This window comes from Cucumis melo, chromosome 9 (assembly GCF_025177605.1).
Source record: "Cucumis melo cultivar AY chromosome 9, USDA_Cmelo_AY_1.0, whole genome shotgun sequence".
NCBI lineage: Eukaryota > Viridiplantae > Streptophyta > Magnoliopsida > Cucurbitales > Cucurbitaceae > Cucumis > Cucumis melo.
Genome location: NC_066865.1, coordinates 11,089,691 through 11,157,652, shown reverse-complemented (window position 1 = coordinate 11,157,652; position 67,962 = coordinate 11,089,691). Strand labels below are relative to the sequence as shown.

Genomic DNA, 67,962 nt, shown 5'->3' with positions numbered 1-67,962 from the left:
AAGCAAAGTCACTAGAGTTTATATCCAAAAGTGAAAGGATGATTATTTTTATCAAATTCTTTTATTGGTTAGTTAGAAATTGAAAGGACAAAAAAGATCATCACGGGCATATATGCAAGTTGAGACGGTGTTTCGAAAATAAAAAAAAAAAAAAAAAAAAAAAAGAAGTTATAACAGAGAAATACTCCAAATCTGAATTAGTATTCAAATTTAAGTTCTTTTTGAAAAGGTAAAGAAAAGGATTGGGGTTCAAAATTTTCATCCCTCTTAGTCATAATCGAATGTGAGAATCTTGTGAAGATGATGATCGGAAGCACATAGGAAAGAAATAATCATGTTTTGTCTATATAAACCTATCCAACATAGATGGGTGCCTAGGAGTAATGGAAAACCACGTAGAAAGAAAATCAACAATTCTCTAATATATAACTTGGAATTTTTCAAACTAGCATATGGTCAATTATAACTCTACTAATCATATATTTCCTAACCCCACCAATACATTAAAATTTGAATTTATGTTCTACAATTATCTTCTCCTTTGAGAAAAGATGGATGTTTTAAAGTCACCACCTTTTCATTAATTTTGAATTCTTTTAGTATTTATTGTACTTTTTTTTAGCATCGGATGATGAATTCAACCTCTCCTCTTTAGATAGAATAGATAGAAAAATCATGTTAATTACTATTAAGTTAAATTCACTTTAACAATACTTGTTGGATAATAGAATGTTTGGAATTATAAATTGTGTTTATCATAATACAAATAAATATAGGTAATAGTTTATATTGATCTGTCGTAATTCGTTATAGATAGATCGTAATATTTTGTTATATTTGTAAATATTTTGCTTCAATTTGCTGTATTTGAAAATAACCTTAATATAAATATAATAAAAATGCTAATCAAACCAAAATACACACGGCCAATATTAGCTATTTTAAAAATTACAAAAGAAAAAGTTGAAACATAACTCAATAAATCAACACACTAGGAAATGAATTAAAAGGTAAAAAAAAATCTAATATATGAAAAATACTTTAGAAGTTCTTCTACTCACGCGTGTATATCACAAACATAAATTTAATATTAATTAGGAAAATTGTAATTTTTATTGATTTATTGATGATTGTTTAGTGTAATTTGAACCTCACTTTGTTTATTAAAAGTCAAGGATTTTTTTAAGTTTATCAATCTTAATTGTTAAAAATGTGTTGAATTGGAGTGAATAATAAAGGTTTTTTTTAGTACAGTATTAATTGGAAATTGTAATCAGTAGCTTCTTAATTGCTAACCCATGCATTGGTAAGACAAGTTAACCTCGGCAAGTTTTTTTTAGGTTGGGCACTTTTGGAAGTGTGAAAATAGTGCTTCAATAATTCTTTTTTTTCTTTTTTTCTTTCACACTCATATTTGATTCTTTGCGTTTAGTTTGGATTGTTGGTGGGGTTATTGTGAGCATATATTTGTTTTTTTGGAGTGGGAAACGCTTATCCAAGCTGTAAAATTGATGCTTCTTGTTTTTCTTTTTTTTTTTCTTTTGGTGTCATTTTTGTTTCCAGTGAAGTTAATTATGTTACTCGTACGATCATAACATTTTTTTTTCATATTGCGAATATGGTAAATATGACAAGTAATTAATGATATCATAGGGTTATTCACTTTTAAATTTGCTATTTTTGCAATTTAGAAAATGTAGTAACATAAACCCTATTATCATAAATTTTATTGCTATTTTTTCAAACCCCTAGACTCTTCACAATTAGCTTTCTTTGGTGTATTCTTTTTCACATTGGTTGCTTTTCAATACAACATATGTCAATCTTGTTTATAAGATTGTCTTAGTAATCTAAATCTATAACTCTCACTATAAAAACGTTTCTATGGTCATTTCTTCTCATTATTATCATCCTACTTCTTATGTCCCTTTTAGTGAGTTTTTTTTTTTTTTTTTTTTTTGAGAGGATGATAGTGCATCAATTAATGTTAACAACTTTGATTTAAAAGGCGGAATGCTATAAATGGCAAGGAAGAATAATTTAGAGGACTTCCTACTAATTAGGATTCATAGATCCATGGTAAAAGTTTTTGAGTTACTAATGATAGTATTAGACAAATATTTGTTTTCCTTTTTGTTTGTGATAGAACTAGCTAGAATCAATCCCCTATGGTAGAATCAATACATGGGATTGGCTTAGCCCAAACCTTCCTAACAAATGTTTTTCTCCTGCTAAGACCTCCAAATTGAGGTCAAAGTTTGTTATTTTTTCACAACAACCAAATGAGCAATTATTTGAGATGTGGGAGAGGTACAAGAATCTCCTTAGGTTGTTACTTACAACGCGAATGCTCTAATTGGTTGCAATTCAATTATTTTACAACGAATTAACTAGCGACACTAAATCTATCCCGGATGCTTACCATAGGGGGATTCTTCTTTTTCCAAAACTAAGCCTATCCAATCTAGGACATTGTCAATACAAATTACAATTACCAAGTAAAAGGGCCTCTGTGACTAAAGCAATAGAGTTGTACGAAGTTCATGAGGTAAACTCAATAAAAGCTTAATGGACTTAAATTGCTAACTGTTTGCAAATGTAGGGTAAAGGTATTGTAATATAACTTGAGAAAGGGATTTGAATCTAGGACCTCTTGTCCTCGAATACATACATGTGACAGTTGAACTGAGCTCATGTTGGCTACCTTATTCTAGTAACACTATGATAAGGTTGGGTACATTATCTTTGTAACGCTAGGAATAAAACCCACTTTATGTTAATGTTACAAACAATTTGATCTAAATCATTCGTGTAGAGACATGTGAATTGGTGCATCCTATAAAAAGAGTTTGTATAAGACTAGACCACACAATACTAATTTCTCAATACAACCCCTCTTTGTAACACGCTATTATTGAAGAGAAAAATATTTCAAACGATAACCATGTGTAACTTTATCTTTAATATATCCTGAATGAGTAATGAATCTTGTCTCTTGGGTCGTCCTTTAATCTGTATAGATGAGAATGACTCGAGTTTTCAACTAAATATGTCTACCATTTTAAAGACTAAATCAATTAGGGAGTTGAGAACATACATACATAAGATAAAATTCACTTCTTTTTCGCCTTTAGGAAAGTAGATTGATTGTTTTCTCAAGGGTTGACTTTAGATCTTGAACAGTGAGGCTCATCCCTCTCACTTGCTGAGAGAGATTTACTTTATGGTTGGATTGTAAATACATTGTTCATTAGAGGACCAATGATAATACTAAAGGAGTAAAAGGTAAATAATTAGAGGGATAAACAGTAATTTGATCCAACTTTAATTACGAACACTCGTGAAAGATCGACTTACTTGTCACAATTTATCAATGGACGTAAAAAGATTATTCTATAGTCCAAAAAATGCAGTTGTGGGTCTTTAGTTAGTATCCATAGTTAATTGATATAATGTATCCATAGTTAATGAATATAATGTTGATTAAATATGGTTGAACCATAAATAGATTGTTCATTAGAGGATCAGTGATATTTAAGGAGTACGAGTTAATTACAGGGGTAAAACAGTAATTTGATTCAGCTGTAATTATGGATACTTGTGAAGGATCGATTTACTTGACACAGTTTACCAATTGACAAAAATATTTTATAATGCGAAAAATGTAGCTTTGAATCTTTAGTAGATAACTATAGTAAATGAATATAATGTTGATTAATATAATTACATATAGATTAATTAATTATCTCTCAAATCACTAGAGCTTCTAATTTATAAGTTCATTTGGTCCCGTGCTAGCTCACTAGGAGTAAAACAAGGGTCAAATAATTTCTAAAGAATTCGAATCATTCAAAATAAATGAGGGGATGCACATTAATCGTACAAGATACAGTTAATATATTGTATATGTTGATAGCTTATAATATAAAGTTAATTTTGAATGGTGCCGTAAAAAACAAAATACTTGGAATATTTTATTTTCGCTAGTCGTAAAAGTATATGTTTGCACTTAAATTTAAAAATCCACTAATTTATCATCTATACACATTAATTTTGATCATCAATATACTGTTAAGAGTGAGTATAAACTTTTGTTTAATTACGATGGTGAAAGATATATTGTGTAACGAATATAAACTCAAAAGTTAGTAAAATACGATGTGAGATCAAAAACTCATTTCCCATGAGAAATTGAACACTTTGTGCATGTGAAGACCTTTTCAATGTTGTGTTTTGACTTTAGCTACCTCTCGATTTGCTTAGATCATTCGCTTTGCATCCAGTATGTCTAAAGCAGGAAGAAACTATTTGATGATACGAGTCAAAGCATGTATGATGTATTATATTAACTATAGTGTTGGAGGGCTGCGAAACCTCGTGGCCTAATGTTATGGCTACGTGGTTTTATTTGGTAGCCCTAGTTTTGAGGTTTTAGATTTGAGTTGTGTTGTGATGATAGATTAGGAGGTTTAAAATTAGAATTTAATTTACAGAGTTTGATAAAAAAAAAAAACTATCCTAAATAATCTCTAGATTTCTATATGATTCAAACTATTAATTATGGAAATTTTATAAAAATCATGAAAACTACATTATATGGGGCAATTTTGTAATTTAAGTAGAAATATAATTATGAGATGGAAGATTGAAATTAGAATGGAAGAATATAAAATAGAAAAAGGAAAAAGAAGAAAAGTATATTAGGGATGAGGAAGGGGAACATATAAAAATGTGTTCACATGTGGTAATGAGAGAGAGAGAGAGAGAGAGAGAGCACGTGATTGAAGAGGTGTGTGACGTCACTTTCGGTGGACAATGGAAAGATGATACGGCATATTCCTCTGTGCAGATAATCACGTACGTACTCTTCCTTTTTACTTTCATCACCTCTAAATTAAATCTTCTTCTCTCCCACACCACCCACCTCTCGCCACCTCCCAACCTCTATTCATCCATCCCAACTCCTCAATCTCTACTCTACTTCTCTACTTTATTTTCACACATTATTAAATCTTTTATGTTACCTTTATATTTATGATCCAGACTCATCTCCACTATTACGCCTATCCTATGTGTTGGTCGACTTCGACTTATTATATTGTCACCTTTCTCAACTTCCTTTCAAGTCTTGTGTTCTTAGGATCATCTCATATTTTGTTAGGTCCAATTTTTCACCATTTTCACTAATTGAGTTTCAATACATTTATTATATCCCCAGCGTAATTAATTTACACGGTGGTTAACCAAACTGATTTATTTATTTTTTTTGAGTGGAAGTAATATGGGATGGATTGAAATGTAAAATAAAAAGAATACAGGGACCTGACATTAAATAAATAAAATAATTAAGAACGGAGAGAGAGAGAGAGAGAGAGATGTAGGGGTTAAAGAAAAAAAAGGAGTTGATTGAAGTCTCATATCAACGAGGAATCATTACAAAATTGCAATCCCAATGATTAGAGATGAAGATCCTAATCCAATCCATTCTTTTTTGACTCTCAAAACCTTTTTATTTTTTCTTTTACAAAAACAAAATCCTTAGAAAATCCAAACAAATTCAAATCTAAGAGGGAGACAAAAAGAAAAGACATATAATTACCATTCATTATTCCCTCAATGCCCTCCCCCATCACCTTAACAAATTCACTTTCAAATCACAAAAAGTAAAATCTGATCCCAAACTTACCTAAGTTTTCACTTTTCAGTCAATGTGTCTTCCCACTTTTCCACTCTTCACTCGCACACACACTGTTCTTTTACCCCCACCTTTTCATCACATAATTTCACCTTATCCTTTCCATTTTTCCTAATGTACTTTTCAAATGCTGTGAATATATAGATAAACAGAAAAAGAAAAAGAAAAACCTATGATTAATTAGAAATGACCCTTCAAATTGAAACATCTCTTTATTTTGTTATTACTAAGAAAATTTAAGAAAAGGAAGTGAGGGAATAAAGAATTTAATCATGATTAATGATCCATCTTGACTTTGAAAATTTCTCCGACAATCACTCCTTTAATATTGTATTCTCAATTCTTACCATTTTTATACATTCTAAAAAAAAACATTTTACAATGTTATCTCTAGATATAAAATAGATCATTTTTCATAAATTTAACAAAACACATAAATATTTACAGCCTGTATAACAAAATCAAAAAAGCTTAAGAAGTCGATAAAAATATTTTCATAAATTCTGGATTTGTCATTGATGTTGCCGATGATCCATCACTTCTCTTTCTTATTCTTTGCGATTTATTCATCATTCTCTTCTAGATTTATTCGGTACATTTTCAAGATTTTCTTTCTTATATTTTTATTCATCTTCTTTTTTCATTCATTCTTTCTTTTATCTTCTCTTTCTTTCTTCCATCTTCTCTTCCACAATATCAAGATCATTTAAATATTACTTTGATATGATCTAGACGATTGCTTACCAAGTTAACAGGATTGTTTAACATGATCTACACGATCATTTAGATTTTGAAACATTTTTTCCATCGTTTAAAAAAAAAACTACACGATCGTGTGGATATGATCTAAACAATTGCTTACCTAGTCAACATAATCGTTTAGCATTGTCAACACGGTCGTTTAGATTTGAAGCCGTTTTCCATCGTTTAAAACGAACTACACAATCGTAGGGATATGAACTAAATGATTGTTTACTTGGTCAACACGATCGTCTAGATTTGAAACCCCTTTTCCGTTGTTTAAAAAGAACTATACGATCATGTGGATATGATGTATAAACGATCGTGTAACATAGTCAACTCGATCATTTAGCATGATTAACATGATCACTTAGATTTGAAACATTTTTTCATCGTTAAAAAGAACTACACGATTATGTTGATATTACCTATACGATCGTGTATCATTTTCTACCCAAGCGTGTCTCATAATCTTTTAGAGAAAGAATTACATGCTTGCATGTGGTCGATTAATTGTATTTTGATTGGGGCATTTTTGTACTTTTTATTGTGGGCTTGTAGACTTTTTTTGTTTTAAAAATTATTATATACAGAATAAATATTTTGTATATTTGTTATATTTTTTATAAAAAAAGGCTATAAAATATTAAAAATAAATAAATAAACAACGTGAAATAAGGTTAAATAAAGCTAATTGATTTCCCTTCTTAATATGAATGTTAAGAATATTGTAATATATAGTGTAAGGTAATTTTAACTTCAAAATTGAAATTTCATTAAACTAGAATTCATCGAAGATTTTGGCAAAATATTAGAGATGTAACAATCCACGTCAACAAAGTTGAAAATGAGTCTTCAACTTTAGTTTCAAATTATAAGCATATAAAATATTTAAAATTTTGAGTACTTCCCACCCTTAATTTGAGAATAAAAAAATGGTTGAAATGTCACACAAATTTGAGAAAAAAAATATAATTGTTATAATTGAAATAAAAAAGAATTATTTAAGTGGAGGCAATTTTTGTAATAATTTTTCACATGTGAAAAACAAAAAAGTTGAAAACTATATTTTTCCTTTTTGTAAATGTATTTATTTTACATTATCGAGGTGTTTTGTTTGAACATTGAAATGAGTTATTATCTTTTCGGCGCGTGATGTGTAATAAGCATTTATGTTTTTTGTTGGGCATTCATTTTTCCAGTTGCTATCTTTATCGAAATGAGCGTATAGAATGAGGGATCTTTGACTCATCAACAAACCCAACTTCTCTTTCCTCCTCTTTTTACTTATTATTATACCCATTAAAATTTACTTTTCCTTTACACAAATTTTTTCATAAATATCAAAATATTTAACAAAACGAAAAAACTCATTAAATTGATCTTTTTTTTTTTTTAATATTTCATATTTGTTTTTCCCCTTTAATATTTTTCTTTCTCATCTTTCTCGACGAATTTTTTTCTATCTGTTTTTCCTTTTCTTTTTTCAAACTGTTATTTGGTTCAAGATCGTGTATCAAATATAAAGATCTATTTTTTTTAAACTATTATTTGGTAGTTCAAGATCGTATACTAAATATAAAATATCTTGAAGAAAAAAAACGTCATTTAGATTTGGGTTTAAATGATCGTGTATGTATAAGAAATAAACGATCATATAGTCAAATCTAAATGATCGTATACCAAAATAATCTTGAAAAAATCATTTAACTAAATCTAAACGATCGTGTAGTCAAATCTAAACGAATGTATACCAAAAATCTTGAAAAAAAAAAACGTTGAGATTTGGTTACCCAAATTTAAACGATCAAATCTAAACGATCGTATAACCAAATTAAACGATCGTGTACATAAAATCTTGAAAAAAAATTGTTTAGATCTGGTTATCCAAATCTAAATGATCGTGTATCAAACAATAGTCAAATCTAAACGATCATTTACTGAATATATTATGCGAGTTGTTGATGACGTAGTTGACGAGACATTTTTTATATTTTCTATTTTGAATCTCTAGGCTTTTTAATATTTTCGGAATTATTCCATACAATATAAATATTTTGCCGCTTTATTATATTTTAAAAAAAAAACCCGTTTCGTTTAATTCTATTAATATTATACTTCTAAAATTATATATTTAAATAAGGCTGTTTTTTATTCGCTTTTTATTTTTTCAAAACTCACCCCTTTTTTTATAAAAGTTTTTCATATAAACTTTTATCTTTTTTCTTAAATTTTTCTTACAACCTTTTTGTCTTTATTCAATTTATTTTTTTTTTTCTTAAAAGCTAAATTCTACTGCCTTTTTTTCTTCTTAATTTTCCATATAATTTTTTTTAATCTTTATCCAATTTGAATTTTATTTTATTTTTCTTACAAACTAAATTCTACATTGAGAAATTTTCATAAATATAATAAAAATATTTAGATAAATCACCTACTTTAAAATTAATTTAACATAGTCTCAAAATTTTATTTATTTTCTTAATTAAGATTTCATGTTTTTTTTAGGACCATTTTAACTTTCACATCATTTATATAATTGGTTTTTGAAAATATATAATATAATACCGTAATTATATTAAATCAAAATTATTATCTATTTTATAACTTTCATAATTAATGTAATAAATAATCATACTTATATTTGAATTTAATGATAGGATACCATTTATTGAAGAAATAATTTTAATATGGTAATATTATATTAAATAATTTCTATAAATTGACTTTATTCAATTTCATTCGCAGCACAATTAGAAAAATCTCTCCAACTAATTTTTTTTATCGTTACCACGTTTTATATTTTTCATATACCTACATAATATACTATATATTTTTTTATAATATACTATATACTTTTTCATATAGTCTAATTTGTTGATCGGAAACTACATAATATACTATATATTTTTCATGTACCCTACAAATTTTCTGAAGCATGAATTACGTAATATACTATATATTTTTCACATACTCTAACAAATTTTGTATATGACCATAAACCTTTACTCACTAGAAAAATTTGAAAGAGATGAACGGAATAAGAAAGATGGACGGAGAAAGAGATCAAGAGTGAATTTTTTTTGAACAAAATCAATAAAAGAAAAATAATTATGGATAATTTTGATTTTAATATTACCATAATATAATCAATCACATACCATATTTACATAGGATATCTAATAAATGCAAAACTATTGGTCCACTTTCTTTATTTCATTTTTCTATTTTTTAAATATATTATTAATAATAAAGATGGATAGTTTAGTCTTTTTGACTCTACATTTGTGTAAAATTAAAGCACATTAGGACATTGATGAAAAATTCAGTAACATTCGGTCAAACTTGTAATAACGCACTTTATTTAGGCTATAGTAGTTAAAACCTCATATAATAAACCACTAAAATATTTACGGCCCGTGTAACAAAGCTCATAAAGTTAGTCATTTTTTAAATATTTCAAGTTTGCCATTTTGTCTTTCTTCTCCTCTTCGCTGCGATTTCTTTCCATCGTTTTTCTTCTTTTTTTACGTCATTTAGATTTAGGTAACCAAATCTAAAGGACCGTGTACAAAAAATAGTCAAATCTAAAGGATCGTGTACAAAAAATAGTCAAATCTAAAAGATCGTGTATAAATAATCTTGAAAAAAACTATTTAGATTGAGGTAACCAAATCTAAACGATCGTGTAAAAAAAATAAACGATTGTGTAGACAAATCTAAATGATCGTGTACCAAAAGAATTAAAAAAAAAAACTTTTAGCGAAATTTAAACGATTGTGTACCAAAGAGTCTTGAATGAATAAACGATTGTGTACTAAAAGAATCTTGAAAAAATTCGTTTAGCCAAACCTAAACGACCGTGTACCAAATTTTGAAAAAAAATCGTTTAGATTTGGCTACCCAAATCTAAACAATCGTGTAACTAAATAAAACGATCGTGTAACCAAATTAAATGATAGAATTGGAAAAAATAAATCGTTTAGATTTGCGCATCCAAATCTAAACGATCGTGTACCAAATATATTACGCGTGTTGTTGACGGTGTTGTTGACGGAACATTTTTGGTATTTTCAATTTTGAGCATGTAGGTTTTTTCCTTTTCTGGAATTGTTCTATGCAGTATAAATATTTTGCCGCTTTGTTATATTTTTAGAAAGACTCTTATTTTTTTTAATCATCCGTATAACTTTTTTTTTTATCTTTATTCCATTTAAATTTTATTTTTCATTCTTAAAAACTAAAATGTACTTCTTATTTTTTATTTTTTTTCATATAATTTTTTTTGTTATCTTTATTCCATTTGAAATTTATTTTTTATTCATAAAAACTAAATTCTACTTTTCCTTTTTTAACTTTTCATTTATTTTTTTTATCTTTATTCCATTTGAATTTTATTTGGGTTCTTTTTTAAATTTTCCATATATTTTTTATCTTTATTCAATTTGAATTTTATTTTTCGTTCTTAAAAGTTAAATTCTTAATTTTTAATTTGATACTAATTTATTTTTCTCTCTTCCACGAAAAAACCTATTTTTTTACGAAAAACAATTTTATTTTTATTGAAACTTACTAAAAATGTGTGTTCTTTGTATTTTTAAATCGATGAAATTTCTTTAACTTTTTTCTTAATTTTAAAATTTAAGTTTTTGTTACTTTTTTAATTTATGGATATTTACAGTTGTAATCCATTTGTTTTGTATTAATTGAGGCCGTAAATTTTTAATAATTTTTTGTGATTGGATAATAATTAAATATAAAGTAGAATGTCTAATACAATAATTTAACAATTTTCATTTAGTGAAAAAAAATCAATGTTTTCCACAACCTGAACATTAACGATTTGTAGCTGGTTGTTGTCATCTATTCTACACTCTTTGTTGTTGTAGTTCCTCCTAAATCTCTTGTCGTTGCTGCTCATCTGGTTCCTTGGGTACCGCTGCAGGCGATTCGTAGTATAAATATTCGTTATGTTCTCCCCGACCGCGCCAGTGAGCATGCATGTGTGAAGATGATAGATCGGTCCCTAAGTTATAGTATTCTCGCCAAAAGTTTGATGATGATGGACCTACCTCTAAATTAATTGTAATATCCTGTTCCAAAGTTTGACAATTGACTGGCTCATGAATCATAATATCTCGTTCCAAACGTCGAGATCATCATCACTAGACTAACTTAACCAGTCTCGCTCTGTGTTTGTGTCATGGGAAGCACTTCTTCCACGTGTTGGTCAACTTTTTCCAATTCATCAGGCTCTTGCATTGGAGCATGTCTCCTTTGAACTACAACAAGTACTATTCAAACGAAATTTTTGGAGAAATGTAATTCGTGGAATTGAACGTTGTATATTGATTTATATGGTGTTGTGGATACAATCTCTAATATTTACTCATCTGATGCTTTCTCTCAAATATAAATTAAGACTAAACTTTTTGATTTCGATATTCAGGAAGTTGTGGTTGCAAGTCTATTTGAGCTTCAATCTTCTAGAATTCAAGGAAATTTCACTACAAAAAAAGGGGATCTCTCGACGCATAAAAACGTCGAGAGTTATATGAAAAGGTGTTGGGAGATCCTCTCTTGACGCATAAATGATCGTCGGAACTGGGATCGAAAAAAATCTGTTAGGAGAGGCTCTCCCGACACACAACATTCGACGTTGGGAGATCCTATACATCTTTCAAAGTCGTATATAGAGCGTCGAGAGATCCTCTATTTTTTTAAATACCTTCCTTTTAATAATGGAAGGTGTATAAAAAAAATTAATCTCTAAAGCAAAATAAAGAAAAAAAATAAAGAAAAAGAAGAACAATGGCTTACTGGTGGCAAAGGGCGACAGATGAAAGTGTAGACCGAACGACGGACGAAGGTAAAGACTGGATGGTGGACGGCAACAGAATTCTGAAATCTCTAAAGCAACTAATTCCTAAAGCAAAATAAAGAAAAAAAGAAAAAAGAAAAAGAAGAATAATGGTTTACCGGCGGCGAGGCACGACGGACGAAGGTGAAGACCGAACGATGAAGACCAGATAGTGGATGGAGACGGGATTCCAAAATCTCTTCCTCTCTCTCATTTTTCGACTGCGATGTCTCCCTCCCTCTCTTGTTTTCAACTGGTTTGAAAATAAGTTTAAATCTAAAAAATGGTTTTAAAGGGGAACTTCCGACGCCGATCGGGGTGCGTCGAGAGAGCCTTAAGCAAGCCCAATGCCATTAGGCATGGCGTTGGGAGAAGTTAAATATATTTTAAACTTTTTCCAACGGCATGCATAACGACGTCAAGAGAAGTTTAAAATTTTAAAAAAACTTTAAACTTTTCCCAATGCAATGCATAACAGCGTCGAAAGAATTTTAAAATTTTTTTAAAAATTGAACTTTTCCTAACGCCATGCATAACGGCGTCGGGAAAAGTTTAATTTTTTTTTATTACATTACCTTATATCAACGTTGCCTTATGTCGCATCGATATTGTCGACATTTCCTGATAAAGCTTCTACAACGTAGGAGAAGCTTTTTCTTTCGACGTCACTTATCCCAACGTCTGTGTTGTGCGTCGGAAAATACATATTTTCTTGTAGTGGTTTAATCTTTCAAGTCTTCAATCTTTCAGAAGATGATGATCTCGAGGTTGATAAGAACTTGCACGTCTTGAGAGCTTTTGGAAGTTTGAAACTTCAATTCTTCAGAACTTTAGTTCTTCAGAGATTCAATTCTTTAGAACTTTAATTCTTCCTTTAACCAAAAATCCTCAGATGAATGACAAAAGTCTCTATTTATAAAGCAATTTTATGGATTTTAGGTGGGCTTGGGACCATTTGCTTGGCGGGCTTAGGCTTGGGCCCATTTACTTGGTGGGCTCGGGCTTAGGCTCACTTATTTAGCAGGTTTTGGGACAGATAGGCTGAATGATTGATCCTATTAGCTGTAACACATTGAAGATGAATGATGATTCTATCGGTTGCAACACATTGAACATGAATGATGATCCTTTTGGTTGTGGCTGCATTGAAGATGAACATGATGATCCTCTCTGCTGGGGCTACATTGAACATGAAGATGATGATCTTTTCAACTGCGGCCGCATTGAAGGTGATGAATGATAATCCTCTCGACTGCGGCTTCATTGACGATGAAGATAATGATCCTTTCGATTGTGACTGTATTAAAGATGAAGATGATGATTCTCTCGGCTGTGGCCACATTGAAGGTGAAAATGATGATCCTCTTGGCTGCGGCCACATTGAAGATGAAAATGGCGATCCTCTCGACTGCAAATGCATTAAATATGAAGATGACGATCCTCTTGACTGTGAATGCTTTAAAGATGAAGATGATGATCCTCTCAACTGCCGGTACATTGAAGATGAAGATGGTGATCCTCTCAACTGGCCGCATTGAAGATGAAGATGATGATCTTCTCAACTGCTGTCCACATTAAAGATGAAGATGATGATCTTATTAGCTGTGTCCACATTGAAGATGAAGATGATGATCCTCTTGGTTGTGACCACATTGAAGATGAAGATAATAATTCTCTCGATTGTAGTCGTATTAAAGATGATGATTCTATCGACTATGAGCGTATTAAAGATGAAGATGATGATCCTTCGGCTGTAGTCGCATTGAAGAAGATGAAGATGATGGTCCTCTCGGTTGCAATTGCATTGAAGATGAAGATGATGATCCTCTCGACTTCAGTCGTATTAAAGAAGATGAAGATGAAGATCCTCTCGACTGTAACACATGTGAGAAGATGAAGATAAAGATCCTCTCAGCTGCAACACATAGATGAAGATGAAGATCCTCTAGGTTGCAACACATGGGAGAAGATGAAGATGAAAATCCTCCCGACTGCAACATATGACAGAAGATGAATATGAAGATCTTCTCGATTGCGACAGATGGGAGAAGGTGAAGATCCTCGCCTACAACATACTGAAGAGGAGGCGAAGTTTGGAGAGGAGGCGAAGTCGCATTTGCAATGATGAAGTTCGAAGCCTTTGAACTTAAACGTGAAGAAGCAACGATGAAATTTCTTGAGGAAGATGAAGCTAGCTATCTTAAGAAGGTAGACAATTAAACATCTCTGCTATCACTGAAGAAGCCATCAATGTCCTAGTTACGGTTCATAAGAGTATGGAGGCTGCATAAGAAGAATTTAAGAATTTCAAGGGGAAGCTTTGACTTTGCCCCATTTGCCCAATTTCCTTTTATTTTTCTTTTCATTCTTGTAAATGCCACATTTCTGTTGAATGATAATGAACTTTTTTTTCTCTAGTGTGACTGGTCCTGAATTTTATTTTGTACTGCTCGTATCGTTTACGATGAGATTACACCATCACAATGAAGCATAATACTTTTTTTTTTTTTGCCTGCGACTGGACTTAAAGTAAGCTTTAAGCTACCTACGTACCCTTTTTATAACATAGGGATCAAGTCATAATGTAGATTTTTTTTTGTCATTCACCTTTTAATCTCTTGTGGGCTAGAAGCGTGCACCATGTAGTTTAGGCATTTGCGATAAGGAGCTTTGCACATTTAGAAACTCTTATTTTCATCAAGGATTTGTTCATCTTCTTCGTTTGTAGAATTGGTGAATATAATAAGTCTTAGCTTCACGGTCAAGTAACCTTCTGTATTTATGTCAACGGACAACTTCCTCTTCATACGTGATGAGACACGAATGTGAATCTTATCGTCATTGTTTTCTTCATGAAATGATTTTCCCTTCAAAGTTTTTATCTCTCTTTTATGTTGATCGTTTGTCATCTTTAGACGATCAAAAGCAGATGTTGAAGGTCTTCTTCGATGTAGAGATACTTAGCCTTTTGAAAGCTGAAGTTCGAGTGAAAGTAAACATTGGACATTGGTTCTCTTTTTCTTTCGTGGTCATACTCCATCTTTGAAAGACTGAAGATCGAGTAGTTGAAGACTTGATACGATCAAAGACAGAAGTCCTTTTCTTAATTTCATTTGAATTATCGTCTTCTTCAGAAGATGTATAATTGTTGTCAACTTCTACTATCTTGACAGCATGACATGCAGAGACTTATAATACTTCTTCTAAATGATCATCAAGGAAGCTTCTTGAAAGGAATTCTGTCAAATTTATCGACAATCGAGGTTGGAGGAAGTTCTTGTCTTTTCATTTGGATAGACTTAATTAGCTTCCATATTTTCTTGTTCCTTTTTTCTTTTCTTTTTTTTTTTTATGGGAGATGCTTCCTTTTTCATGCTTTTGATGGAATTACGACTCCTTCTGAATGGATTTTGGTTGTCTCCCTTTTTAACGAGTCACGACTATCCATCCTTCGCCATTATCCTTAGCATGCTCTTCTTTGTTTTGGAGTCTATCGTTACAATTCTTTGTTGGAATTGGATAACTATAGATTCGAAAGTCCCAAACTAAAATAAGTTTTTCCTTTGATCATAAAACTGTATTAATGGTGTAACACTGAAAGTCATTTTGACCATACAACATAATTCGTTTGAGCTACATCATCAATATCCAGTTTGATCTTCTTTTCACAAGCCAACTTTAGAATAATGTCCTTCAACACGAAACACTTTTCAACAGGGTGACTAATGACCTGATGGTACTTATAGAGTATTTAGAATCATTTACTTCCCTTGCTTGTTCTAGCCATTTGCATTTTGGCAGTTAAATAAGTTTGTTTCTCTAGCAACTTCTCTAACATGTCTGCAACATCATAGTCAGAATATAGATAAACTTTTTCCTGTCTTTCTCTAAGAGTTGGGCGTCGCTTTTCGTTGCCATCATGCTTTCTTTCAATTTTTGTTTCTTTTCTTTTAGAGAAAGATTTCATAGGAGTTGCCTGAACAAGCATAAACTCTTTTATGACACTATTTGCGATCTTTTTAATGTCATCAATTTCATTCTTGTCACTCCTCATTTTTAGAACCAAGAAATCTTTTTCTCCTTTTATCGCCAATACTTGGTTCCATATCGTGGGCAATGAGTCACTAACTATTCAAATGTGTGGGGTTTTATTCCTGACAAAATATAGAGAAGTTTTCAATGTATGCCTTGGGTGCACATCTCTACTACAGACAGTTCTATGAGCTTGTCTTTGCAATCCAAGCTCAAAGCTCTCCATCGATTTATGTAGTCAATGACTGGCTCCCCCTTCCGTTGTCTGGTGTTTGTCAACTCAATCATGCTGACCATACGTCGGGTGCTGTAGAAGCGATTGAGAAAGTCCCTCTCAACCTGCTTCCTACTATCAATAAATTTAAGCTCCAGGTCGGTGTACCAGTCGAAGGCGTTTCCTTTGAGAGTTTGGATGATCTATTTTACCAAAAATTTCCCTCGTGTACCAGTACTTTCACATGTTTCAATGAAATGAGCAACATGTTGTTTTGGGTTGCCCTTTTCATCAAACTGTTGGAACTTGGATGGCTTGTATCCATTCGGCATTTTGCGATTGTCGATCCTCTTTGTATATGGCTTGAAATACAAAAAAGAAAGTTTGAACAGGTCCACGATATTGAGTTTTGATGGAGTTTTCAATCATCTCCCTACAACTGCTAAACAGACAACAATGCAATTGAGGTCGAATTTTGTGGTTGACTTTCTTGCATAGTTGCCTTCCCTTTGTCAGTATTCTTGACAATATGTATATAGCTTGATTCAGCAGTATCACGACTCTCGTTGTGATTCTTGAGAGATGCAATCTCATAATCCCTTTCTTCAATGTCCTTCATGAGCATGTTGATCTTCTTTTCAAGCTTAGCCATTCTATCCTCGCTTGTATCCACGTCAGTCACCATAACTGACATTATACTTGGATGAGGCATCTCCTCATTTGAGTGTTTAAGGGACGAGTTGTGTTCGTCAATCACAAGATTTTCCTTGAATATAATTTCACCTTTTAGTGGCTTTGGCAGTTGTTCCCAAATGTTCTTTGCGACCTCAAAGGGTGACATATCCTCAGATGATTGAGTTTCCCTTAAGCAGTTGCGAGTATTTGACCGCTTGTTGATGTCGCTTAGATTTTTGGAAGTGTTGTCTTGAGATGTCATGATTTCTTTAAATGTTTTTCAAAAAGAGAAAGAGATGAAAGGTAGAGATGGTTCCACTGCGCGTGTCAAACTGTTCTTTAAAAAAAGAGAAAGAGATGAAAGGTAGAGACTGTCCCTCTGGGCGTGCTAAACTGTTCACATGAGATTTTCGGAGAAATGTAATTCGTGGAATTGAACTTTATATATTGATTTATACAACATGCCAAACAGGCTCCACCCTAAGAATATTGCCTCGTGTCATGCAGATTAGCTAAGAATGGTAGAAACATTAGGTGCACATAATGAGATTATTTATCTGCGAACATAATCCCACCCATCAACTGTAAAAATATATGCTCATGCATATCTTGTGATAGTTTTCTCATCGACATCGTCAGCCAATCTAGAAAACTCTACCTCCAACCATATTAAACTCAATCTTGAACCCCTGATTTGTTTAGCAGATGGAGTCACACCGAGTAACACTTGACAAAGATCCAACTAATCACCATGGCTATGATCAGTAATAGGCTCGCTCAATAGGTAATCCCATGAAAATTTCTACATCTTATAATGTGATTGTGCACTCTCCAGTCGACATGTGAAATTTATGCGTCTCTGGTAGACCTCTCAACAAGTACAGTGATGAGATGCCAATCTAATTAGATGAACCACAATTTGGCAATCCCATAAAATCTCGAAGCTCATAGTAGTGAAAATATGTTGCGGTGGAGTGGGATAGTACGATAAACAACCATCTTACACTGTTTATAGTTTATCTCGGGTGTAGTTCGATCATCCTATATGTTCCTAATCGATGAATGTTTTGATCATATAAAACTTTGGGATTGATTGGTCTTGGGTTTAATGTCATTATCTACATGAAAATAATTTAATTATTTATTAATTAATAATTGAAGATATATGTTATACCATTAAGGATAGAAGAAAAAAAAGTTAGTTTTAATTAAATATAAATTATTTATAATTTATAGTAACAAACATTTTAAAATGTTTCTTTTTTCTAAGTAATAATGATAAATACACTAAATATTTGGACATTTACCATAAAAAATCTTGAATACACCATCTTTAATTATCAGGTGTCTGTCTCGTTAACAAATTACATTTTCGTTGGTTGTGACCAAATTGACCACATAATGAACATCTTTGTTGAGCACTTGGTTTTGCCCAATCCATCTTGTTGTAATAATGTGAACTTTTTGGTCTATCTAGTTTCCTCAACAACAATGGATCTAGATGCCTAGCAATCTTCATGCTGTACAGGTTGAACTCAGGAGAGTAGCATGCAACGTAAGTTGATATTTTATAGTAATCCTCAATAAAGTCCTCGTATTTCATGTTAATCCGTGAACAAAGCCATAAAATGTAAACATGGAATACCAAAAGATTGCCACTTATTATACAAACAGTACCGCTCGGGCGCACTTAGCCATAATATTTGGATGTTTCCTCCTTTAGAATTCAGGCCGTGATGTCTAGTTTTCACATGAAAAATACCTTCAAATCAATCATACGATTGTTCTTCATACTTACTGGATCTTGTAGTCCATTTAAAAAAAATTTCAAGTGCATACCTGAACATTAATGCAATTAGTATAACATGCACATAAAAAGAATTTATTAACTACTGTAAAGTTGAAAAATCCATACCCAATGTATTTATCTCACTGTTCCGATACAACTCTTATTTCCTCTCTCATGTTTTCAAAGTAATTCACACATTTAAAGAATGTAATTTAAGCTAGAGCATTTATCGTCTAACATTTGAGCTCTTTTAAGGACTCCGTTCATGCACTTTAATAGATTTGTTGTCATCCACTTGTACCAATATCCTCCGTCATGTGCTTGAGTCAACTACTCCATAGGAATATCATAATAAAATCTCACACAACTTCTGTCTATTCTCTTTGGATCCTGAATTGCTTTCTCAAACTTTTGAATCTAGAATTGACACCCGACATAATAAGTGTAGTTTTTCAATGGTGTAAACTTATACCTTTCATGGAAATTGCTGATGATATGATGAAAATAGAATCTATGATGACATCTCGATCTTGTCCACCTATTCTTTGGATTATTCACCATTGATATGATGCCAGCATGTTGATAGGAAACCAAGCATACCTCATCGTGGAGGACAATTTTTTTAGATGTTGTAAAAACCATCCCCATGAATTTGTAGACTCCTCTTCAACAACGAAAAATGCTAATGGCAGAAGATGCCCATTTGAATCAACAGCTGTAGCAATTAATAACTTTCCTCTATATTTGCCATACAAGTGAGTGTCGCCAATCTGAATAAGTGGCCTACATCTACTAAAGTCTTCTACACAAGGACCAAATGCCTAAAATATCGATACTAGTATGACATGTCCTTTGACAGGTGTGCTTTGTACCCTTCTTTCAACAATTGTTCCAGGATCGATATGCTTCACCATGTACAACCACCTAGGTAATAGCTTGTATGACTTATCCCAATCGCCAAACACTTGCCACTGCTTTTCTTTTAACTTCCGAGCTCTATGGTAAGGAACATGGTAGCCAAACTTTTTCTTGATCATGGATTGTAGTTGTGCTACACTTATCTACGATTTTTCTCTAAGAGGTTTACAAAACTTTCGTGCAATCTTTGAAGAATCCAACTACACATAACTTTGACTAAGTTCTGAGTAAAAGCATGTATGTTGGTTGCACAACTTTGTGATCTCAAATAAACCATGAGATCTTTTTATCATTGCAAGAAGTCTCCATCTACAAGCTTCTTCCGACTTCTTACATTGAATGACCCACTTTGTTCTTGTTGACTCTACTACTTCATATGGTGCGTGACTCTTAATAGCAAAAAATTTGATCATATGTTATAGCATTTCTTTGTCTTCATAAATCATTCCCTTATACAATTTCGTGTTGTCGGTCACCACCGAAACTATAATTGAATTGATCGTGTTCTCAAACACTATCTACTTCATTCATGTCTAACTCAGTAAATGTATTTGAGGGAAATTCGTATTCACAACTATCAAAGTCCAACTCTTCGAATTCATCATCAGTCTCTATTCTAAAGTCTCTGTTTTCATTGTTAGCTACCATTTCTTCTTCATCACACACTGGTTGTACAACTGATTACGGGTCAACATCAACATATTCTTCAACATATTTTGGTTCTGTATTTAAGTTTATGCCCAAATCTATCCTACTCAAAGTCACGTACAAATGCACTATGTTTGGAGATTGTAGTACATTTGAAAACATGATATTCATTGCTTGTTTGTTCGAAATAGGAAAAGACATAAACCTTATTGATCCGGATGAAGTTAAATTAGAGTATCTATATATTATCTCTATCTGGTTTGAACTCATATGTACACCAAGTGATAATGCAATCATTTGGAGGAATTGTTTGAACAATTCCACTTTTCACATTTATAATAAAATTTCCACATGGAGGTTGGTCATAATCAACTCCGTTGTCACCATTAATCATATGAACATTTGTAAATAACATAAATGACACATATTTGTCTGTCATTTTCTATATATATAAAAAACAAACAATATACATAATTAATTATTTTAAAAAGACACTAGAATAAAATTTCAATCAATGAAAAAAGATAAAATCACATAAATAAGAAAAACAAATTTTAAATGAGATTGAACCAATAAAAGAAATATACAGTCACATGAGCTAAATTTATTACCATAATCTAGAAATTGTTCAAACTATGATTTGACGAAAAAAATTGATAATAGTTATTCATATTTGAGCTCTTTTTTCTTATATTAATGACGAGGTAGTATTTAGTTATTCATATTTTATATAACTTTTGCAATGCAAACCAATCCTTATCCTTACTATATTAGAAGTGACTTAGGGAGAGAATCATTTTTGGACTATACACCTAATTTCATAGTAACAAAAAAGGAGGTTTTAAATTTTTGTAACCGATTGAATTTGGTCTTTTTTAAAAAAGATATATAAACAATATTTGTTTATATTATTTTGATATATCTTTATTAATCTTTTCAAATTCCATAAAAAACTATTGAAATATCCAACTTAATTTTCCCTATAAATAATCTCATGCATTGTTAATGGATTTGTAAACCCTAAACATAATACATATCATAAATATAATCATCAAACATTTTAAACGATGAAAAAAAATTAAGAATACTAATACTAAGATAATTATCTCTTTACATCAGCACACACTCTTGAAATAGACTCAAATATCTTTCATTTGACAAAAGAAACTTGATTTTACACGAGACAATTGGAAGAACTTTTTTACATAAACAACATTATTTATAATAAGGTCAATTGTATATGTTAAGTCCAACCACCTCCTACATACTTAACTACCCACTAAATGCATGTTAACCTCAATTTGTCACATGTCCTTCATTAAACTGATTTAGGAGAACTTAACTAAAAACATGGCTTACTCCAACATTAGACTCACTTGGTCATATAACCCTTAACACCTAGCTCAACACATTGCTTTAAGTTGGTCGCCCACTCATGCCAACCTCAACGCATGGATCAAATCTTGGGCGCCTAACCTTGCATTAGCTTCACTTTGGCTACGTATCTAGTGTCAGTGCCTAACCTCCTTAGACACATGATAGCTTGTCTTAGCCCAAGGTCAAACTCTCAAACTCTATGGTTGGCTATATGGCTAACTTCCTATAAAGCTTGAGTTGGGCGCATACTCACAAGCACCAAGACAATTCAATATTTAGAAAATTTTCATTTCTTCTATTTTAACTTTATAACAAATTAAAGTATTTTGGTCCCTTCTTCTTAATTATTAATAAATTAACAACAAAAATAACAATATAACAAGGTACACATATCTAGGCTTTAAGCAAATTAAATGCAAGATATATAGGGTTTACAACATTGATTGTTAATCTAATTATTATCTTGTATTAATTTGCTATTCAATGGTTTACTTATTATTTTATATTTATTAAAAAATGTATCAATTGTGATTACGATTTAATGCTGATGGTGATGATACAAATTGATATCTGATAATGATTTTCAAATTATCAATCATATAACAATCACCTAACAATCAAATAGAAATAAAAAAGTTACTTAATGCAAATGTAGACTCGTGAAACTACTGAGTCGAGTTATACTTCTTTTGTCAAAGTCGATGATAAAGAGAAGAATGTGATGCAAGAAAAACAACCACAACAATAATCAACTTGTGTTGCTTCCCTCTTAATTCAGCAGCTTCAAGATATGATCGCGAACTCCATTAGAGCTCAGTATGGAGGTGCTTATATAGATTATATGCATATGTTTCTATTTGTGGATATGTCATGTTAAAGCTCTAAGTGAGCGACTATTAAGCAACTGAACATGGTTATGCGATAAAATGTGCAATCCTATTCATGTGTTGCTAACTTCTAAGGATATGCATGCAGTACATGTTTTCCTCTCTATCGCTCAAATGCAAGCAAAGAGAGGTGTCCTGGTAAGTCCAGGGTTGAACACAAAGAATCTAAACTCCTAAATGTCTTTTTATGCAATTAAAGTCATGTGGTATACTCTATACAATATTGTTATGAACAGTATATTCTTATCCTATCTATTTACACTATGGTGCAAGGTGAGCATGACAAGGAACTTAATTCTAAACATGGCAAGGAAGGAAAGTCTAATTGTCTAGTCGCAATGAATTGTGCTTTAATAGTTTAGTGCAATACAAAACATATATTAACTTTGAATTAGGGTGAGCGACCTCTCGATGCCTTTGCCATACTTGCTCGCTTTTGAGGATCCAAATACATAAAGTTAAGCTATGATTTATATCTAATCATCTTGGATGCATTATTAGTAATTTATCTTTAATTAAGGCGGACAACCTCTTGGTGCTTTCACCATACACATTGACATCTCTGCAACAGATGCAAAGGACAAACTTGGCAACAAGATTGTACAACTACAATCTTGTCAACACTTGCTTAGCTAAATTCATATTCTCACTTGTCAGGTGATTACGATCAACATCATTGTTCTTCTCTCAAATATACAATGCTTTGGTATCTCCGTTTAACTCAACAAAACTCATAATGCATACACTATGATTCTCTAGTATTAAAAATACATTTCTTTGCTTGTAAACAGATTAAACATGAAGAGTAAAAGAAAAATGGAAGAAAGAAAGAAGAAATACATTGGTTTCATAAATATAACTTTAGGCCTCTCAGCCATGATAATATTACAAAACAATACAAAGAAAATATAAAATGGAATAGAAAGCAGAGTGTTACGCCCAAAGTATGATTTCTCACACTCTTTGGCTCTGATTTTTACCTATCTGTAAGGAAAGAGATGGTAGGTGATGAGCTTTTTATCTCTTTTGTTCGAAGCTCTCTTCTAAAACTCAAGGGAAGAAGATAAATGGATGATATAGGAGCTTTCTCTTTGGCCAAGTATGCACACCAAATTCTAGAATAAAGAGGTCTATTTATAGATGGGAAGTGATGTTGACAGGGCATCTCATGCATCATTAATGCATCTGAAAAGTTGCATCAACGTCACGTAAACATCATTTTATCCTTTGTCTGATATTCGTGGCAACCAAATTTATCTGTTAGTGCATCAGATCGCCTAACTTGAGTGCTTGTTGCCGCATTGGTTGGATACGTCCCCTCACGTAGTCATTTGTTTGACATTCGTGCCAACCAAAGAATAAGCTTGCTTGCATACGAACAATGAAGAAGATGCCTCTATTTATCGGTAAGGCATGTTGTGATAGGACAAAATGGGCTTTATTTAATTTTGATAAAGCTTTCTACGTTGAAGGTGTCTATTTCAACTTTTCTGATAACCGCGCCAACCAATTTTTCTTCTGCTAGTGATTTAGAATGCCTTACTTTGTTATGTTGGTCGCATGTATCACGTCACCTGACATTTTATCGATGGGCTATTCTTCTTCTTTTCACCTAAAGTCCCGCATTAAGTTAAACAAAATGCAATAAACAGGGATAAAGCTATTTTGTAATTCGCAATGTGCAACTTGATCAATTTCTTTATTTTTCTATGCTTTTTATTCCAAATTTATGCATTAAGGCTTCATTATTTTACCTATAAGGCTACAATAATTTGTATTTCTATAAGTTGTCATTAACCTTAGTAGAAGCATCAATAGGAGGAGGCACTACCACATGGTCGGTAGATGAGATCTCCTTACCATTTCTCAAGGTAAGAGTACTTAAATTTTGATGGTCAGGCTGGGCATGGAGCTTTCCAAGCTATGTTCTCAAGCTTGCTAATGGTAGTTGTAAGTAGAGTCATTTGTATGTCCATGTTGTTTTATTCAAATCTAATTTTATGTTGAAAGGATTTAATGTCTTGAGAATGTTGAATTGTATATTTCTAAATTTGATGAATATCTTGTTGAACTTGAAGAAAATAGTCAACAAGGGATTTAACCACATCTTCAAGAGACATACCTTAAGAAGATAAAGATAGTTGGTCCTTGTTCCAATTATCATTCCCTTGATTTCCATATTTGAAGATGGAGTGACCTCGCTATCCAGGATTGTATGTATTGCTATAGAGATCAGACATCACTCCTTGTTGCACATGAGTGCAAACATCTGTGGTATGACTCATCATAGAATAAACTCCATAAACTTTGGCTTGATTAACTTGTCTTCTAACTGCCATTTGTCTCAAAAAGATAAGTCAAGTCAATAAATTGTTAATGTAATTCTTTTACCTCTCTTCAATTTGAAGGAGCAATGTCAGTAGCTTAAGTCCCAAAATGCTGAGAATTTGTAGCCATAGTAGAAATGAGTATACATGCTTTAGTTGAGGTCTTTCTAGAAAGAAAAAAAAACACCTCTCATTGACGTATCAATATTAACTCTCTCACTAGAAAGCAACCCATAATAGAAATATTGAAAAAGAAATGAATTAGATATTTGGTGATTAGGGAAACTCGTGCAGAGTTGCTTGTATCGTACCTAGTATTTATACAAAGTCTCTTTTACACCTTGTGTTATCCCATATATCTTCTTCTTAATACTATTTGCACTAGAAATTAGTAAAAACTTTTTCAAGAAAAGTTTATTGAGCCCATTCCAAGTTGTGATGGAACCCACGGTTGATACTATAGCCAATCCGTAGTAACGCCTTTCAATGAAAAGAGGAGTGTAACAAGAATTTTAAGACTTTAATTATCATGAAATATTTAGATGATATTCTGATTTTTCAGGCTAAAATTGAATTACTTTCCATGGATAATACAATTTAAATCAATCATGATAAAGGATTTAGGAAATTTGAAGTTACTTGGGAGATTTGAAGTTAATTCACATTAATAATTAAAGGATGGTTAATTTTTGTATTTGTTAAGATTTTCTTTAAAGGGGATTTAATATATTAAATATGGAAAAGGTATAATTTGGTTTGAGTATCTTTTTATATATAAATGGTCCTCGTAGAATGTGCAGAAGTAAGAGAAAAAAAAAGAAACAATTTTTTTCATCTCATTCCTCTTTTTGTGATGTCACTAACACCCCTTAATTTCATTCTCTCTCTTCTTCATTTTCTTCCTTGAGTGTCGTTGACACCACCTTCCTCCATCTCTTTCCTCGAGCAATGGCACAGCCACTCAAGTTCATCGCTCATCTGTACCGCACGTCATGCTGAAGTAATCGCTCGTCTCGCTGATCGTCAGCCAAGTCATCAAGTCACCAATCTCTTAATTATAGTTGCACCAACTATGTTGGTCAAGCATTCGCCGCAGTCGTGAGTTGTCACTGGATTCTTGAGGTTCAGTCTCGTTTGTGGTAAGTGTTGTTTGATGGGCTTTGTTTGGTTTAGTATCCAATAAAGTGATGTTTAATTAGAGTTACCCTAGGTTTTTGGTTTTAGATTTTGAGTTCTGAGAGAAAGGGAGCAGGTTGTTGATAGAACACCAACTCAATATGTTCTTATTTGATTGGTATGAATGAAGTATTACAATTTAGAATTGGTGACATACCAATTCGAAAACCGAAATGCAGCATTATAGAAAGAAAACACAAGAACTCTCCCTATCTGTTAATCCTCTCTCTCAAGGATGAAAACAGAACCCAACCACAAAATGATCCCACGCTCAATACTCGACTCCTTTCCTATTTAAACCTCATTTCTTTCCTAACTAACTATGGCCCTCACTCTTTGCATTCACACTCCCTATGACATGTGTGTTCCTCTTCTTTCCTTTTCTACTATGTTGCAAGATAATTGGTGGTCTAACATTACTCTTCTCCTCTAAAACCACCTTGTCCTCAAGGTAAAGGTCAGAAAACTGTTGCTAGAAATCATCACAATCTTCCTAAATGGCTTCATGTGGTAACAATCCCTTCCAATGCAATAACTAAACACTTTTTATGGTACAACCATTCATTCATGAGTTTTAGATATGTAGGAAACCAGTTGATGCACCATTATATGCTCCCCTAATATCTTCTTGAGTTGTGATACATGGAATACCAGATGTATAGCAACTGAAGCCGACAACTCTAATCATATGCAACTGGCCCGATTCTTTCTATCACTTTGGAGGGTCCAAAAATACTTAGGTGAAATATTTTCATTTTCTTCTCTTCCTCAATGACACTTGATGATAAGGGTGAATATTAAAAAGCACCATCTCCTCAATTTGAAACTCTACATGTCTTCTCTTCAAATCAACATATTTCATCTTTTCTTGAGCAATTCTAAGATGCTCTTCTAATGCTCCGAAGGCCACATCCGATCTCCTTAAGTTGTTGATCAAATGTGGAATTAAGGTTCTTAACATCTCTATAATAGATCAAGGGTGGTGGTAAATGTCCAAAGACATCTTGTTTCATGTCTTCCCAATATAATTCTCCCATTAACCTTTTATAGGTTCTCAAGTATCCAGAATGTCCTTCAAAGACTCAGTCATGATAGGTGTGCAAGATAGTAGGTAGTAGTGTTAAAGAATTAGATATTACCAACCTCCTTTTATATCTTAATATTCCTTGCTACAAGGAAAAGACAGTAACTCCTTCCCCATTTTTCTGTAACTCAGCATGGTTCCAATGCATGTCAAAACTCCACATACTCTGCTAGAAGTTTGACTAGATTTTTGTACAATCATTCCATGCTTACATGATAGATTATAATTAAGCTAGTAATGACTTAGTTGTCGTTGTCTATAAGAAACTAGTATAAGAGTTTTGATTTGAGTTTTATTTTGGTGTTTCTATAGTTGGAACTCTAAACTTGGTTTTGTCTATATAAGACTGTTGAACAGGTTGTCCATTGGTTAGGTAACCTTAAAGATAATTGCAAAGATGTTAAATTATTGTTTCCAAGTGAGACATTTCTTTCTACACTTTATGTCTAAGTTGATTGAAAGAGTTAGATAATAGCTATAGGTTAAGCAGGGTCGACAGGTGTTGTTAGAATAAGAATGATGTTGGTTGACTTCACGCTACATCTTAACGCCTTGTGAGGAGGTGCTCCGGGATGGGGTGTGTGACACCACCAATGTATGCCCTAAGCGCAACAAGGAGTAATACCTAAAATGAATGTTCTAAAAGGTTTTAGGAGGAAATATGATCCCTACAGTAGTACATATAACTCTAGTTGGAGAGATCACCATAATTTTCTATGGGGAGGACAAGACAATGATAATAGAAACAACACTCAACCATTTATGTCATGCCCCACCCCGAATGTCACACCACCCTACCATTAGGGGGCGTGCCGCCTAGATCTTCAATGCATACCTCTCGCAAGATAACGTGTCGAACACCTAGTAAGCGAAACAAATTCATACACTATGATTTAAAACGTGAAAGTCAAACTGGAAGAAAGAAGGGACTTCATAAATGAACATCTATAAGAATACATTTGATCATTAGTACATAAAACTCCTCAAAAGAGGACAAAATACAGACTCAAGAGTGACTGGACTTTATTCGTCTGACCTCTACATGCTATGCGAAATAACAGTGGCCACTACCAAAATAATATGAGTACAGGTACAGAAGGTGGTCAAGGCAGCAAGTTCAACACTGATGTCCTTTGGTACCAAGGGGGAGGGGACAAAACATACATTTGAAAAGTTAGACGAAAACATCTAGTGAGTGGGGTCTTTAAACAATCACTTGTACAAATCAGTTTTGTCATTTTATATCAAAAACATTTATTAGGATAGGTGTTATAGCAAAACATGATTTCATCATTTTTCACAATTTATCACATAGCATGCCTCTCACATACCGAATGGTTATTTCACGAAATCATCATGTGTATTCAATTACATCCTTATACCCTTTCCTCAGGTCAAGCGTTTACCACGCTCGTTTGCCAAGTTTATCACGTAGTATGCCTCTCGCATACCAAATGCAAAGTAAACTCAACCCATATAGAAAGTTCCATTAATTCCTCTACTCGTATAAAACATCTTGTAGATCTTACCAAGCATTTGTGACATTTTTCGTTTTTCCTTCAATATTCAACAACCTGCCAACCAAGTTGTCACAAATATCAATTGAGAGCTTGCTTTATTTTCTTATCTTGATTCAATGGATGTTTGCTTAGAATTGGAAAGTTCAACAAATCTAGTTGTTATAAGATAACATCTCCGTTCATTGTAACTAAAGGAGGTCTACACTTTACCTTTCCATTATGTTGCTTACTTCTACACCAAATGTGGTTTTCTGGAAGATAACGATGATGTCCCATGAAAGATATTTTTCTTCTTATCCCGAATGACGATTTATCTTCTATGCATATAGGACACCTGATAGATTTTTGTACTACACTTGAATAAGTGACCATATGCAAGGAAGTCATTAATGGTCAGTAGCAAGGTTGCATATAATTGAAAGAACTCACCAATAAGAGAATTATAAGTATGCACACCAATAGTCCATAACTGTTTCAATTCCTCAATCAACGGCTGTAGGTAAACATCAATTTTCTTTCTAGAAGATCTTGGATTAGGTATGAGCAAAGACATGAAGAAGTTGTACTATTTCATGCATTTCTAAGGTGATAAATTATAAGAGATTATCACCACGATCACATATTGTAGGAGGTATTTATATTCTCAAACAGATTAAACCCATCTGAAGCTAATCCTAAACGAACACTTCGTGAATCTAAAGCGAAATGAGGAAATTCATGATCAAAATGCTTCCTAACCTTTGCATAAGTTGGATGTCTTAACACATCATCCGTTTCGACTTGCTTATCTTTATGATATCTCATGTTAGAAGCATCTTCTTGCGATACAAATAATCGCTTTGATTTTGGTATTAATAGAAAGTGGCACAATACCTTATGCAATTTTTTTCCTTTGTCATCATTAACTTTGTACCGAGACTCACCATAAATTGGGCAATGTTGAAAATCTCCAAATTCCTTCCAATACAATACACAATCGTACTTACATGCATGAATAGACTAGTATCCTAGGCTTAAATCACACAATTTTCGTTTAGCTTCGTAAAATGAAGTAGGTATAGCGGTACCCATTGAAAACGCTACTTTTAACAATTTTAGTAAAATGTGAAAGAATTTGTTACTCCAACCGTTGAGAACTTTGATATGCATCAGTTTAACTTCAAGGGGAAACTTTTGAACAACCACGGTATAGTTCATTATGTGCTTCAATCATTAAATCCGCAAATAAGTTTCTTGTATTTCGTTCTTTACCAAAAAAGGCATTTCATTCTCGAAACCTTCTTCAATTACTTCTTCATTTTCAATTGGAGCTGGTAAATTATTAAGTAGATCAAACATTTCATTTTCTTTCAAAAAATTGCTAGTTCCTTCATCATTATGCTGCAAATGAGTTGTAACTCTTTTTTAAACCTCTATGTAAGTTGACTGGCTCTCCATGATACATCCAATTCATATAGGAGGAAGATATTCCAACCATTAATAGATGTCACTCCACACCATCTAATGACTTGCACATTAAATTCATCTAATTCTTGTATGGATACCTTGTTCGTCTGGAATCATCAACATAAAACTTTGCAACCTCTAAAAATTGGTACACTCCCTATCTATACTCAACCGATAAATTTATTTTTAATTTTAATCCAATCCTTGTTCATCGTTAAAGACCTAAAAGATGAATAAGTTTGATTATTGAAAGTTAGCACAAATAGATTTGATTATTGGAAGTTAGCTTAAATAAATTGAAGGTTTTATTTTGCTTAATAATTCTTTTACAGAAGGTCAGAAACAAAAACAATCACTTGGATCCCTATTATGCATAATAGTTATAGCAAATTGAAACTAGCCAATTAAAAAAATAATAATGCAAGACACATGGCTTTTAGAACACAATCTTCTTATCTATCAATTACCTTTACTCCTTTGATATCAATTAATTGACTAAATTTGTAACACAAAGTTAGAAATTCAAAATCTATGAAACTTTAGGAAGACAATGACTTTTTTTGTTCTATATTTGTGGTTAACTAAATGTCTAAGTTTATTAAGCTATATCACCATTCAACAAAAAACCTCTAACTCTAGGCAAAGCAAAATCAATCAAAATATACTTTTTGGCTTCTAAATTTTGTTGAAGGTAAGAAACGCTATAAGAAGTAAGATGTATTTTTCTTTTCTTGGTTAAACAAAAATAAAGAGGAAAAAAATAACAAACAACCAAATCTAGTTACCGAAAGACTGAGGCGAAGGCGGCAGGGACAATGGTGGCACGAGCGGTGGCGTCTCCCTTCTCTTTTCTCCCTTGCTTTGTCTCTTCTCCTTCCTTCTCTTCCAAATCTTTATTTTATAGATCTAGAAGGGGGATTTTAAATGGAGTTACCAAAAACTCCTGATGGCTTATGATAAGATGTTGAACAGTAAAGCAAAAAATGAAACTCAACAAGCTCACACCAACTCAAATGAAGAGGAAACTTTACATGCTGGAAATTCATAGGAGAACTTTCAAAGCCAAACCAATCAAAAGGCAATTATTATGGCTCAAGGCTCAATGATAAAAGTTAGAGCTAAAAGACTTCAATCAATATGGATTAAATGTTTGTTTACAAACTAGATTTTCAGTCTTTAATAAAGAATTGGAATTTTAAGAGTCACTTGGACACCCAAGGGTCATAATGAATCTAGAAATTAAGAGTCATTCACATCTTTAATATGTACTTACTTAATGGGATGTAGTTTCATTTATTAGGGTAGTTGAAAGGGTATAAAATTAAATGTTTTGTTCTTTCATATAACATTTAAAATTAGTATATATAGGGTTGTAGTTTTCACATTTTGAACACAACTTGAATTTGAATGAAATTTTCTCATGGAGTGTTGTCTCTCAAGCTTTATGCTTTCCTTTGTATTCTTATATTAGAATGCATGTTTAGGACTTTCAATCTAGTTTGATCAATTAGATTATGGAAAGTTTGAAATCTTGAAGTTAGGAACAAGTTTTCCTTCCTTTTTGATCTTTGATCAATCTTTCCAAGCCAAAAATCTGTTTAGCTTTTATAGGGTTGTTTAACTATTTGTTTAATCGGATTTATTCTTATTACTATTATGGGGATTCACCTAGAATAAGAGGAGTTCTCAAACGTGATTGAGGTAGTTCCACTTATCGTTTGGTATCAAAGCTTTGGCTCTAAACAAATTATATCATTTCTTTATTTTCTTTTCCATGTCATCCTTTATTCTTTAAATCATTTCATCTTTTTCCATAATTCTTGTGTCTCTTTATCTTATCAATTTTTCTTGTTTCATAAGTTATTTGTGCTTGCTAAAAGAAAAACGCAAAATAAAAAAGTGAATTATCATCTTTTTGAAACTTTTCATATTCTATGTCACTTGTTTAAGGTGATAAAAAAAATTGTCAAACAAGTATTGAAGCATTGTGATTTGTATCCCTATAACCTCATATTTCCATCTTTATGTCATTTCCATCTTTCATTCACATCTTTTCGTTCGTTCTTATATATATATATATATATATTCTTTCAACTTTCAACTCTTCATTACTTGTTTGTTTCTTAAATGTTTGCTCCATTTCCTAGCCATACTTGTTTTCTACATTTGAGATTTTTGTGACTTTTCACATTCTAGGTAAATTGACATTGTTCTTGTATGATTCTCATAAGAATACCATAAGGCTTGCTAAAGCTTGAGATATTAGTCTTAGGAGTAAACCTATGAATTTAGTGAGTGTAAACACGAGTGACCTTTCATATCCTAAAGAGTAATCACGTAAGGGAGTGTAGTGAGGTCCTCTTTTTTTTCTCTTTACTTTGTTTTTCTTTTGCAGGATGGACAATCAAAATGACGGAGTACGATTAGGAGAGGCACAACAAGGAGTTGTTGCACGAATGATTAGTACTATGGAAGCATTGACAGATCATTTGGAGAGGTTGGAGATTGAAAATTGAACAAGAGAAAGAATGCTACCTCCTCTAGCACCACCTGTGGCAATTAACCAGAATGACAACCAATATGAGGATGATGGTTCTGATGGCTTAGATCATGACCAAGTTACATTACTTGGGGAGTCGAGACGTGTGGGACATGGAATAGTTAGAAGAAGAGGTCGTGAGAGAGCTTATCAAAACAAGAAGCACCTAAGTTTGAGCTGTCGCCACGTGCTCGAGACGACGCGGAGCGGCCGACGTCCTCAAAATGGGTTAGTTTTTAAAATAAAATAGGAGCCGCCATCAATCATTTTTACGGTGTGATAAGACATTGAAATATAGTAAAAACCTTTTAAATAAAATCATAAAAAATGGTCTGTGAAAATTAGAGTTGAGTTCTGGAGTCATTTATGTATGAGGAAGGTGTTAGCACTCCACAGCACCCGTTTAGAAAATAGTGGCCAAATTCCAAATCTTAAATTGAAAATATTCTTTAATTTCTTAAAAAAAAAAACTAGTGTCTTATTTTACCCCTCATTACTCCAATATTTGAAACAATGATCTCATAAAATAAGTAGAAAACATTCCATCAATTAGACTATGTTGAAGAAAATCTTCTCATCTCAAGAAAGTGAGAAATTAGTACAATTTCTCAAAATCCGTCATAGGGATGTCTTCTAATAAAGAAATTTTTTTAAAAACATTAATTAAAATCATTTTTTTCTTAGGATCAAATCTTGGACTCCCAAAGACGTGATCCCTCACCTCAAGAATTCTAAAAAATCGGACTCCTAAATTTTCTAGATTCCGTCATCAGATTTTGTTTAAGAAAAACGGTATAAGTTATTAGAAAAGATTGATTAAGAAACCTTATGAAATCATAGATTAAATTTTGAACGTTTGAAAAATATGAAAACTTATAACTTTAAAAGAAAAAAATTCTCAATGATTTAAAAAAAAAAGTGTTTTGGGAAAGATTTTAAAACTTGGAGAAGTTCAAATTAGAAGGATTTTAAAACTTGAAAATTTCAATTAGAAAGACTTGAAAATTTTAAATAGGAAATAAAATGAGACATAATATGAAAATTAGATAAGTAGAAACAAGAGTAAAGAAGCATCATAATAAATTATGCAAACACAAAATAACATATTGAGATTTTAACAAAAACATATTGGAGATCGATCTCGGCTTCGAAAGAATCGATTTCCTCCCAAATTTCCTAAATTCCATCGTCGGATGTTTTTAAAGAAAAATAGTTTAAAATATTAACAAATTTTAAAAAAATTATTAGCAATAACATATTAAATTGACCATAAAAGAAGGGAAGAAAATACAATATTAAATAATATATAAAAGACAAGAACATACTAAAGAAGCAATAATAAAGATGAGAAATATATTAAAGAAGAAATATCCAATGATATAAAAAGAAAAAATTAAATAAATAAAAATGCTAATTATATATATAAAAAAATAAAGATACAATATATAAAGAATAAAACTTAAGAATAAATTAACAAAGAAAAAACATGATACTAAATAAAAAAAATATAACAACAAGGTATAAAGAAATATGCAATAAATAAATAAATAAACTATAAAAGAGGAGCTCACAACATAATAAATAAATAATTATAAGAGAAAGTAAATTAGAAAAATAAAAACAAGAATAATAAGCAAATATTTAATCATTTAGTCTTCTTTTTCTTTTTTTTCTTTTCTTTTCTTTTTTTCTTTTTTTTTTTTTTTATTTTGGTTTTGCATTTTTTTATGGATGCTTGAAGAAAGATAAACAAAATAATGAGAATAGTAAAAATAATGACAAATAAAGAACTTTGAAGAAAAAATAAACAAAATAATAAGAAGAAGAGGAAAAAAAAGAAAAGAAAGAAATGTTGAAATTCCAACACACTAAACTAAGTTGTTGTTGAGATGTGGATCATTGGGACCAAAGCCCTACCATACACCTCCAATTAAGTTAGAGTTTTTTGTCTGTTGGATTCTTAGCATTGCAGAGAGAAAGATGAAGATTTAGAGTGTTATTAGAAGAGAAGATAAATTAGATGCTGTAGATCTTTTTTTTTTTTTTTAAGAAGATATGAAGGTCAAAAAAAGTAGGGGTTATAGAGGTTAGAGATTTAGATGAAGAAGAGAGGATGTAAAGGTTGTAAAAATTTCTAGGGTTTTTTATGTGGCTTTTCTTTATGTTGTGTTTTTTATGAAGAAGAAGAGATTATTTATAGCCAAAATCATTTCTTCAAATGGCTAAAAATTCAAAATGGTGGGATTTTTTGCATTTAAAAATAATACCAACTTTAGCATTCATATCAAAATGGCATGGAACCTTTAATAATCAAAATCAAATTCAAAAAAGTTATTTGATATTTCTCCACCTACCTTAGTTAGACTAACTAGTTGATTTAGTTACTCTAACCAAATTACTCACAAAATTTTAAAAGTAATTAAAAAATACTCTTTTTTTAAGAAAAAGGTAGTTAATCACAAAATTAAAAATAAATCAAATTATGGCAAAAATTAATCTAATGATTAAATTGGTTTTAAATAATATCGAACAAAGTTAGGTGGCTATATGAGCGTAACATGAGAGCCATCAAATTTAAAATTCTAAAGTTCTTCGGAAAAACTGATCTAGAGGAATACATTCAGTGGGAAAAAGAACTGGAAAATGTGCTTGCTTGCCATAATTTTAGCGACAAGCAGAAGTTTAGATTTTGTGTTGCTAAATTTAAAGATTATGCTCAAGCTTGGTAGTACAAATTAATGTCCAGAAGGAGAAGGAATCTTGAAACCCCAATTACTTCGTAGTATGAATTCAAGGAATCTATAAGGAAGCAGTTTGTTCCAAATCATTTCCAAAGAGACATGGCACAAAAGCTTCAAGCATTGAGGCAAGGCAGCAGGTCGGTGGAAGACTACTCTAAAGAGATGGACAATTTGATGGATCAACTTGATCTTGATGAGAAAATGGAGACTCTCATGGCACGAGTTTTGAATGGCCTTAACAAGGAGATTGCTGATAAGGTTGGTTTGTAGTCGTATTCTGACATAAAGGAGATGTTACATCTTGCCATCAAAGTGAAAAAACAATTGAGTACCAGAAGAAAAAAGTATAGCTCTTCTAAACCTTCTTCTTCCTTCAACTCATCATGGAAAAAGGAGAATAAAAGTGAATATAGAAGTAGAGATAAGTTTGTGAGTGAAAGTCTTAATGAAAAAGGCAAGTCTTCTATAAAAGGAAAGTCCAAATTCGAAGAGTCTAATGAGAGAAATAGAGATATTAAGTGCTTGAAATATCAAGGGTGGTCATGTCGCTAGAGATTGCCTAAATAAAAAGACAATGACCATTCAAGATGGTGAGGTAGTAACCGAGGGAGAGGAAAGTGAAAATGAAGAGGGTAAGGAAGAAATTATTGAAGTAGAAGAGACTAGTGATGGAAGTTTCAAAAAACCGATAGTTGAAGATGCATTGGTAACTAGAAGAGCTTTAAGTGCTCAAGTTAAAGAAGATCTAATTGAGGAGCAAAGGGAAACAGTGTTTCATACTCGATGTCATGTGAATGGAAAGGCACGTTCTGTAATCATTGATGGTGGGAGTTGTACTAATGTTGTTAGTACATTACTTGTCAAAAGATTGTGTTTGTCAACAACACCACATCCTAGACCTTAAAGACTTTAATAGATGAACAATAATGGAGAAGTACTAGTGGATAGACTGTTGGGGTTGATGCTCTAAATCTCGTGGTCTTATAGTTTGTAATTGTATATATTATACAAACATTTTATTTATCTAATAAAATAAAAAATAAAGTGTTTTATTTTATTTGACATTTAGTTGCATTAACCCACAAAACTAATAAACTAACATCCAAGGTTATTTTATGTAACTTAAACATATTTGTGGAAACATATAAGTGGATCGTGTTTAAGTGATAACCTAAATAGTCTGTAGTAGATGGATAAGGCTGGATACCTTATCCTAGTGACACTACGAATATGGCTTGCTTTGTAGTTATTACAATTGTTCTAAAGTGCTACAAATGATTTGATCCTAATCATTCATGTCGAGACATTAGAGCGAGGATATTCTATACAAAGAGTTTGTATAAGACCGAACCATGAAATGAATAGTTTCTCTTATTAACACCGTTACTAGTTGAGATTACATTTCACTAGGATGACCATATGTCACTTAACGTGAATCTTGAGTGAGTTATGAGCTTCTGCCTATGAAGGTGGTCCTTTGATTTATATAGGTGAGAGTAGCATATGTTGCCAACTCAATATGCCTATAATTTTAGGGATTCATCTGATTGGAGAGCTAAGAACACAGCTGCAAATAAAGGATTCACTCCTTCTCTATAAATAAAGTAGATAAATTGCTCTTTTAAGGGCTTGAACAATGTGGCACCGCACCATCTCTTAGCCTGAGAAGAGTTCAGCTATCGTGGGACTATAATTATTATTCATTAGAGGAATTAGTGGTACTTAAGGAATTAGATGTAACTATAGGGAAAAATGGTAATTTTGGCCTAGCTGTACTTACGAGCCATTTATGAAGGATCATTCTCTGTAGATTGGTTATATCTAATAGACACAAAATATATCTACAGCAAGAAGAGTGCAACTATTAGTCTTTAGTGGAATGACTGATAGTTAATGAATGAAGATTAATTTAATTAAATAGTTTAATTAATTAATCTCATATCATTGGAGCTTCAATCTGTAGATCCATAAGGTTTCCATGTTAGCTCAATAAGGATAAATGAGAATCAAGTTTATTTTGGTTTAATTTGAATTGTTCAAATTGATTAAAAAGAATAAATTGTATATGATACCATTAATATAATATATTTGATACATTATAATATAATGTTTTTATGAGAGAAATTAATATTTGAATATGATTCAAATAATAATAATAATATGAATAAGAATCATAAATAAACTATAGGGTAAATTAATATGAATTCGATTCATATTAGCACTACAGATCATATAAAAGATCTAAACCATTGCTTATAATATATATGATATAATATAAAGTTTATATTATATGAGATATAATATGAATTAAATTTATGTTAATTTTATTTTATTAATATAAATTTAATTAATAAAATAAGGAGTTATCTTACGTGCAAAGAGAGGGAGGAAGTTATTTTGATAACTTCCCTCAATCTCTCTTAAGATGGTTGAGATCAAGAGAATCTTTTTGCACTCTCTGCTCTTTGCTTTTTACTCTCTCTTTTTTTGGATGATCTCTCTATTCTAAAAAGAAAAAGAATTCTCTCTCAAAACTTTTTCCTCATCGAATTATAGAAGCCCACACTCTCTGTTGATTCTCACATTGAGAATAACGAGGAAGACTTCGTGGTATTTGGAGAATTTAAGAAGTTCTTGGAGGTTCGACAAAGGTTAGTTTCTTTTCCCTTTTTCCTCCTTAGAAGCATGCTTAGGCTTTAGTTTTGTTTTTCTCTGAATTTTTTAGTTTTACAAATTGAATTCCATTTGCACAGTCTTCATATGCTTCTGCTTTGGGAATTCCATTCCTTTAATCTACAAACATGCATTTCTAATGTCATTTAATAAATATAACGATTATATTCACTAAGTAATGACATGCTCAATGCATTCCCATTTTCATCACACAATATAGCAATTATATTAATGCAATAAAAATAAACACATCCATCAATCAAACTATATAATACAACATTTTAAAGTATAGTATGATGCATGGAAATATTAATGATACATGTTATCATATAATATAACAATTATTTTAAATATGATGCAAGAGCATGCTTAGAAAATTATGCAACTAATATGTAACACTTACATTTAAGAATGATGCATGATAATTATAAGAGAAAATGTGGGTATTTTTTTCCCTCTGCATTGTTGAATGTGGGATTGCAAAATAGATGTTTTCGATTTTAGCACCTTAGATTACAGCTTTTCATTAATTTGATTGATGTAAGGGTCTGTTGTTTTAGGCATTTTAATTCTGTAATCGATTTTGTAAGTCTGTTTCGTTCGATTGAAAAGATTGGTGATTTTCAATGCAATTTTTGGAGGAACAGTTCCAGTTCTATATAGATATAAAACTGTACAGAGAGTTGCAACGTCGTTTGATCAAAAAAAAAAAAAGGAAAGTCAGAAACAAATATATTGTTTATGCGCAATTTTGGAGTACAATGGATTGGTTTCTGGTATAGTGGTTGTTCATCCATCATTGTTGCAGAAGGTCGTGGGTTTGAGTTCCAAAACGTGCAATCTGCAATTTTTAAGGGTGCCAAATTCAGTCTATTTGCTATTTAATCTATTATTGCATGTGATGATTGATTAAACCAATTATACGCATAATGTATTATTTATCTAAGTCCATTGTTATCCATTGTTAAATTGGCTGAATACAACTCTTATACTGGGTAGTTTAATAATATATGATTATTGTTCATCAAACACTTTGATAAATATAATCATGTATTGCATGCTTATAAAATTTTTGACTAATTCACCTTCCAGGTCAGTTCCCAGGTAGGGGTGTTCCATTACCGTCAGTTTAAGTACCCCAGCCTAGACAAAAGTCCCTTATAGATAAATATTTTATAAATTCAATTTTTTATTGATATCATTTTAATCCTATTAAAATGAAAAAAGATTAATCCTATTTCTAATCTCATTAGAAATATTAATCATTAAGGTCTAGATGAATTAATTTTAAACCAATTAAAGCTACTTGTGACCTTATGTTAGCATGCAACTCTCTAACATAGATTTTAAGTAAAACACTAAGTGGGAGGAAATGGGGTATATGATACTTTATTTTTCTTTTCATGTTTCTCCTTAAACATTCTCATCGTGAGACTTATGCTCGACCTCAAGGCACCTTTGCTTGTGTCCCCTTACGAGTGGTGTTTTTGTAAGTCAATAACAAGGTAAATGGAGATAGTGTTTATAGTAAATGGGAGAGCAATATGTGTCAACACATCCCGCGACTTCTTTCATTAGTTTCTAGTAAATTCTCATGCTCGGCCTCAAGGCACCTTTACTTGTGTCCCCCTACGGAAGGTGTTTGCATGAGATTTTACTCAAACTCCAGAAATGGATAGGATTTCTTTAGTTTTTTACTCCAATCGATATTTTCCTACGGATTACTTATTGGGGTGGAACTTTAGAATCTAAAATAAAGGGTTACACTTATAAGAAATTTTTAAGTAAGTTAATCATTTCTTGACTAAACAATGATGACTAACTATTATAAAAATAAGAATTATTCTTATGTAAAATTTAGTTGAGATTGTCTCAATTTAGTGAAGGGATAATTAATCACCCAACGGAGGTTTTTATCCTACCACACTGAAAGCATCATTGCAAAATAGATATCATTGAAGATATATTAAAATTTTGCTAAATTGATTGGTTTTTCTATGGAAAATGCTAGTATAACTAGTATAAATAAATTGTATATTTTCAACAATTTGATAATGACAAGTGCTACTTTGAATATGTTGGCTGCTGATAAACTTAATGGCAATAATTATGCATCTTGGAAAAATACTATCAACATTGTGCTAACCATCGATGACCTTAGATTTATCCTAGATGAGGAGTATCCTCAAGTCCCAACTGTTAATGCAACTCGAACTGTTCAAGAAGCACATAAGCGCTAGGTCAAGACAAATGAAAAGGCCCGAGCATACATCTTGAAAAACTTATATGAAGTATTGGTCAAGAAACATGAATCACAATGCTCACTGCTCGTGAGATTATGGACTCCTTCCAAGAGATGTTTGGTCAGACCTCTTATCAGATCAAGCACGATGCTCTAAAATACATTTATAATGCCCGTATGAACGAAAGAGCCTCAATGCGAGAACATGTTCTTAATATGATTTTTCATTTAAATGTCGTAGAAATGAATGAAGCTGTCATCGATGAAGCCAGTTAGGTTAGCTTTATTTTGAAATCTTTGCCAGAGAGTTTCCTATAATTTAGAAGCACTACTGTTATGAATAAGATTGTTTATACCCTTCTCAACAAGCTATAGATTTTCGAGTCTCTGATGAAAATCAAGGGATAGAAGGGAGAGGCAAATGTTGCTACTTCCACAAGAAAGTTCCATAGAGGTTCAACCTTTAGAACTAAGTCTGTGCCTTCTTCATCTGACACTAAGAAGTGGAAAGGGAATATTTTCCATTCCAACCAGGAAAGACATTGGAAGAGAAACTGCCTCAAGTACTTGGCAGAAAAGATGAAGGCCAAACAAGGTAAATGTGATTTACTAGTGCTAAAGACTAATTTAGTGAAAAATTATGATTCAGCCTGGATAATATATTCAGGTACCACTAATCATGTTTGTTCTTCATTTCAGAAAATTAGTTCCTGACGGTAGTTAGAGACTCGAGAGATGACGATGCGGGTTAGAACTGGGCATGTCGTCTTAGAGGTTGCAATGGGAGGGTTTCGACTTTGTTTACAGAAATCTTTTCTTTTATTAGAAAATGTATATGGTATTCCTGATTTAAAAAAGGAACTTGATTTCTGTAAAGTTCTTACTAGAACAATCTTATTCATTAACTTTTAATGTAAATAAAGTGTTTATTTGCAAAAATGGTGTTGAGATTTGTTCTGCAAAGTTAGAAAATAATCTTTGTGTTAAAATCATTAACATCTAAAGCCCTCCTTAATATTGAAATGTTCAAAACTGCAGCGACTCAAAATAAAAGACTTAAAATTTCTCCGGAAGAAAATACTCATCTTTGACACCTAAGATTAGGACACATAAATCTCAATAGGATTGAGAGATCAGTAAATAATGGACTTCTAAGTGAGTTAGAATAAAATTCTTTACCTATATGTGAGTCATGCCTTGAAGGTAAGATGACCAAAAGACCTTTTACTAGAAAAGGTCATAGGGCCAAAGAACCCCTGGAACTTTACATTCAAATATATGTGGCTCTATGAATGTTAAAGCAAGAGAAGGATTTGAATATTTCATCACTTTTACTGATGATTATTCAAGATATGGGTATGTTTATTTAATGCAACATAAGTTTGAAGCCCTTGAAAAGTTTAAGGAAAACAAAGCTGAAGTTGAAAACGCATTAAGTAAAACTATTAAAACATTTCGATCAGATCGAGGTGGAGAGTATATGGATTTGAAATTTCAAAACTATTTGATGGAATGTGAAATTGTATCCCAACTCTCAGCACCTGGTTGGACATGGTTCGGTCTATGGTAAGTTATGCTCACTTACCTAATTGTCTTGAGGTTATGTAGTGTAAACTACAGTCTATATTTTGAATTGTGTTCCATCCTAAAAGTGTTTCCGAAACACCTTTGAAATTATGGAATGGTCGTAAAGGTAGTTTACGTCATTTTAGAATCTAAAGTTGTCCAGCAACGTGCTTGAGACTAATCCTAAGAAATTGGAATCTCGTTCAAAATTATGTTTATTTGTAGGCTACCCCAAAGGAATCATAAGTGGTTACTTCTATGATCATAAAGATAATAAAGTATTTGTATTGACAAATGCTACATTTTTAGAAGAGAGCCACATAAGGGAGCACAAACCGCTTAGTAAGATAGTATTAGATGGACTTTCCAATGAAACTACTGAACCTTCAACAAGAGTTGTTGAAGAACCTAGTGCATTAATAAGAGTTGTTCATGTCAGTTCATCTACTAGGGCACATCAATCTCAATTGTTGAGGAAACCTCGATAAAGTGTGAGGGTTACGAACTTACCTATTTGTTATATGAGTTTAACTGAAACCTTAATTATCATATCTGATGGCAAAATTGAGGATCCATTAACTTTTAAGAAGGTAATGGGGGATATGGATAAAGATGAATGGATCAAAGCTATGGATCTTGAATTGAAGTCTATGTACTTCAATTCAGTCTGGGATCTTGTAGATCAACCTGATGAGGTAAAACCTATAGGTTATAAATGGATCTACAAGAGAAAAAGGGATGCAGATGGTAAGGTGCAAACTTTTAAAGTTAGACTAGTGGCAAATGGTTATACCCAAGTTGAGGGAGTTGACTATGAGGAGACTTTCTCACCTATTGCCATGTTAAAGTCTATTCGAATACTTTTGTCCATTGCTGCATATTATGACAATGAGATTTGGTAAATGGACGTTAAGACTGCTTTTTTAAATGGCAATCTTGAGGAGACCATCTATATGCAACAACTAGAAGGATTCATAACTTCAAATCAAGAGTAAAAGGTTTGCAAGCTTAATCGTTCCATTTATGAATTGAAACAAGCTTCTCAATTTTGAAACATAAGATTTGATGCTATAATAAAATCTTATGAATTTGATCAAATCATTGATGAACCTTGTGTCTACAAAAGAATCATCAACAATTCGGTAGCTTTCTTAGCTCTGTATGTAGATGATATCTTACTCATTGGGAATTATGTAGGTATACTAACTGACATCAAACAATGGCTGGTAGCCCAATTTCAAATGAAAGATTTGGGAGAGACATAGTTTGTTTTGGGTATTCAGATCTTTAGAGATCTTAAGAACAAAATACTAGCTTTGTCTCAAGCATCGTATATTAACAAGATAGTTGGTTAAATATTCAATGCACAACTCTAAGAGAGACTTACTATCTTTCAGGCATGAAGTTACTTTGTCTAAGGAAGAGTGTCCTAAGACACCTCAAGAGGTTGAGGAAATGAGACATATCTTCTATGCATCAGCTGTTGGCAGCTTGATGTACGCGATGTTATGTACTAGACCTGACATCTATTATGCGGTAGGGATAGTCAGTAGGTATCAATCTAATCCAAGATTAGCTCACTAGACTGCCGTTAAAACTATTCTCAAGTATCTTAGGAGAACGATGGACTACATGCTTGTGTATGGTTCTAAGGATTTAATTCTTACACGATACACAAACTCTGAATTTCAAACTGATAGAGATTCTAGGAAATCTACTTCAGGTTCAATGTTCACTTTTAGCAGAGGAGTTGTAGTTTCAAGAACTATCAAGCAAGAATGTATTGCTGACTCCACTATAGAGGCAGAATATGTCGCATCTTGTGAAGCTGCCAAATAAGTTATTTGGCTAAGGAAATTCTTAACTGATTTGGAAGTAGTTCCAAACATGTTAAAGCCAATTACTTTTTACTGTGATAACAGTGGGCTGTAGCTAATTCTAGGGAGCCTAGAAGCCACAAGCATGGAAAGCATATTGAACGCAAGTATCACTTGATTCGAGAGATAGTGCATCAAGGGGACGTGATTGTCACACAGATAGATTCGACACATTACGTTGTTGATCCGTTTACAAAGTTCCTCACGACTAAGGTGTTTGAGGGTCACCTAGAGAGTTTGGGTCTACATGACATGCCACATTTAATCTAGGGCAAGTGGGAGATTACTGGGTGTGTATTATATGCCCTAGCTTCTTGTTTTGTGTACTATTATAGTGTTTTAACTTTTATGTTGTACACCCTCACTAGCTTTAGGACAAGTGGGAGATTATTGGGATATATGCCATAAATCTCGTGGTCTTGTAGTTTGTAATTGTATATATTATACAAACATTTTTTTTTATCTAATAAAATGAAGTGTTTTATTTTATTTGACATTTAGTTGCATTAACCCACAAAATCAATAAACTAACATCCAAGGTTATCTTATATAACCTAAACATGTATGTGGAGACATACAAGTGGATCATATTTAAGTGATAACCTAAATGGTCTGTAGTAGATGGATAAGGCTGGATACCTTCCTGGTGACACTACGAATACGACCTGCTTTGTAATTGTTATAATTGTTCTAATTAAAGTGCTACAAATGGTTTGATCCTAATCATTCATGTCGAAACATTAGAGTGGAGGTATTCTATACAAAGAGTTTGTATAAGACTATGCGATGAAATGAATAGTCTCTCTTATTAACTCCATTACTAGTTGAAACTACATTTTACTAGGATGGCCATATGTGACTTGACCTAAATCTTGAGTGAGTAGTGAACTATTACCTATGAAGGGTCCTTTGATTTGTACGAGTGAGAGTGACATATGTTGCCGACTCGATATGCCTACCATTTTGGGGATTCGTCTAATTTGGGAGCTAATAACACTGCTACACAAGAAGAAATTCACTCATTCTTTATAGATAGAGTAAGTAAATTCTCTCTTAAGGGCTTGAACAATTTCGGGAGTGATGAGGGTGCTAAGGGGGTGTCCACTTAGTGGAGATGTCTGGGTGCACCTATTGACCCATAGTATTCTTTTTCTGAAAAAAGGGCTTGAACAATTTGGCGCCATACACTTTCTTGGCCCAAGAGGAGTTATGTTATAGTGGGACTATAATTATTGTTCATTAGAGGAATTAGTGGTACTTAAGAAGTTAGATGTAACTATAGGGGAAAATGGTAATTTTGGCCTAGCTGTACTTACGTGCAATTTGTGAAGGATTATTGCACTATTGATTGGTTATATCTAATGGAAACAAAAATATATCTACAGTAAGAAAAGTGCAACTATTAGTCTTTAGTGGAATGACTGATAGTTAATGAATTGACACTAATTTAACTAAAGAGTTTAATTAATTAATCTCATATCATTGGAGCTTCAATTTGTATATCTATAAGGTTCCCTTGTTAGCTCAATAACGATAAATGAGAATAAAGTTTATTTTGGTTTAATTTGAATTGTTCAAATTGATTAAAGAAAATAAATTGTATATGATACAATTAATATAATGTATTTGATACATTATAATATAATATTTTTATGAGAGAAGTTAATATTTGAATATGATTCAAATAATAATAATAATATGAATAAGATTCATAAATAAACTATAGATTAAATTAATATGGATTCGATTCATATTACCACTATAGATCATATAAGAAATCTAAACCATTGCTTATATTATATATGATATAATATAAAGTTTATATTATATGAGATATAATATGAATTAAATTTATGTTAATATATATTTAATTAATAAAATAACTCCTATTTTACGTGAAGAGAGAGAAAAGGAGTTATTTTGATAACTTCTGTCCATTTCTCTTAAGATGGTTGAGATATAAGGAATCTCTCTGTACTCTCTGCTCTCTGCTCGCTACTCTCTCTTTCTTTGGACGATCTTTCTATTCCAAAAAGAAAAAAAAATTCTTTCTCAAAACTTTTTCCTCACCAAATTATAGAAACCCACAACTCTTTGTTGATTCTCATCTTTAGAATAACGAGGAAGACTTCCTGGTGTTTGGAGAATTTAAGAAATTCTTGGAGGTTCTACAAAAGTTAGTTTCTTTTCTCTTTTTCCTCATTTGAAGCATGTTTAGGCCTTAGTTTTGTTTTTCTCTGAATTTGTTGGTTTTACAAATTGAATTCCATTTGCACAACTTTCATATGCTTCTGCTTTGGGGATTCCATTCATTCATAGACAATGTCTTGTGACTTTTTCGATTGGAAGATACAATGATAGTATCTTATGTGATGTTGCACCTATGCACGCTGGAGAAATTTTGTTAGGAAGGCCATGACAATTTGATAGAAAATCTATTCATGATGGTTATCTTAACCACTGCAAATTCACTAAAAATGGTAGAAAAATCGTTTCTTCTTCCTTTGTCCACTAAGGATGTGTATGATGAGCAATGCAACTTAGAGAAAATGAGAGTGGAATTTGAAAAAAAATGAGAAAGATGAAAAAAAAATACTTTGAGTGGAAAAAACAAAAGAGAAAATAATTTTCTTGATGAGAATGCGAAAAATAAGTGTGTGGAAAAAGAAAGGAGTGGAAAAAAAAAACATCCAAGGGAGAAAATAGAAAGAACAGAGAGTCTAATAGCTAGAAATAGAGAGGTTAGAAAAGCTTTGTTTTCCACAAAAACAGTTTGTACTTTTGTGCAAAGGCCCTTGTTTTCTAACTAGTGATTCAAATACTTCTTTGCCCAATGTTTTTCTTAGTTTGTTGCAGGAATTTAAGGACATCTTTCCTAAAGACATACCAAGTGGATTGCCGCCACTTAGAGGAATTGAGCATCAAATTGACTTTCTTCCAAGAGCTGTCATTCCAAATAGGCCAGCTTGTCGAGCTAACCCTACCGAGACAAAAGAAATTCAAAAACAAGTGGATAAATTGTTTGTAAAAGGATATGTAAGGGAAAGTCCAAGTTCTTGTTCTGTTCCCGTCATCTTTGTTTCAAAGAAGGATGAGGCTTAGAGAATGTGCGGGAATTGTAGAGCCATCAACAAGATTGCGGTAAAATATCGTCTCACTATACCTAGACTTGATGATATGTTAGATGAATTGCATGGATCTATTTTATTTATTAAAATTGATCTTAAGTCTGGGCATGGATTGTATAAGTGCTTAGTTATTCCTTTTGCTCTTACCAATGCACCTAGTACATTTATGCTTCTCATGAATCATGTTTTACGTGAGTAAATAGAAAAATTTGTGGTCGTTTACTTTGATGATATTTTAATTTATTCACAGTTTATAGAAATGCATATGGAACATGTTAAACAGGTTTTGTGTGCTTTAAGAAAAGCTCAGTTGTTGCCAATATGAAAAAGTGTGCATTTTGTCTAGATAAGATTAACTTTCTTGGATTTGTTATTTCTGCAAATGGTATTGAAGTTGATTATGAGAAAGTTAAAGCTATCCAAGAATGGTCACAGCCTAAAAATTCTAGCGAAGTTAGATCTTTTCATGGCTTAGCTAGTTTTTATAGGAGGTTCATCAAGGACTTTAGCACCATTGATGCACCACTAATTGATATGGTTAAAAAACATGTTGTTTTCCAATGGGGAGAACCTAAAAAAATGGCATTTAATATTTTGAAAGAAAATTAAGTTTTGCACCTTTGTTGACATTATCTAACTTTGAAAATACATTTGAAATTGAGTGTGATGCTAGTGGAATAGGGATTGGAGATATTTTAATGCAGGAACAAAAACTTATTATGTACTTTAACGAGAAGTTCAATGGTGCTGCTTTGAACTATCCAACTTATGATAAGGGTTGTATGCTTTGGTAAGAGCATTACAAACTTGGCAGCATTATTTATGGCCAAAGGAATTTGTCATCCATACTGATCATGAAAGTTTGAAGCATCTCAAAGGACAAGATAAGTTAAATTGTCGTCATGCTAAGTGGGTGGAATTCCTTGAATCATTTCCCTATGTGATAAGGTATAAAAGTGGTAAGGGAAATATTATTGCTGATGCATTATCTAGGAGATATAGTTTGCTATCCACTTTATCTTCTAAATTAATGGGATTTGAGTTTTTTAAAGAAATATATGAAAATGATGATGATTTTGGTACTTTATTTTCCAAATGTGTAAATGGAACAACTATAAATAATTTTTATGTTTTTGATGGATTTTTGTTTAAGAAAGATGAACTTTGAACTCCAAATGGTTCATATAGAGAATTACTTGTAAACGAAGTACATGAGGATGGTTTAATGGGACATTTTTCTAAATTTAAAACATATGAAGCATTCGAGAGTCATTTTTATTGGCCACATATGCAACATAATGTTCACAAAGTTTGTCGTACATGCATTACGTGTTGAAAAGCTAAATCTAAGTGTAGGCCACAAGAATCGTACACACCTTTGCCTGTCTCTAATGCACTTTGGGCTAATTTGTCTATGGTTTTTATTCTTAGTCTCTCTAGGTCTAGGAACTGACATGATAACATCTTTGTTGTTGTTGATCGTTTTAACAAAATATCACATTTTATTGTCTGTCATAAAATTGATGATGCCAAGAATGTTGTTGATTTATTCTTTAGGAAAGTTGTAAGGTTGCATGGCATTCCAAGTTCAATAGTTAGTGATAAAGATGTCAAGTTCTTAAGTCATTTTTGAAAAGTTTTGTGGGAAAAGTTGGGAATTAAGTTGTTGTTTTCTACCACATGTCACCCACAAATTGATGGCCAAACTGAGGTTTTCAATCGAATGTTAATACTTTTCTTAGGACAAATCTTGAAAAGAATCTTCGCAATTTTATCAATAATTATCAATAACATCGAGTTATGCAATTTTATCTATCGTCTATGCATAACCATATACACATGCGATCTCTTAATTTCAGTCGAAAGTCTAGTAGTGGAGTCTCTTACCTGGAGATTAGCTTAATCGGATTCTAACAGCAAAAATCACGCTTTCCAAGCAGCGAAGTCCTAAATAGTTAGCAAACACCAAAATTTAATAACTTAACCCTTCAAGAATTAAAGGTCCAAAATCCATCCGAAGTAACTTACCCAAGATCAAGGTTGAGATCAACTTAGTCTTAACTAGGAGAATTCCCCAGTCCCGCTTCTAAACGATCCAAACGGTCCTTTAAGAAAAATAATTTAATTTAATAAAAAATTAAATCTTTGTTGGGTACGCCGAAAACCCAATCGAAACTTACCAAAAACAGGTAGAAAGGACCAAAAATTACTAGATGGCTTTAAAAAAAAGGCTTGGCGGCTCAAGTTTGGAGGCAGGCGCGCACAAGAAGGCTCGCACGGCTCGAGTAGGCTATGGCTCCTGGCACGGCTTGGACGAAGGCACGGCTCGAGCAGCTTACACTCGTGCAAGGCTGACGTGAAGCACGACTTGGCGTGCACGACTAGTGCTCGACGACGGTGCGACAGGCTTGGACGGTGGCACACGAAACGGCAGACGGCTTTGATGGCGACACATGGACTAGCAGACGGCTTTGATGGAGCAACGGACGGAGGGGCTCGACGACTTGGGATGGTCTTGACTTGAAGGGTCGGCTGATAGAACGACGACGCTGCCGGGCTTGGGTTGACGGAGAAGATGCGGCGACCGACAGCTCTCGACTAGGGCAGACGCGGATAATTCGGGTCGGGTCTGGCGGCAGCGACGGTTCAGAAGAAGAAATTAGGGTTTTTCCTTTTGGTTTGATTGAGGAAGATGATGAATGGTCACACATCCCAAGGCCTATTTAATAAAATAATTCTTTTTATTTTTATTTTTCTCTTTTTCTCTTCCCCAAAAATCTTCACACTCTCTCTTCATTTAAATCCCACCAAATCTTTTCTTTAAACTTAAATTTCTCTCTCTCTCCAACCAATCATCTTTATCTTTCAAAAAATCAAATACCCACACTTAATTATATTATCCACTTAAATATAATTATCTTACCTTCAACATTTAAATTAATACAATCAACTATATAACTAATCAAATTTTCTCAAATACAACCAAATAATTCATAAACTCCAAAAACTAAAACAATTAGATATTTTCCTAATATCTCATAAAATCCAATCTTCATAAATCAATTAAATCAACCAAATAACACCCAAAATTACAAAAGTTAAATTTAAGATAATTAAAAATAAATTACCTTAAATTTGGGACGTTACAATCTTTCCTTCTTGAGAAAATTTCATCCTCGAAAGTTCTAATCTTCGAACAGCTCGGGGTACTGAGCTCTCATGTCATCCTCCCTCTTCCAAGTGACCTCTTCAGCTTCGTGGTTTCGCCAAAGAACTTTGACCAGTGTAATTCCTCGATTGCGGAGCATCTTGACCTCCCTTGCCAAGATCTCAACAGGTTACTCCTTGTAGCTCAAGTTCTTGTTAATTTGCAACGACTCAAAGTCGACTACATGTGTCGGGTCTGCGACATACTTCCTCAGCATAGAGACATGGAACATATCATGAAGTGCAAAAAACGATGGGGGTAACGCCAAGCGGTAAGCTACGGGGCCAATTCGCTCAAGTATCTCAAATGGCCCTACGAAACGTGGACTTAGCTTTCCTTTCTTCTCAAACCTCAGAACACCCTTCATAGGTGCTACCTTCAGAAAAACCATGTCTCATCAAACTCGAGATCCTTACGTCGTTCATCGGCATAACTCTTCTGTATGCTCTATGCTGTCAACATACGAGCTCTAATCTTCTATATGGCTGCGTTGGTAGTCTGAACTAACTCGGAGCCTAACATTCTCTACTCACCAACCTCACCCTAACATACAGGAGATCTGCAACACCTACCATACAGAGCCTCAAACGGTGCCATGCCAATGGTAGACTGATAACTATTATTATAGGCGAACTTCATCAAATGCAGATGAGAGTCCCAACTCCCTTAAAACTCTAGCACACAAGCTCGTAGCATATCTTCCAAAATCTGGTTCAACCTCTCTGTTTAACCAATAGTCTGAGGATGAAAGGCTGTGCTGAAGTCCAGCCTCGTGTCCAAAGCAAGTTGAAGTTCTTTCCAGAACTTCGAGGTGAATCGGGCATTTCTATCAGAAACGATAGATATAGACACTCCATGCAGTCTCACTATCTCGATCATATATAACTGACCCCACTTACTGGCAGTGTAAGTGGATTTCCTTTGGATAAAGTGAGCTGACTTCGTGAGTCTGTCAACAACAGCCCAAATGACTGTATAACCTTTCAAAGTCCTAGGCAATCCTGTAATGAAGTCCATCGACACACTCTCCCATTTCCACCCTGGCACACTCAAGGGTTGCAACAAACCTGTTGGCTTCAGCCTTGGTGCCTTTACTTGTTGGCATACCAAGCATCTACTAACGAAGTGTGCCACTTCTCTCCTCATATTTCTCCACCAATTGACACGCTTCAAGTCCTGGTACATCTTTGTACTTCCAGGGTGCATAGAAAATGGAGAACTATGAGCCTCAGTCAAAAGCTTAGTCTTCACCACATTATCTACTGGGACGTACAAACGCCTCTCAAACATAAGTCCACTATCATAGGATATGTAGAACTCCTCAGCTTGCCTGCCTCTGCCAGACGACGCTTCTCAACCAAATATGGATCATTTAGCTGAGCTACGATAATCCTCTGCCTCAAGGTCGGCTGTACTGACAACTGAGCCAATCGAATGTTAATAACTTTTCTTAGGACAAATCTTGAAAAGAATCTTCGCATGTGGAAAGAAATTTTGCCTTTTGTTGAGTTTGATTATAATAGGACTATCCATAGTACAACTAAATGTTCTCATTTTGAAATAGTCTATGATTTTAACCATAAGACACCTTTTGATTCATTGCCATTGCCAACTAACAAGTTTGTACAACTTGATGCTAAATCAAAAGCTGAATTTGTCAAGAAGCTTCATAAGCAAGTAAAAGAGAGAATTGAAAAAGCACAATGACAAGGTGGCCAAACGAGTGAATCAAGGAAGGATACCGCTCATTTTAAAACCAGGAGATTGGGTTTGGGTTCATTTTTGAAAGGAGTGTTCTCCAAACTAAAGGAAGTCTAAGTTACATCCAAGGGGAGATGAACCATTTCAAGTTTTAAAAAAGATCAACGATAATGCATACAAAGTTGATCTTCGGGGTAAGTATCATGTGTGAGTGCTACATTTAAGGTCGCTGACTTATCCTTGTTTGATGAAGGTAACTTTGATTTGAGGACTAATCCTTTTGAATATGAGGAGAATGATAAGATGTTGAATAACAAAGCATAAAATGAGACTCAACAAGCTTACACTGACTCAAATGAAGAAGAAAATGAAGCACATGTTGGAAATTCATAGGAGAACTTTCAAAGTCAAACCAATCAAGAGACAATCATTATGGCTCAAGGCTCAAATATAAAAGCTAAAGCTAAAAGTCTTCAAGATGGATTAAATGCTTGTTTACAAACTAAATTTTTAGCCTTTAATAAAGAGTTGGAACTTCAAGAGTCACTTGGACACCCAAAGGTCATAATGAATCTATAAATTAATAGTCATTCACATCTTTAATGCATTCTTAATTCATTCACATCTTTAATATGTACTTATTTAAAGGCATGTACTTTCATTTATTAGGGTAGTTGAAAGGGCATAAAATTAAATGTTGTGTCCTTTCATATAATATTTGAAGTTAGTATAAATAAAGTTGTAGTTTTCACATTTTTAACACAACTTGAATTTGAATGAAATTTTCTCATAGTGTTACCTCTCAATCTTTATGCTTTCCTTTATATTCTTGTGTTATAATGCATATTTAGGACTTTCAATCTAGTTTGATCAATTAGATTGTGGAGAGTTCAAAATCTTGAAGTTAGGAACAAGTTTTCGTTCTTTCTTGATCTTTGATCAATCTTTCCAAGCCAAAAATCTGTTTAGTTTTCGTGGAGTTGTTTAACTATTTGTTTAATTGGGGTTATTCCTGTTACTGTTGTGGGGGTTCACCTAGAATAAAGAGAGTTCTCAAACGTGATTGAGGTAGTTCTGCTTATCAGCTTACTAAAGTCGATGCTAATTGGTTGTATCTCCTGATGTGTACATGTACATCGTCAAGAGATACAATCCCTAAACTTAAAATTCACAATATCTCTCAACTTGTTGTAAAAGTGGCGTCGAGAGATATATCCCTGATGACTTTCGGCATCGCTAGCTAAACATCGGACGTCCCCAAAACTCGTGAGGACATAAGACGTCCATCGGGAGTTCCCACATATCGCCTGACACATACCAACAAGACGTCGGGAGATACCCCCTCGAATTTCAAGTTTTCCTCTTAGATGTTGATGCATTAATTACTTGTCGAGAGATATAGTATCTTCCGACATCCATCTAAAGCATCAGAAGATAGGATATATCCCGATGCCTTGACTCCTGACGTTTAAAAATGATGTTTGGAGATCCACAATTTCTTATAGTGAATGATCCTTTTTTTTTTAAGGATGTCGAATAACCCTTTGAATGTTAACATCAAATTTTGTGGGATTACCAAAAAGCACACATGCGCATGTAGAAAACAACCTCATGTCGCCCTCTCTTGTCTTGCCCGTCTTACTTTGTCTCTCTCAATCTTGAACGTCCCGTGTCGCTCTTGTTCAGTTTCGTCGGTGTCACTCTCCCTCATCTCGTTAGTCTCGTTGGTGTCATTTAGTCTCACCTTCTCCCGTTGGTGTCATTTAGTCTCACCTTCTCCCGTTGGTGTCACTTTGAGAAGAAGCCGAAGAAATATGCATTTGAGAAGAAGACGATGATGTTGCAAAAGAAAAAGATGTCGGAGAAAAAGAAGACCGTGGGAAATGAGAAAAAATATGTATGACAGTGGGAGGAAAATTAAAAAAAAAAAAAAAAAGAAAAAAAAAACCTAAATCAATATGGAGGATAATGGTATAATTTCAAGTTAAGATAAGATTTTCCAAGTCACCCTGACAATTTTTTAAAAGTTTAGATCATTTGCAATTTTAGACTTTTAAACCCCAACTTTTTCATTTTCATTTTTTTTTCCAGACCTCACTCCGCACTGTGTTTTCAGAATTCATGGAGGACTTGCACAGTGCTCTAAACGCCCGTGGGTTAACAGTTACTATTCTGCCGGAGAAGGGCCGGAGCCTCTTTACCACCAGGAATTTCCGCCCGGGTCATTCTCTTTTTTCTTTACTCATTGTTTCTATTTGTTATCTTATTTGTTCTTTGAAATCCTGACCACTCTAAAGCTGCCATTTTTGTTATTGCTCATACTAACGAGCTCATACTGGGGTCAACTTCGGTTGTCTACTTGCTTAAGGCTGCAGGATAGATTTGAACTTTTTGCTGTAGGTGTATGATGGCCAACACTGGGCAGCAAAATTGAAAGATCAAGACAATCGCAGGCTTTTATTTCCTAGTTAAGAAATTGGGTCTGTGAAAGGTCGCTTGGGAAGTGGTTTAGTATAAAACATTGTAGTTATATGTCATAGCTTGGTTGTTTATTGTTTTTGATCAAGAGTCGAGCTTTTCATTTGAACTACAATGTTCAAAAGATGCCAACTCCAAAAGAGGAAGTTCTTGAAGTGTACATGCATCTCAATTTATACAAATATCCTTGAAGAAATAATCAATAACGAATGTAGAGATAGATTAACGTCGAAACTCCAGTAAAACTATGCTGTATACTGCAATCTCATTCTATAAATGCACTTTGAAGTATGTGAGATGTTGTTAGTATCTACTGATGGAACTTTTAATGTAAAAAAAAGTTCAAACGAATTATCATTTTTATTGTTGCAGGAGAAGAAATAATTAGCCAAGAACCTTATGTATGTGTTCCCAACAACTCACCTGTTGAGTTCAGATGTGACAGGTGTTTTGCATCAATAAACCTTAAGAAGTGCTCAGCTTGCAAAGTCGCATGGTATTGCAGTAGTATGTGTCAGGTATGTGAGACAGATGAAGTCTTTTTTGTTCCTTTTCCACAATTTGATGCACCATTGAATTTCACTAACTGTAAAACTTGAGCTAAAGATCAACCATTGCTTGTGACTTGTTTGTACGTTAGGATTTTGCAAATAACTAGACCACAATTTGAGAACTTATGAGCAAACTTTAGGACATGTAACTTTTGTTTGAAAGTATGTATTCATATTCATTCTGATCAAATCCCGGATTCTTTCAAGAAGAAGAAGAAGAAGTCATATTATGTCGATACTTTTGATACAATTAACATTTTGTTCTGTCAATACTGGTGTGGTAGAATGCCATTTATATTTTAGAACTTCAGTATTCTTCCTTCTATCTTTTTGTAGTGACTAGCAGATGGGTTGTATTAAGTCTTGTTATCTAATAACACCTTGGCATTTTTAAACAATGGGATTTTACGAGCTTGTGTTTCTATGACTTTCAGAGGTCAGAGTGGAAGTTGCATCGTCTTGAATGTGATGCTCTTGCAAGGCTTGACAAAGGTAGGCATAAATCCGTTACTCCATCTATAAGGTTGATGATCAAACTCTTTATTCGAAGAAAATTGCAAAGTGAAAAGGTAAAATTCTTCCCTCCATTTTTTTAGTCCATATCTGTTTTTACAGCATTCCCAATGTTTATCATATGTAAATACTCTCAACTTCAGGCTTTCCATGTTAAGACTTGTTCTTGAAAAAATAATACAGCAGGAAACTAAATGGGAAAGGTGGTTTGGCCTTGAAGATTTCGCTGTTGAAGCAGAACAATCAATTATTCTCCTCTGGATCTTTTTGGCTGTAGAGTGTAGATAAGGATAGCTAATAAGCAACAAAACTATTAATGGGAAAATGATAGTCTGTTCCTTCGTTTCTCTATTAACCATAAGGATTTTGAACCATAGGTTCCAACATTTCATATAACCTTCCCATATTCCCCTGTACTGTGACCCAATAAGCATTTGGAGCAAACCAGAGCATTAAGTCAGTGGGGAGAGGAATATCTATAAAGGCTTTACCAGAACACCAATCATCCTCCCAAAATCTCACTTTTGCCACTTAATCTCTTAAATTCTGTGTATGGGAAAATGATTGAACACAACAATAAGTTTGTTTTGATATTGGTCTGAGTAGCTATAAGGGACCACAATATGCCCTCACATTAGGAATTTTGTATTATTTTTGTGTCTTTGTGAAGATATATTTGAACACTGCTATGTCCATTTGATCAAGCTTCAAACACCATCATAAGATAGTGTTAGACCTCCTATTAGATTTCAATATAGTAGGAGAAAGAAAGGGAAGTCACACGTGTGAAGCGTGTGAAGAAGGGCAGCCAATCAGTTAGTGGTTAAGTTGGTTAATACTAGTATAAATAGTAGTTAGTCTGGGGGGAAGAAGTTAGTTAGCTTGTGAAAGAATTCTAGCATTGGCTTGTTACTTCTTGAGAGATAGAAGAACAAGAGAGATTGTAATTTTGAATTGAGTTTTACTCCATTCTATTCTGCTGTAACTCCTATTCCATATATCAATAAAGATTGAAGTTCTTCCCAACTAGATCAAGTTCTATCATTTTGGTATCATAGCACGATTCTGGAAAAACGCTCGGCCATGGTGCTGACACGAATTGAAGAACGAATGGAAGTGTTCGATCTGGAAATCGCCGGACTAAAAAAGGAGCTGAGTAAAATGCCGGTGATTAATGCAAGCTTGAGTGAGATTATGAAGAACTTAGAACTGATGCGTTTCCAAACTGAGAAACAACAGCAAGTACTTCTGATGTTCATGGAGTCGAATGCGAAGGAACGCTCGATGATGAGTGAGCGATTGACTGAATCAGCAGTACGCGATAAATCAACAACGAAAGGAAAAAAAAATGAAGCAACTTCCAGCTGTGATATCGGAGCAGACCGAAATATCGGAGAAGGTCGAAACGAGAGGAAATCCGATAATGATGAAAATGCTGGAGATCGGAACAAGTTTAAGAAGGTCAAAATGCCAATATTCAATGGAGAAGATCTTGATTCGTGGTTATTTCGCGTTGAAAGGTATTTCTAGATCCATAAATATACCGATCTGAAAAAATGTTAGTGCCAATGACTAGTTTTGAAGACCAGCTTTAAACTGGTGCCGATCATAAAAGGAAAGAGATAAATTTTTGAGTTGGTCGAACTTAAAAGAAAGGCTGTTAGTCCGATTTAGATCCACTAGAGAATGATCGATTTGTGGTAGATTTCTTTGAATTAAGCAAGAAAAAACAGTAGAAGAGTATAAAAATTGTAGTGCCTAGCGCCGTTGTCTGACTTGCAAGAAAGAGTGGTAGAAGAGACCTTTATGAATGGGCTATTCCCTTGGATCAAGGCAGATGTAGCATTGTGTCGTCCTAAAGGCCTTGCCAAAATGATGCAGATAGCATAGTTAGTTGAGAATAGAGAAATAATTAGGGGAGAGGTCAATTTGAATGGATTTTCTGGCAGGGAATATCCACCTCAATTTGCAATGAGCGCAAAAGCAGGTACGAGTTATCTGTGGGTGAAAACAAAGGAAACACTACGTTTCCTTTAAGGACAATCACTTTAAGAAGCTCTAACAGTAGTGAAGTGCGCTAGGAAGGTACTTCGAAACGCTTACCCAATGCAGAGTTTCAAGCGAGGAGAGAGAAGCGACTGTGCTTCTGATGCAATGAAAAATACTCAGCTGACCATAAGTGTAAAATGAAGGAGCAGCGTGAACTAAGAATGTTTGTAGTGGTGAATGAGAATGAGGAATATGAGATAATCGAAGAAAGTGAGCTTGAAGGAAAAGAGTTATCTAGGCCGGAAGTAAAGGGAGACAATGCAGCATATGTGGAGTTGTCGATTAACTCTGTGGTGGGACTAAATGACCCTGGAACTATGAAGGTAAGGGGGAAGCTGCAAGAAGAGGAAGTTGTGATATTAATAAATTGTGGAGCTACCCACAACTTTGTCTCTGATAAGTTAGTAAAGAAGCTGCAATTACCTACCAAAGAGAGCACATTATGGGATAATATTGGGTTTGGGAACCGCCATTCAAGGCAAGGGAATTTGTAAGGCCTTGGAAGTGCAGTTGAAGGACTGGACTGTGAGGGAGGACTTTTTACCGTTAGAACTGGGAGGAGTGGATATTATTTTGGGGATGTAGTGGCTTTATTCATTAAGAGCAACTGTGGTTGATTGGAAGAATTTATCATCGACATTTACTTGTCATGGAAAGCAAATTTGCATCAAAGGAGATCCGAGCCTCACCAAGGCACGAGTGAGTTTGAAAAAGCATGATTAAGTCATGGGGAGAACAAGATGAAGGGTTTTTGATTGAATGCCGGGCAATAGAAGTGAATGGTCTAATTAAGGCTGAATGCTGTGAAGTTGATGTGGTTCCCGAGAGGAGTAAACCTTGTGCTTTCAGTTTTGGATTAGTATGCGGATGTTTTTGAGTAGCCAGATAAACTTCCATCGAGAAGAGGCATTGAACATCACATTCATTTGAAGAAAGGAACTGATCCCATAAATGTAAGGCCTTATCGATATGGTTATCACCAAAAGGAACAAATGGAAAAACTAGTGGGGAAATGCTTGCATCAGGAGTAATTCACCCTAGCACTCGCCCTTTTTCCAGCCCTGTACTTCTTGTCAAGAAGAAGGATGAGAGTTGGCGATTCTGTGTAGATTATAGGGCTGTGAATAATTCGACTATTCCGGATAAATTTCCTATACCACTGGTTGAGGAGTTATTTGATGAATTGTGTGGAGCATCCCTATTCTCTAAGATCGATTTGAAGTCCGGTTGTCATTAGATTTGGATGGCCGATGAAAATATTGAAAAAACTGCCTTTAGAACTCATGAAGGTCACTATGAGTTCCTAGTTATACCCTTTGGGCTAACGAATTCACCAGCCTCATTTCAAGCATTAATGAATGCCATCTTCAAACCACATCTAAGGAAGTTTGTCTTGGTGTTTTTTGATGACATTCTAATATACAGTAAGAATATGGATGAGCATTTGAACCATATGGAGCTGGTCTTGTCGACTCTGAGGAAACATGAGTTGTATGCGAATAGAAAAAAAATGCAGTTTTGCTCAGTCAAAAGTTGAGTATTTGGGGCATGTTATTTCTGGAGGTGGTGTTGAGGTTGATCCGGAAAAAATCAAGTCTGTAATTGAATGACCGAAGCCAACTGACATCAGGTAAGTCCGAGAATTCCTTGGGTTAACCGGTTATTATAGACGGTATGTGCGACAGTATGGCTCCATAGCTGTACCTCTAACTCGGTTACTTAAGAAAGGGGGGTTTAAGTGGAATGAGGAGGCTGAAGAAGCATTTGAAAGTTGAGAAAGCAATGATGTCCCTCCCTGTCGTCGCACTACCAAATTGTGTCAACCGTTCGAAATTGAACGGATGCATCAAGTTATGGTGTTGGTGCTGTCTTGATTCAGTCTAAACGCCCAATAGCCCTACTACAGTCATACGCTAGCTATGAGAGATAGGGCACGACCAGTTTATGAAAGAGAATTGATGGTAGTTGTTCTTGCTGTAAAAAGATGGAGACCGTACTTCTTGGGAGCAAAATTTCTTGTTAAGACTAATCAAAGATCGTTGAAATTCCTGCTCGAGCAAAGGGTAATACAGCCCCAGTATAAAAAATGGATAGAGAAGCTGTTGGGGTACTCATTTGAGGTGATTTATAAACTTGGTCTTGAAAATAAGGTTACGGATGCCCTGTCGAGGAAGCCACCAGATGTCCAGTTATGTGGCATATCAGTACCGGTCATAATCAATCTGAAAACTATCAAAGAGGAAATGGAAAATGACCTAAAGCTCCAGAAAGTGATAGTTGAATTGAATGAGCTAAGGGAACAGGAAGATGGAAAGTTTTCGATTCAGAATGGCATGCTGAAGTATAAGAACCGGTTAGTACTCTCAAAGAACTCAACTTTAATTCCATTTGTTCTTAATACTTATCATGACTCAGTTGTTGGGGTTCACTCGGGATTTTTAAGAACGTTTAAGAGATTGGCTAGTAAATTGTACTGGGAAGGGATGAAAGTTGACGTTAAAAAGCATTGTGAGGAATGTTTAACATGTCAACGAAACAAAACACTAGCTTCGTCTCCAGCTGGCTTGTTAGTACCGTTGGAAATTCCACAACAAATATGAAGTGATATATCCATGGACTTTGTGGATGGATTACCAAAGGCTAACGGATATGAGGTGATATTGGTAGTGGTGGATCGTTTAAGCAAATATGGTCATTTTTTACCCCTTAAACATCCTTACACGGCTAAAGCAGTAACAGAACTTTTTGTGAAAGAGATTGTTAGACTCCATGGTTTTCCTACATCTATTGCTTCAGATAGGTATAAAATCTTCTTTAGTCATTTTTGGAAGGAGATGTTTAGAATGTTTGGTAAAAGTTGAACAAAAGTACTGCCTACCACCCGCAATCAGATGGTCAAACAGAGGTGGTAAATAGAGGGGTGGAGACATATCTTAGATGCTTCTGCAGTGAGAAGCCCAAAGAGTGGGTGAAATAGTTGTCGTGGGCTGAATATTGGTATAATACCACGTTTCAAAGGGCCCTAGGTGTAACTCCCTTTCAAGTGGTGTATGGTCGAAAGACTCCATTTCTATTGTCTTATGGTGATGGTGAGATAACTAATTCTACATTGGATGAACAGTTAAGGGTAAGGGATATTGCTTTGGGAGCTTTACAAGAACATCTATGTTTAGCTCAAGACCAAATGAAGAAATATGTTGACTGCAAGAGAAGGGATGTTGAGTATTAGGTTGGAGATTTGGTTCTTAAAAAGCAGACCCTACAAGTAGCTGTCGATGAGGAGAAAAAGAAATGAGAAGCTTTCTCCTAAACTTTTCGGGCTATAAGATTTTAGAGAGAATTGGTTCGATTGCTTACAAGCTAGAACTTCCAAATGATACTTCTATTCATCCTGTATTTCATGTCTCTCAATTGAAGAAGTTGGTGGGTGAGCACACGAATATACAGCCTACTATTCAATATGTAAATGAAAACTATGAATGGAAAGCAAAACCTGAAGAGGTCCTCGGTTATCAGAAGAACAAAGCTGGAAGTTGGGAAGTGTTGCTGTGTTGGGAAGGGCTGCCGAGGCATGAAGCTACATGGGAAATCTATGAAGATATGCAGTGGCTTTATCCGGATCTTCACCTTGAGGACAAGGTGAATTTGGAGAGGGGGAGTAATGTTAGACCTCCTATTAGATTTCAATATAGTAGGAGAAAGAAAGGGAAGTCACACATGTGAAGCGTGTGAAGCAGGGCAGCCAATCAGTTAGTGGTTAAGTCGGTTAATATGTTTAAATAGTAGTTAGTCTGGGCGGGAAGAAGTTAGTTAGCTTGGGAGAGATTTCTAGCATTGGCTTGTTACTTCTTGAGAGATAGAAGAACAAGAGAGATTGTAATTTTGAATTGAGTTTTACTCAATTCAATTCTGCTGTAACTCCTATTCCATATATTGATAAAGATTGAAGTTCTTCACAACTAGATCGAGTTCTATGAGATAGTAGTGGTGTAAGGCAGCTACCATTCCTGTTCAGTTATGTCTATTTAATGTGGATACTCGTTGATATGCCTGGTTGTAGTCAGGCAAACCATGTTGGTTATGATGTTGCAATTCCAATATTATTTGTACTTATCTTTATCTTATCATTTTTAATTTTCTCCACATTTTCCTTTTTTTTTGTAATTAATCATATCGACATATAAAGTTACAAATAAGAAATATTTAAGTATGATTTGGAACTTCCCTGTCTTGTTCAATAAATTGCTTAAAATTTTTTAATTTCATACTTCTAGATATTTATATTGTTTTTAATAATTTGCAGCGTGAACGTATCATTATTCTATTGTCAGGTCATACCTATGGCTGCAACAGACAATTATAAATTGGTGGAGGAACTAATAGACCGTATCCTCATTTAGTGAAGTTCTCTATCTGAATTATGCGTTGTCATATTAACTATGGCATTCAACTTGATAATTTGTTTTGTCTAACCATTTTAACGATCAGACATGTCTGGCATCGATGAAAAACAGCTGGTGTTGTATGCTCAGATGGGAACTCTGGTGAATTTGATTTTGCAGTGGCCTGAAATGAACGTAAAAGAGATAGCAGTGAACTTTTCCAAGGTTCTACTTTTAACATTTATATTTCTACTTATTTGTTATATTGTAGCTTACTTTTGCTGAGGAACTCAAATTTTTAATTTAAAAAACCTTGTGTATCGCCATTCTGAGTATAAATTGGACTGTCTAACAATAAATTTCATTTGGCAATGGTCATCTTTGTCTGGATGAAGATCACACTGCCCTTAATTTTATCTTGGCTAGTTTGCACTTTAGATGGGAAATTGTTAGTATCCAAACACCTATTTTTGCATAAATTTATTGAGGCTATCTTTCGAACATTGGTTTATCCAGATGGTGCTCAGTCTTATTTTCTGTAATCACAAGGACTGGTAAGATTAGTTTTGCATAAATTTTTCGGAAGTCCAACCCCATGCTTTTTTATGCAGCTTGCATGTAATGCACATACCATATGTGACAGTGAACTTAGACCATTGGGGACTGGACTATATCCTGTAATCTCTATTATAAACCATAGGTAACTCCTTACAAAACATGTTCTGTATTTACATTCATAACTTCATCATATATTATAAGAAACATCATCATAACGATCAACTAAGTTACTACATGGTTTTCGTGCTATAGCTGCTTGCCCAATGCTGTTTTGGTATTTGAGGGAAGATCTGCTGTGGTTCGTGCTGTGCAACATATACCACCAGGTGCTGAGGTAACCATTCTGTCTATATTCACTATTTTCTTCCTAGTTCTCTAGGTATAGCGATGAGGTCATTTTTCTCTATCCGCACATCATTTCTGCTGCTGTAACTCTATTATATAATTCTTTGGTCTATGTTGTTTTATGATTTAAGTTCTCCAGTTCCCTGCCTAATTATATCTATCTGGTGACATTTTATTAGGTGTCAATAAGTTATATAGAAACTGCTGGAAGCACTATGACTCGGCAGAAGACTCTTAAAGAAAACTACTTATTCACTTGCACATGCTCTCGATGTGTTAAAGTTGTAACTGATAATTGTATCTTTCAGATGTATTTCATCCTTGATTTGAAACATAATGTTTGACCGGTATGATTAGAGTTGTTATTGATTTGATCATTTTCCCCCTTGAAAAATTTAAGGCTCAAGAAGATGAAATCAAAGAAAGCGCAATTTTGGAGGGCTACAGGTGCACAAATGACCAATGTGCTGGCTTCCTGCTCCGCAACTCAGGTATGTGATATTTCACTATTGGACCAGTAACTGAGGATGTGCTGTTATTTCAATGTTTGTTTTCCTTTTTCGTGCAGATGACACTGGATTCACATGCCAGCAATGTGGACTTGTTCGAAGTAAGGAGGATATAAAAAATATTGCTAGTCAAATAAAATCAATATCAGATGAAGCTTCTACTTCTATGTCTTCTCAAAGTATCCCTTTGTGTTTGACTATAAATTCATTAATGGTAGTTGGGTTTTGGTCAATCATCAAAATAGTCCAATTGAAACCAAAGGGTTAAAATGCACTTATTCCTTAAATTAGGAACTAAAAAGTTACTTTTCTCTAATAATGTTTATGACACGTTATATTCTATTTGTCATCTGCTTTGATCTTTAACCAAATTCAGATTACGCAGAAGCTTTATTTATGCATGAAAAAGTTGAGAAACTCCAAAAGATATTATGCCATCCTTATTCCATCAGTTTGATGCAAACTCGAGAAAAGCTTCTCAAGGTAGGCTAAGAATACTTTTCACTTTCTTTTTGTTAATTATCGTTCCTTACATGTCTTCGTAATTATTTGTGTATCATATGTCAAATCTATTTGCTCGGCCAACCTTCAAAATCCAAGTCCAATTTTGTTCTCGTTTGGTGCATATTCAATCTGATGTAATATGCTATTATTTAGACATCATGCGCAAGACTGAAAATAGAATTTAAAATAGGGGATTCTTGTTGTTGAGTGTGTCGTTAAGCTCTATCTTTGCTCTTTTGTTAATTATGTTTTAATAAGGTTTCGCAAAGTTTTTTCTTCTTTAATTGTTATTATATTGAGGAAAATTGCAAAAACCACTTGTAACTTTCCTTTTGTTCAAGCACTTCCTAAACTTACGGGTAATCAATCCCTTGGTATCAAAAAATGCACAAATCTCCTGAACTATGGACGTTGTACCGATTGAGCTTTTGAGTTATAGGATTCCATAAATTTTAGAGTAAAAAGATTGGGTTGAATTGTGACAAAATTTGGGGTGTTTTTTACAAGATAGTGGCTCATATAGCCAATATTTCACCATGCCTCTTAATGGTTATGTTAAATGATATAATGTTAAAATTTTCTCCACTCATTTGCGTAAGGTTTTAGGTCTACGGTGATTTAAGATGGTATGGGTGGGTGATACTGAAGGTAATATGTTCAAACCTCTGCAATGTAATTTCCTCCTCAATTAATATTGGTTTACTTCTTGGCTCTTCTACATAAAAACCCACAAGCGAGGAGAGTGTTAGATGATATAACATTAAATTTACTTTCACCCATTAACTTAAGCTTTTGGGTTAATGATTTAAAAGATTTAATAAATTTCTGCCCATTATCTATCATTTATAAGCATAATGAACAGTCAATAATGAACAGTCAACTGTTTTCAGCTTCTCTGAGATATGTTGCATTGTTTTGTGATCAAATGTCTGATGTCTCTTGCAGATTTCGATGGAGCTAGAAAATTGGACAAAAGCTCTAACATACTGCAAATTGACAATTTCAGTCTATCAGAGTATGCCTCTTTATTATTCTTCTAGTAAATTAACTGTTATGGGATAAAAAGTGGGTAATCTGCTTGATACAACTGCAAGCATGGTTTTTACCCCAGAAAACTGCAAATTTTACTTTTTTTTTGTTTTGGAGTTTTGATTTCAATAGAGATGTTACATATTAAGCGCAAGGCGCAATCCAGACTTGTTGGTAAATGCAGAAACAAGTGGAAAAAATTATTACCTACGCTCAAAGTGTCAATCCACCATCTCTTTGGCCAAAGTCGAAAAGGTGGCGATCCAATATAATAAGATTTACTTTGGGAAGTGGAGTGGCCAGATGTTTAGGTCAAGTACTGTGACTACCTAGATAAGATGTTAAAATAACTTTTGAATTTCTCCATATCTAATTCTATGGAGGTAGGCAGTTGTTAGAAGTAATTAAGGTGCAATGCAAACTTGCTTGAACACCTCTGATGGTGGAAAAGAGTAAAGCATGAAGTTAAGATTGCTTTCTATGGAACAGCTATCATTTTCTCTCTAGGCATGAATGAACAATTCTAGGATAAGGATTCATAAGAGAAGATATAGCAAACTTTGATGAGCTAGCATATTTGATTTGGTTGTTGTCGAGGATTATTTTATTGTTTGTATTCCCTTATTTTTCTTCTTCAAAATTGCCTTCGCTTCAAACAAGTTCTGGCTTCAAAGATGAAATTATAGAAAAAGTTTTCAGGGGTTATGGTAGTTCTTCTAAGATGGACATTATTAAAAGAAAAGGGGAAACAATTTCAACTTCTGAAGGATTTACAGTAATCTTTGTAAACCTCCTGAATCATTAGGTTCATGCTGTTTTTCAAGATTCATTTTCCCTGTTCATCCCTGACAAATTGTTCATTTCAACAAGTGATTTTGTTGTTATCTTGCATGCATGTTACAGTACTTTTGACTTGGTTGCCTATGTTTGATCTTATGTTAAAGATCCGCAGTTTTAACAAGTTATATAATTATATTCAATAAATTTTTTTCTATGATGACAGAACTATACCCTGGGATCCATCCGTTGCTTGGATTGCAGTTCTACACTTGTGGGAAATTGGAATGGTTGGTAGTGCACCAAGATGTATCATTTACTAGTCCTTCCCTTTTGTACGCCAGAAAACACTCTTATTTTATTCTTCTAAAGCTCAAAAAACTGTATGATTACTTTGCTTGTGATGCCATTCTCTGACCGAGAATAACATCAGAAATTGGAGTTCTTGTACTGCAAATGGTGGAAGAGCTCGTTTCTGTTGCTAAATTCAGATTGGCTGCTTTTCAAGAACTGGGAAATAGTTGTATCGACTTAATCAAATATGTGATGACATTCAATTTGGCAGGTTACTTGGGCATACCGAGGATTCTCTAAAATCTTATACAAAGGCATTTGATATTCTGCGAATTACTCATGGAACTAATTCAAGTTTCATGAAGGAACTGCTGCAAAAGTTGGAGGAAGCTCGTGCTGAAGCTTCTTATAAACGCTCATCTATTGATGATGAGTAGATCCACTGTTCACTTCTAACTTCTAAGGAAGGGGTAAGTTCAGACCCACACTTCACATAAAGCCCTTCTGGGCTCCACCTATGTACTTAATATGAGCTCAATCGTTTACGACTTGGCTGTATATGGTGAATTGTAACTCCCATGGGGTTCAGCGGTGAAATTAGAAATGGTTTGTTTTTCATTTAAAACTACATTATCTTTTTTAAGGGGCAATTGCAAAAATGTCAAATTGCTTTGGTAAAATCAAGGCTATTTCATGTTTTATGATTTTGCAAAATTGACAAAATCGTTGTTAGCAAAATTAAAATATTTTCATGACCAAAATGCCCCTCGCCATTAAAAATGTGTTTGTATTTGGTTTTCCTCTAATTACCATATTGGTAATTACTAATGATATCAATTCTTATCTGATTTTTGTTTAACTCTTATCTAATGGTCAGTGATGATAATTCTTCTTTGATATTGATTGTAATGTGATTGGTAATGATATAAGTTGTTATCTGATTATTATTAGATGTTAATTGTCAAATGACTTCGACGGTTATCTGATTGTTTGATTAATATCTAAATGCAGTAGTAATCTAATGAGTGTCTAATCGGTGATTGTCATTGATACCGATTGTTGTTTGACAACTATTTGATAATAATACTCATTCTTAATAATACCTAATTATAGTATGATTATTATTTGATATGAATTGTTTTTTTTTATAATGATTATTATCTCCTTACTATCTTATTTTATAAATGATATTAATTTTTTGTTAGATTGGGGCATAATTAGTTGATGATAATTGCTATTTGATTGTTAATGATATTAGATGCAATGTGATTGATGTCTTGCTAATGATATTGATTAATATTTGGTTTTTGTTTGATTATTGTTTGATATTGATTACTACTAGATATTGATTATTATCTCATTTCTATCATATAAATATAATTATATACCGTAAATGTAGATATTTATAACATAAATAGATTATTAATTGTTATATAATTCATTTAATTCTATTTTGTAATATTCACCGTATTGAATTTTATATTGTAATATGTACCCTAACATGTGTCTAGTGCATTTATAAGACATACCACAATTGAGTTCATTGTTATTTTTTATTTTCTATTATCTCTACTTCTCTCTTGCTGTACCATTGTTATTTTTCATATTGTTCTTATCTTGTAACACGTTATTAGCACGAGTCTTTACTGTTTTGGAGATTTTTTAGAGTTTCGAGTCTTCATTTAGAATATCAAGAATCATAAATATCCGTCAAAATTTTCTATATACGTTTGAGGTATTTGAAAAGGTAGAGGGAAAAGGTAAGCATTTTCATTTATCACATATGTAATATTTGGTGATTTGCAAATTTGATAATATATGTGGTATATGAGTTTACAATATTTGGCATTAAATTTCTATTGTGATTACTACTGTGATTAGAACATTGTAAAATCGTTAAAGGCCAAGT

The 67,962-nt window shown here is 33.4% G+C and overlaps 1 protein-coding gene and 1 pseudogene across 14 annotated transcripts; both read left to right on the top strand.

Moving 5' to 3' along the window:
• The first annotated feature begins 40,659 nt into the window (after positions 1 to 40,659).
• Positions 40,660 to 48,491, top strand: LOC103503436 (uncharacterized; annotated as a pseudogene).
• Positions 48,492 to 53,888: 5,397 nt separating this feature from the next.
• LOC103503403 (histone-lysine N-methyltransferase ASHR1) lies at positions 53,889 to 66,733 on the top strand. 14 transcript variants are annotated; one of them, XM_051090246.1, is made up of 16 exons: positions 53,890 to 54,047; positions 54,156 to 54,285; positions 54,440 to 54,531; positions 54,915 to 55,060; positions 55,528 to 55,662; positions 61,987 to 62,041; positions 62,144 to 62,262; positions 62,649 to 62,737; positions 62,848 to 62,929; positions 63,120 to 63,221; positions 63,341 to 63,431; positions 63,509 to 63,628; positions 63,826 to 63,932; positions 64,899 to 64,968; positions 65,986 to 66,094; positions 66,325 to 66,733. In XM_051090246.1, the coding sequence occupies exons 4-16, from the start codon at positions 55,052 to 55,054 to the stop codon at positions 66,488 to 66,490; spliced, it is 1,254 nt and encodes a 417-aa protein (XP_050946203.1). In that variant the 5' UTR covers positions 53,890 to 54,047; positions 54,156 to 54,285; positions 54,440 to 54,531; positions 54,915 to 55,051; the 3' UTR covers positions 66,491 to 66,733. The 14 variants fall into 14 exon arrangements, with proteins under 14 accessions (XP_050946194.1, XP_050946203.1, XP_050946202.1 ...); XM_051090245.1 differs by having other exon boundaries at positions 54,440 to 54,544; XM_051090247.1 differs by having other exon boundaries at positions 54,440 to 54,555.
• The last annotated feature ends 1,229 nt before the right edge of the window (positions 66,734 to 67,962 follow it).

Bases quoted from the DNA above. Each gene is read 5' to 3' on its own strand.
- LOC103503403 (XM_051090235.1), top strand. From the start codon at position 53,964: ATGACAGTGGGAGGAAAATTAAAAAAAAAAAAAAAAAGAAAAAAAAAA. The intron at 63,222-63,340 runs GTTGTAACTGAT...GAAAAATTTAAG, and splicing joins CATGCTCTCGATGTGTTAAA to GCTCAAGAAGATGAAATCAA. The intron at 63,432-63,508 runs GTATGTGATATT...TTTTTCGTGCAG, and splicing joins CTTCCTGCTCCGCAACTCAG to ATGACACTGGATTCACATGC.